Source organism: Rhineura floridana, chromosome 7 (genome assembly GCF_030035675.1).
Source record: "Rhineura floridana isolate rRhiFlo1 chromosome 7, rRhiFlo1.hap2, whole genome shotgun sequence".
Classification (NCBI taxonomy): Eukaryota; Metazoa; Chordata; class Lepidosauria; order Squamata; family Rhineuridae; genus Rhineura; species Rhineura floridana.
In genome coordinates, this window is record NC_084486.1 from 93,298,288 (window position 1) to 93,354,351 (window position 56,064).

At 42.1% G+C, this 56,064-nt stretch overlaps 1 protein-coding gene across 2 annotated transcripts; it reads right to left on the reverse strand.

Moving 5' to 3' along the window:
• Positions 1-13,770: 13,770 nt before the first annotated feature.
• Positions 13,771-46,210, reverse strand: EHHADH (enoyl-CoA hydratase and 3-hydroxyacyl CoA dehydrogenase). Of its 2 annotated transcripts, XM_061636521.1 has the most exons (8): positions 46,000-46,090; positions 41,092-41,167; positions 39,442-39,545; positions 36,803-36,978; positions 34,650-34,761; positions 32,322-32,426; positions 24,228-24,569; positions 13,771-16,523 (listed from the first exon to the last, which is right to left on the reverse strand). In XM_061636521.1, the coding sequence occupies exons 4-8, from the start codon at positions 36,935-36,937 to the stop codon at positions 15,253-15,255; spliced, it is 1,965 nt and encodes a 654-aa protein (XP_061492505.1). In that variant the 5' UTR covers positions 36,938-36,978; positions 39,442-39,545; positions 41,092-41,167; positions 46,000-46,090; the 3' UTR covers positions 13,771-15,252. The 2 variants fall into 2 exon arrangements, with proteins under 2 accessions (XP_061492505.1, XP_061492503.1); XM_061636519.1 differs by lacking the exon at positions 41,092-41,167 and having other exon boundaries at positions 46,000-46,210.
• Positions 46,211-56,064: the final 9,854 nt, after the last annotated feature.

Below are 56,064 nucleotides of genomic sequence, written 5' to 3' on the forward strand. Positions count from 1 at the left end.
CTAAAAGCCAGAGTCACAGCTGCTGGGCTTGCCTAATCAGGGGGCCACACACACACCAGACTTTGATTTCATGTGAGACAGTCATGGCTTCCCTCAGAGAATCCTGGGAAGTGTAGTTTGTGAAAGGTGTTGACAGGAAACTGCTATTCTCCTGACAGAGCTCCAGTGGCCAGAGTGGTTTAACAGTCAGCTGCTCTGATTGAAGTTCTGTGAGGGGAACAGCAGGGCTGGTTCCAAAGGGTGGCCAGGTGGGGCACTGGTCGAGGGCCCCTGGGGCTACAAAGGCCCCTGAGGGTCCCCTCTGCTCCCCTTCCACGATTCTCGGCAGGATCGCTGCTGCAGATTGCACGGCGAGAGGTTTGGGGCTCCGTCCGCCATTCCCTTGCTTAACCTACCTTGTTCTGCGGTTGTGCACGCAGCGCTACCTTTAACAAATATGGCAGCTGAGGTTTCCCTAAGGGGTTGAAGCCTCTGCCGCCATCTTGGCTGATGGCATGCATGCGTGCTGTGCCGTCTCTCTCTCCCCCCTGTCAGTTTTACCTATCCTATGCATGATTGCACGGGAGTAAATCCCACTGAACTCAATAAACATGCAAATGATCAAACCTGACTTTCTCCTCCCCTCCCCCTCCTTCCTGCTCCTATCCCCCTCCTCCCCTCTGTCTTTCATCCCCTCCCTCCTCCTCCTCCCCTCCCCATCCCTGTGGTCAGTTTCACCTATCATAAGCATGATTGCAGGCGAGTAAATCCCACTTAACTCAATAAGCATGCAAATTATCAATCCATTCTCGTCAACCTTGCGCAGGATCCCATTTCTTACCTCCTGGATTAAAAAGCAAAGAAATTAACTAGTAGGTAAAAAAACCTTGCGGTTTAAGAATGTACCTATAGCCCACAGATATTTCTATCAAACTTTAAAAAGCAGGGAAATTGGGCAGCTATAGTGAATGCACCAGGGGAGCAGGAAACCTGACCTCTTCTCTTGAGATATTGCACTGCCCTACAAATCTGTCAAAATGCAAACACCATTTGGGTTGGTCTTTCACAGTCCAATCCACTTCCTGTGTAGCTTGGAAGAATTTGGTAACATGTGCCTCTGAGCATATGCTGAGTGTTGGCAACACCTGCAATCAGCCCAAATAACAGAAGCAAGACGTGCTGTGCTGATCTTGTTTTAGCAGGGAGGAAGCAACATAATTAAGATGGTTGACATAGTTCAGATAGTCACTTTAAATATGTCTGATTTCCTTTGCAATTTTAGTGAAGTTTCCTATAGGAAATCATTATCTTTTGGTTCTATTTCTGTGAATATGTGAAGTACAGCAACACTCTGCAAAATTTACGCTAAAAAATCTCCAAAAATAATTGTGGAATAATGGCACTGACTATTCTGCAGAATAGTCTCCAGTTGACATGGGGAGTATCTCAGTTTGCACAAGATAAAACAGTGGGAGGTGAAATATATTCTAGCAAAATTCTAGGTGTGCTCTATGTTTTTAATTGACCATGCCCACCTTGCCTTAAATGAAGTGGTTTAAACATAGCAGGCTGAAAACATGCATCTTGGGCAGGCTAAGTTTGTTTTTTCCAACAACTAGAGTCATTGCTGAAGTAGCAACATATTGTAATCAGTCTGATTTTACATCAAACTGCAGTTTCAGATTCAACTGTTAATGCACCCAAAATAGAAATAGAACATAACCTCCAATCTGAAACACAAAAGGCTGTCTTCACCATCATATGACACTGACCAATAAAAAGGCTTTGAAATTAATAAAAATACATTTGATGCAGGTTTCTAGGATGAATAATGAAAGAAATAAAATTTTCTATATTAGATTCTCTGTAGAAACAACAGTAACACAGGAATGAAGCACAGTAAGAACACCAACAAATATACAAAAATGAAATTCTCCATCTTTGGAGATGGCAAGGTATTGCCACCACTCACCATATGTTTAGAGGCACACGTTACCAAATTCTTCCAAGCTACACAGGAAGTGGATTGGACTGTGAAAGACCAACCCAAATGGTGTTTGCATTCTGACAAATTTGTAGGGCAGTACAATATCTCAGAGAGGAGGTCAGGTCTCCTGCTCCCCTGGTGCATTCACTATAGCTGCCCAATTTCCCTGCTTTTTAAAGTTTGATAGAAATATCTGTGGGCTATAGGTACATTGTTAAACCGCAAGGTTTTTTGCCTATTAGTGAATATGATTTTAAAGAACAACTCTGCACAGCTGGTTGTCTTGAGTCTAGTAGTACACTGTAGAGAGCACACTGTTTTGAATGATCGTATGCAGACGTAGGTATGCCTATCTCAACATAGATTAACCTGTAAATTACATGATGAACATGTGTTCCTCCAGATGTTATTGGACTCCAGCTCCCATCAGCCAAAGCCACCATGGCCAATGCTCAGGGATAATTGGAACTGTAGTCCAGCAACATCTGAAGGGCCACTATTTCCCCACCCAGACTGGCTGCAGCATACACAATATTTGACCACAGGGCTTGGAGTTTCATATGTAGTTTCTTCCCTTAAGTGTACTTGAGATCTTGACCCATGTGGGAGAACTATCAATACCAATGAATAATTTAAGCAGAGTGAATTGCATTTATACAGTTGGTTTTTTGTATGTCTAATTATGTAACAGGCTTACATTCCTTGAGACATAATGTTTATTTAGCCATTTTTAAATTCTTGATAGATTTATTATTGCTGGCTGGTAAATTACTTTTGCAGTACAATTTTACATGTTTTCTGAGGAATTAAGTGAGGCTGGATTAAGCCTAGGAGTATACATTCCTACCTGGGAGTAAATACCATTGAACCCCCAATTGGGTTTACCTCTGAATAGATTTGCATAAGATTGCACTACATGTCTCACTGTGTTCATTGGAGCTTACTCCTAAATCAGTGTACATACAATGACATCAGAGTTGTATGTTCCACACTCCTGCTTAGAAAATATGACCATTAGTCCGACTGGAACTTAAAATGTGGTCCCAGTTTTGTCAGTTTAAGTAATTTCCAGGCAGAGCTTGGAAAAGTTACTTTTTTTGAACTACAACTCCCATCAGCCCATGGCCACTGGATTGGGCTGAGGGAGTTGTAGTTCAAAAAAGTAACTTTTCCAAGCTGTGTTTCCAGGATAGCTTTAGGAATTAATGTCTTACAATATATTTCAATGGCAGAAGACTTATGTGCCTTATTTCTATGTACCTTTAAAAATAAGCCACTGCTGTTAGAAATGTGTGTTCCACTTTGGTTTACAAGTTTTAAAATGTGTACTGAAAAAATTGAGGAGAGCTCATAGAAGAGCTACAGAACTTGTCTGAGGGCCAGAATACAATCTTATAGCGAGCCAGAGATACTTCTTGGGGTTACAGTGATGGTGACATAGTAAAGTGTATAAAGGATTTTAGCTTATTTTTTGTTTGTTTGCTTGTTTGGCTTATATCCCACACTTCCGCCCTAAGGGATACCCAGGGTGTTTTAGAACATAAAATCAAATAAAACAATTTCCAGTATACAATGCAATCATAAAAGTACAGTGCATAAAAATATCTACCAAAGATCTGAACAAATAAAAACATGTTCAAGTTCTTCCTGAACATGGCTTCATCTCCTCCCCCCAGCCCCCAAAGGAAGGAGTTCCAGAGGCAGGATGCTGCCACATAGAAAGCCATCATCCTTGCCATCTGTGACAGTGGTACTGCCAGAAGGGCCTTTTCCACTGATTGTAAAGTACATGTTGGGGGCATATGGGGAAAGGTGCTCCTTCAAGTACTTGGGTCCCAATTTAGGTCTTTGTACACTAGTATCTTGAATTTGGGCTGGTAGCTCTCTGGGAGCTAGTGCAGTGGTCTCAGAACTAAAGCAATGTACTCTCCTCTAGTAACTCCACCGAACAGTTGAGCTGCTGCATTCTGCAGCTTCCAGAACAACCCCATGTAACCTGGTACCACACTGTGGTGATTCAGGGGCTACTTGGATGCCTGTTCCCAGAAGGTGGTGCTTGGGAGGTGTTCTTTGGTGCTATCTCTAGTGTGGGGTGTTCCCAGGGGTCATTTTTATCCTCCATGCTATTTAACATCTGCATGAAACCACTGGGTAAGGTCATCTGGAGTTTTGGAGTATGTTGTCAGCAATATGCTGATGGATATACAGCTTTCTTTCTCCTTTATGTCTGCATGCGTGGTGGATGCGCTAGAGCAGTGCCTGGCCACGGTAACGGACTTAATGAGACCCAATACACTGAAGCTTAATCCAGTTAAGACTGAGATATACTTAGTGGGTGGTTCCCTAGACCAGATGGGTGAGGTTTAGACTTCTCAGAATGGAGTTATGTTTCCCCTAAAGGAGCAGGTATGCAATTAAGGAGTACTGTAGTTCTGGATCCATTACTGTCACTCGAGGTTCAAGTGGCCTCAGTGGCATGGAGTACCTTCCACTAGCTTTGGCTGGTAGCCCAGCTGCGACTCTATCTGAACAGGGATATCCTAACTTCTGTTGTCTACACACTGGTAACCTCTAGGTTACTGCAATATATTATACATTGGGCTGACTTTGAAAACACCTGGAAAACTTCAGTGCAGCTAGGGCAGAATTTAGTGATTTGCTGACTACAGTCAGGCGATATAAGCATTTGGCATCAATTCTGGCCTGACTGCACTGGCCACCAATTAGTTTTGACATACAAAGCCTTATGTAGCTCAATACTTTAAGGACCACCTCCCCCCTTAAGAACCTATCTGGAAACAGAATCGGAGCCCTTCTCTGTGTGTCCCCTCTGAGAGTGGTGTAGAGGATGGCAACACAAGAAAAGGCCATTTCAGTGGTGGCTCTCATTTATGGAATGCTGTCCCCAAGTTAGCAACACCTGGCACCATCATTGTCTGTTTTTAGGTTCCAGGCTAAAACATTTCTATTTACCCAGGCCTTTTATTGTTAATATGGAGGGTAGTAACTTAGGTTTGTTTGTGTTTTTTGGTGGGTGGGGGGCTCTTCTGGTGCTCATCTTTTAGTGGGGTGGGTAGGATTTGTCCTTTTATAAATATTATTGGATTAATATATTTAGGTATTGTATTTTATGATAGTTTTATATGGATTTTAATGTATTTTATGCTGTAAATCACTTTGGGTTGCTTCTGTGTGTGAAAAGTGACAAATATAATAAATAAATAAATAATCAAAATTTCTCAACCTTTGAAAAAGAAAATGGTCATCTTTAGCATGGTGCATCTTAGTCCATCGTAGATTCTTCTCTTGCACCATAATAATCTGGATTATTAACAGGAATGTTGGACACAGGATATTATCTATGTGTAGAAAGATGGACTAGATGTCCTATCCCCATCCCCGCCCCACCAACTGTTCTACTCCTGTGATATACTTTTGTCCTGTAAAGATGATGCCAATACATGATGGGTGCCAACATTTCTGATCTCTTCTCATTGCCGTGTCTTAAAATGTTTCATGTCTTAAAATGTTTCACTGGACTTATCTGTTGCTCGGCACACATTCAGCCCCCCCTTTTTTGTATCTGGCCTTTTCTTTAATTCCTTTGCTACATCTCATCTCAAACTGCCCTTTCTATTGATGCTATTTCTCTAGTTAGTGGTGGTGATGCATACACTGCAGTTTCAGTGTTATTTGTAATATCTTGAGTGATTTTACATTGCTTTGCATCTCAGAGACAAATTCATTCAAAATCCTGATATGCTACTCTTCAGTTAAAACAGCCTCCCAGGGCGGCTCCCAGCAACGCTAAGAACAATATAAAATACTGAAAATTAATTTTAAAACATGTAACACATTTTCTGTCTTCCTCAATTGCTATTGTGATGGGAAATATGTATGGCTTTGGTGGTATTGCATGCTATATCTCTATTGGAAGTATGGTTCACTATCTTTTAATGGGGTCAGCTCAGTGTGCATTGGGTTATACCCTTATATTAACTTGTCACTGTGGAGTTATTGCTCTGTTCTAATACCCTTCAAAGAACACAAACTAAAATAAAATAACTGGGGTGGGTGGTGGGTGGAAACTTGCACTGAATTTTGTTTTCAATTTTATTTTATTTTTAAATAAAATGAATCCAGCCTGCTGTTCATAGCCTGTAGGCACTGCATTCAGCCAAAACAGTATATTGCTTCTTAATATGGCCCTGAAGTTTATGGGGTTTCAGATCCTCACCCTCTCTTCCATCCTTCTGTCTTTTGAAAAAAAATCAAAAAGTTACAATATTAACATACCATTTTCTTAGAAATCTTACTGAGCCTGACCAAGATGTCATCCAGAGCTAATGAAAATTAGATATTGAGTACTCCCTTTCAGAAGACTCACTGGCAACATTTCTTCAGTTTATTAAATTATCTACTTTAGATTTACTTCTATGGTTATTCATTAAAAATCTTTATTATTGTTGTGATTCCCCGAGGATGCTAATTCAGATCAGGAGTGGCAGGCACTGGAAGAAGAGGACTCAGAATGGGAAGGGGGGATTAGACTATGCAGCAGAGCCCTAATGAAGAACCCTGCCCCAGATGTGCCTGGCCCTGATAAGATGGGAGACCCAGGGGCTGCCCCTTCCCAGCCTGTGGAGGATGAGGGGGTCTCAGGGACATAGCTGGCTGTGGCAGAGTGAGATAGTTCAAAGGAGGAGGTGTGTCTGGCCAGATCTTTCCTACAGAGAGGTGGCGCCTTAAGAGAAGAGAGGAAACTGGTTCCCCCTTGGAGGAGTGCCCACCTTCAGGCGATTCGCTTGAGTAGCTGGGCATCTCCACCTCTGCACCCCTGGAATATTTGTTACTGAACTTGGGACTCATGAACTCTGGCCCTTGTGCCTAGACCAGACTTTTTCCTGCTGACTCTTTGCCTTGTAAGAGTTCATAGGCTGCTTCTGGCTTTCCATGCCTCTGAGTCTACTATTAATCTGCTTTGATAAGGCATCACTTCCTTACCTATAAGTAAGTTCACCTGCTGTCATGTCTGGGCGGGAGCCAGTCAGTTATGAGCATGCTCTGCTAAATTATACATTACAGTTTGGTTCACATGGTTTGGGGATCATAGAATTATAGAACAGTAGAGTTGGAAGGGGCCTATAAGGCCATTAAGTCCAACCCCCTGCTCAATGTAGGAATCTAACTTAAAGCAAACCTGACAGGTGTCTATCCACCTGCCTTTCGAATGACTCCAGTATTGGAGAGCCCACTACATCCCTAGGCAGTTGGTTCCATTGTTGTACTGCTCTAACGGTTAGGAAGTTTTTCTTGATGTTCTATCAGAGCTTGAAAGGAGGAGACAGGGAGGCTCGGAAGGCCCACCCCATGGTGATCGCTTCAATCTCCAAAAAGGATCAGCACGGGGTGGGCTTTCCGAAGAAAGCAGATGCTGTTTTTTTCTTCATCGCTGCGCTAATGGAACAGTCACTGCCAGAGTCAATGCCTGCTTGCAGACATTGGCTCTGGCAGGGACTGCTCCATCACTCAGCAATGAAGAAACAGGTGCTAGTTTTGCAGGGCTCTGGAGGGATCTTTAAAGGGTGGAGAGACTGCTTCAAAGAGTACTTGCTTGGATCACTCTCACTTTGCATCAGTTAATGCAAAGAATTCAGGCGTTCAAGAGAGCTCTCTCCTGCACCCAAGCCAAGTGCTAAGCAAGATCGCTCTCTCTTCTCATTGGCTGATGTGAAGGGAGAGTGATTCTGCTTAGCATTGGGTTCCTGGTTTGTGCAATGCTTGAAAGGCTCCTGAGAACCAGCTGGTTGTCAGGTGCTTTGGGAGGGGCACAAAGTGGGCTTTGGGCAAGCCCCACCCTTAACAGTATGATGTCATGTGTTGGACGGGTGGGCATGGCTTGCCCAAAATTGCCTCACAGGCTAAATGCAGAAGCCTGGTAAGCTAAGGCTGGCCCACAGACCAGAGGTTCATCATCCCTGTTCTGGAACAAATACCCTTTCTCTGAGCATTCCCTAAATATTGTTTATTTTAGTTGCCAAAAGTATTGTCCTTCGGTATTGGAAGTCCCATATTCTTTGGACCACTTTGGATCACAGATAGGCTGAACATTTGTGCTATGGACACCCTTGACACCTAACACTGGAGTCACCTGTGTGATGCCCATAGGTGCAATGGCACCTTAGGGGCCTTTTCCTGGTGTCTGTGGTCTGAGCCCCTCACCTATACACTGTCCCCTTCATGATGAGGTGGTGAGGATGGCTCCCATTTCCTCTCCTGAAAAGCACCTATAGCTGAAGAAGGAAGTGGAAAGGGCGCTATACTCTCCCACTTCCTATTTCAGCCCTTTGTGCTTTTCAAAGCTCAGATAATCACACAAGCTGCTGACCTGAACCTTCTTTCAGACAGAAACAAGCATGCCAAAGGGTAGAAACACACTTATTGGTGTGCTGCTTCCAGTGCGTCTCTACCTCTCTTGTCTGAAAATGGGGGCACATGATGCTAGTCAAATTCTACCCTTTTTATTCTTAAAACCTTGTTGGATCAGTTCCAGTGCATTTTTTAAAAAAATTCAGCTTCAGAGAGGTTTTGTAATTGATTGGTAGATTGAACCTTTTGTCTTCCAGGTGCGACCAATGGAAATGCTTTGCTGCAAGCTCAACAGAGACAGTGATTGGCCCAACACTTTGCTGTGGGCAGTCCTGAAAGGTCTGAAGGCAGCAGTGGGGAAGGGAGGTGTGGCCAGCAGAGGGCAGGGCTGTTTCAAAATGTGAAACCATTCTGGCTGCTTTTGAAGCGACTAGTGTGCCCATAGCCGAACAGAGAGAATGTAGTGCCACAGAGTGTGTGAGATAAGGCACACATGAACACACAGTCAGATCCAGTAAAAGAATTCCTCTTGAAATTGCATGATTTTTCATTCCCCTCCCCCAACCACAATCTAATTACAGACCATATCTGTCTCCATTGATGGATCTGGTGCTCTCCAGTGCTGCCATGGTGCAAAAATATGGATCTGAGATATGGATCCTTACAAACTTTTACAAGAGATCCTCTCAAAGTCACAATCAAATTATAAGCCACCTCTCTGTCCAAAAATGTGTTTTGTGATTTGTTGACAGTTTTGTTGTCATCCTATATAAGATTGTTGAAGAACCATGAGGATCTGTGCCTTGCATCCTTGTATTCATGGTGTTGGCTAGAACTGGACCTGTGGTTTGTGCAGTATATAAATGTAAGCTTTAATTTGCTGATGGGGTCTTGAGGATGTTGTGTAAAACCATGCAAATTCAAGAGGATCCATTTTATTTTCCACTGGAACTGACTTTAAAAGCAAAGTGTGTGTGCATGCACACACATCCACTTTGTCTGGGCAGAGCGGAGAGAGAAGCAGCCAGGGTCTGTGTGCCCATGGCAACATCCCAAATCTTGAGGATGTTGTGTAAAACCATGCAAATTCAAGAGGATCCATTTTATTTTCCACTGGAACTGACTTTAAAAGCAAAGTGTGTGTGCATGCACACACATCCACTTTGTCTGGGCAGAGCGGAGAGAGAAACAGCCAGGGTCTGTGTGCCCATGGCAACATCCCAAATCTGCCCATGGGTCCAAGAAGGTTGATGTCCCCTACCTTAACTTGTCTATGGCAAAATTATCCTTATAATCTTGAGCAGTGGCTTCACATTGTTAGCCAAGCTCCTCTGAAGCCGCACTTCCCCTTACTTCTCTGCTTTGTCCTATTTTTCTTTTCGTTTCCTTTCTATTCTGTTTGTTGTTATGTGACTTCAAGTCAATTACGACTTATGGCAACCCTATGAATCAGCGACCTCCAAGAGCATCTGTCATGAACTACCCTGTTCAGATCTTGTAAGCTCAGGTCTGTGGCTTCCTTTATGGAATCAGTTCATCTCTTGTTTTGTCTTCCTCTTTTTCTACTTCCTTCTGTTTTCCCCAGCATTATTGCCTTTTCTAGTGAATCATGCCTTCTCATTATGTGTCCAAAGTATGATAACCTCAGTTTCATCATTTTAGCTTCTAGTGATAGTTCTGGTTTAATTTGTTCCAACACCCAATTATTTGTCTTTTGTACCCAAGCCTTTTCCCTTCTTTCTTAATTATATACAATAACACAATCTCAATTCTCAAAGTCTGTTTTATGTAGCTAAATTAGCACCATTCAGACACAACAGGAAGATATTTGCACTCTCAGGGGAACCGAAGGTTTGCAAAAGTACAAGAAAAGAAAAGAAAAACTAAGGGGAGGAACCCAAAATAGCCCAATGATGACTGAACATGCTCAGTGGCCGCAAAATGTTGTGGCAGGGTGGTGGTGGCAGACAACCAAGGTGGAAGGTTAAATGGAGTATCCTGCAAACAGGAGCAATCCACACTGCTACATTCTGTGATCGGTCTCACTTGTCTCCTGTGTATCTGTTTGCCTACTTTCAATCTTTTATCCCTCTTTTTTCTTTTTTCCTCTTTTTGGGTGCGTAGGTCATACGGGCTATTTTGGCTGTTATTTATTTATTTTTATTTGTACTCATAAAAATAGTAGTGATAATTTTAAAATATTACTGGAAAAGCATTACACACTACACGCAGATTTGTATGTCTATCACATTTCCCTCCTAGCATATAAAAATGCCTTAAATTTACAAACTAAATTAAATTATACACTGAATAAAGGCTTTTGGGGCAGTTCTTTCTTCCTCAGTAATCGTACTTTTGTGAAAAGCACTAAAGCAGATGCTTCTCTGAGGTGCTAAACGTAATCACGTTAATTTGTGTTTCTCTGTGTATGTATATATTTGCTTGTTCCATGGTAAAACTTGGCAACAGAGAATATGATCTTATGCCAATGTAAGACAACATCACAATGAAGCCTCATTGGTAGAAACTGACATCTGCTTGCTCCTAACTCCCACCACTCATGTAGGTAATAAGTATTGGAAAAGGAAACAGCAAGCATGTGCCAGAGGCATCTGTGAAGATTAAACTGCTCAGAAAATATATGCTACCTGCTTTTGGAAGGAAGATGAATAAGCTACATACTTGAAAAGAGATAGGAGGATTCAAGCTGTGATTGTATGCCCCAGATAGTTCAAGAGCAGAGTGTTAAGAAAGATTCCTAGTTTCAAAGTGAGCTCATCATCTACTGCCAGTCTCTGGATTATGATGCAGATAGTATGCTGGACATCCTTTCCTGGGAGCAGCTAGAAAAAGGCATATGTGTGCTATCAGATTCAATATGTGAGCCCAGATTTTCGCCAGATCAAGCTAATCGTAAATCACAGCATGAACAGAAACAACTTTCAATCGTTCCCAAGTATGTGGTATTCTAAGACAGTTGCTTTCAAGGACAGATTTCATGGGGGGAAATAGATACAATTAATTAGTTAGAGCCAGTCACAGTAGAGGCAAAGCTGTCAAAATACAAGCAATTCATTTTATGTCCCATCATTAAATATTTTGCAATGCAGGCATGATTTTAACCTTTTTAAAGGCCAATGAAATAGCATGCAATTTGCAATACGATCAGAGTTAGATGCGCAACACAATCCTGCTGTGTGCAGGAGAGAGATTCATTTAAATTGCCATCTCCAGTCACTCCTTCGCAAACACTGACAGACTCTGGAGTTGAAGAGAAATAGAGGCAGTGGATAAACATGCCATAGCAGAAATGATTAAAAACTGTTTTTGATAGAACGTGAATGGCCTTGTCTGGTTCTCTCAGGTACTGTGAGTATAAACTGGTCTGTGTGCAGTTATGAATATAGGTTCCCTCTGGAGGTTTGGTGCTGCTGGGGACAGCAATAAAAGTCAAGGATTTTTTCTCTCCTGGCATGCTGATGTGCCCCCCTTTTTTATTTTGCACCTTGGACAGATACCTTTAGGCTAGTCCATTAATGGAAGAAGAGCGCACTGGCTATTACTCTATCTAAAAAATCCACAACAGCTTGCATAAATAGTGGGCATTTGTGCAGCAAGAATCTAGGAGCTTCAATGCCAACAGCAAAAGCTCCAACCACTTGGAGTAATATTCCATTAAACAAATTACAGCATTAACAAATAAAGAAATGCCTGAGGTAACTTGTGGAACTCAAGTGGCCTGCTGAATAACACAGCTCAAAGTAAACTGTATAATAGAACTGCATCACTTTAAACACACTGGCGTCTGCCTAAATCTTTCAAAGTGGCTTTTGTATTAGTTATTAAATGCTTAGCTGCATGTCACAATATAATTTGCAATTATTGTTTTTAAGATGTAAGCACTGCTTTTAAATATTGTGACTTCTGGAGGAATTCCCTGGCTGGTGCAAAATATTGCAGATATTTTGCAAATATTGCATATAGCAGGCTCCCAATCATGAAGTAGGGTGAAGCCCTTGCCTCAGGCAGGAAATGCAGATTTATGTGCAACAAAATTTTATCCCTCTCCCCTAGCCACTGGCATGACCTATGCTGCCTCCTTGATCGTCTGATGCTGGCTGGGGAAAAGTCTATGGTATAAGTGGCTAATGCATTTTTCATAGGCACACCATTTTGCAGAAAGGTGCCCCATAGGCTCAGCAAAAACTGACTGCTAAACTTCTCCCTCACCTTTTCCTTCATCCCAAGTTCCCCTTCTGCTGCTTGAGTGACTGGAGAACTGTCTGGTTTGGCAACATCCACCACAGCCTGTACAGCTAAAAGCAGTAAAAACAGCTGAAATTATATCCAGCAAAAGCCATGTAGGAAGTTGGGGCTATAGGCAAGCTATGCAGGGCCCCAGACAATGAATGGTTGTGAACTATTGGCAAGGATGGAAAGAGCTCTGGAAAAAGCTCACACAGCACCTTCGGACAGGATAAATTGTACATTTTTGGCAAGAGAGGGACAGAGAAAGCAAGACAAAATGCATGCTGAGCAGTGAAGGATATTGACTAAGAGCCAGGGCAGCATTTAGTACACAGAATCAACTAGGCACTGGCAGGAAAAGCAGGAACTTGAAATAGTGGTGGCAGGGTTACTGATCTGAAGGGTTTGGAGGAATGGGGCTGCAGACAAGCTATCCAGGACTGAGAATGTTTGTGAACTGTTGGCGAGGATGCAAAGAGCTTTGGAAGTCAGAGAAGAGTAGATCAGGCAGGCAAGGAGGTAAAGGGTTGTCAAGCCTATCCTGGTGAGGGTGTCTATAATTTTGAGATACACAGAAGAGACCATTCCATTCCCACATTGCTAGAGTATGATGATGGGGAAAACCACGGCATATGAGATTATCCCTTCTACGAAAGTCTAATGAATACAGGGACCCTCTCATTGGCTGAATGTAGAAACCTAAGGAGGCAGCTAGGTATAAGAAGCAAGGAGATGAATTTTACTGAGAGAGAACTAGAATCCACTATGGGAGGGGGAAAGTGATGGTTTGATTCTATTTCTGAGTGACTAATATATTCATTTTAGTTTATTCTGAGTTTAACACATTAATGCAATAGGGCTTGGCCATTTCAAGGCTGTCTGGCATACAATAAGGATGCCCAGCCCGTGATTCTAATTTATCTATAACATTTTTATTCCATCTTTTTGCTAAGAAGCATGTCTAGTCCTTCTCCCCATTTTATTCTCCAAACACTGTGAGGTAAGTTGGCTGAGAAGGCTTCAAGGCTGTGAGGCCTTGAACCCAGGTCTCCCTGGTCTTAGTCCAACACTCTTAACCCCTGCACCTTCAGCTCTCCTGAATAATCAGACAGGGATTCATAAATATCAGTGTCAGGTTTGTGATACTGCTTTTGAGTGTGAGACAAGGAAAGGACACTACAGCAAAATATAATTAAAATTGTTTTATTTAGAGAGGGAAAAAGTTGCTGAATCTCAGATAATTTTGATTTACTGGATTCTAGAAATAATTACTCTCAGAAGGAAAGTCTGGGCAATCTTATGGCCTCACCATTGCAATTTAGATCAGAGGTTTATTTATTTATTCAATTTATTTATTATTTATTAATTCAATTTATATACCGCCCCATAGCCGAAGCTCTCTGGGCGGTTCACAACAAGTAAAACATCTGATATACAATTAAAACCACATATCAAGCAATTTAAGCATACATTAATGATATCAAAAATTAAAGCATATGTATACACATACAAATGCATATTAAATATTAAAAGCTGAAATAGTAAAATGCTAAAAAGCTAAAAAACTAAAACTAAGGTTGGTGCAGCACTCTCATTTTCTCCTTTTTGGATGCCTTCTTTGCCAGCACCATTGGTGCCTGTGGAATCCCTGAGATACATGGTTTCCAGCAGGCCCTAAAACCAGTATGCTGCTCAAGGCACTTCTTCTGTACTTGCTGGTATAGAAAGTGCATAACATGTAAGGCAAACAGGCTGATGAAATTGGATATTGCACAGCTTTGGAAAGGAGAAAAGACGGAGAGCAAGAATGAGGCATTTGCTTATCCTAGACTGAATATTATTTGAAACATTAGTTGCCATGATTCACCAGTCACCATCTGCAGGCAAGATGGTGGAACAGAATTCTCTAAAGCAGAGAGTTCTTTCCTGCAGCCACTGGAGATTTTATCCACTTCACAGCATTTTAATTTTGAAGTGGACTATTTTTACTTTAATTGTAGATTAATTGTGGAACAGAAAGGGTCATTATGATAGTTATCATAAGCAGGTGAAATTGAGATTCTCTGTTGGGCTTCCCACACCCATTTGCTTGGCCACTGTGAGAACAGTATGCTGGACTAGATGGGCCTTTGGCCTGATTCAGCAGGGCTCTTTTTTGTTCTTATGAGAAATTCAAGATGCCTTTTAACATACAGGCATCTTCTGATGGAAACAATTTCTCAGAAATATCTCCGATATCTGGCTGCTAAATCATAAGGCTGATCTAATGTGGGCAACATAGCAATGGAGGAATAAGAATGGATGTAGAAAGTCAGGCTGGTCTGTCCACTGTATTTTTCAAGCTCTGTGACTTCTCCCTCACCTGTCTTTTCCATTCTGAGCTGTTTGGCCAGGTTCCATGAAGATATCATGCAGAGGTTGGACAGCTTCATTAGATGAGGCAGTCTAAGTTCTCAAGTGAGATCCTCAGGTACCATTTCAATAAGTGGTATGTTTAAAAAAACACCTTGTGAACAGCAATCTTTAATTCACAGAGACAGGAAACATGTATGTGTACATTTTACTGGAATCAGAAGAAACAGTGACATTGTTCTATAATGTGCTATGCTTTCATTTGGACTGAAGCAGTCAAAATGTTTGACGGGGGGAAAAGACTGCTTGCAGTGCAATTACAAATTGCTGTTCTGAGATCCCACATGTGATGACCACTCCTTCAGAGGAGGACTGCCCAAGGCTACAAGCTTCTGCAGGAATGCACTGGGCTGTAGTTTGGGTATGTCAGGATTAGCCTCGGCATACTTACTCAATTTTGCTAGAATCCTAGGCAACCCAACCTCAGAAGCATGGAACATAGGACCACCTCTATGTCTGGGCCAGCCATAGCCATTGATATAGATGGTATCAATAGCTTCTGGACAAGAAGCTATTCCATCAGATAATATCCGGAAACCCTCATTGGCAAGGGAATACAGACAACGTTCCAAGATCTCATCTTGGCTGATGGTCCGTGTTATAATATTGTGAGCACTTCTATACTCAGGAAGAAAACTATGAAGCCATGGATCTGACTTTGCTACCCTTCCCCCAGGTTTATCATATTGGTACCAACCCTTTCCAGTTTTCTGGCCAAATCTTCCCTTCTCACACAAGATATCAGGAAGTGGGCTATATCGTTTGCCATCTCGTTGGTGAGGAGGTGTGCCAGGAGGTAGGTTGGCTCCAGTCAGGCCTTGCCCTTTCCTAGATCTCCAGCCCACATCAAGACCAGCAAGATCTGATACACGAAAGGGACCCATTTTGAAACCAAATCCCTGCAGAGCCTTGTCTACTTCCTCTGGAGTACTGCCCTCTTCCAAGAGGAAATACGTTTGCTCAATGTAAGGATTCAACATTCGGTTCCCCACAAAACCAAAACAATTCCCTACCACAACTCCAATTTTTCCCATAGCTTTGCCAAGTCTCATGGCTGTGGCAATGGCAGTAGGGGATGTTTGCTGACCATAGATTATCTCTAGTAGCTTCATTCTATGAGCCGGTGAGAAGAAATGAGTGCCAATAACTTGGTGAGGGTGGCTTGTGACAGAAGCAATCTCATCAATATCAAGGTAAGAGGTATTAGTGCACAGAAAGGCCTCAGGTTTGCAGACTATGGATAACTTGTGGAAGATTTCCTTCTTCAGAGCCATATCCTCAAACACAGCCTCAATAACCATGTCTACATTCTTCAGTGCACCAAAATCCAGTGTGAATTGAGGCAAATCAGGCTTACAGCCATCTGGTTTTTGGCCATTCTGTTGCATTCTTAAAGCTTCCTGTTCTAAAAGAGCCATTACAGCTTCTCTTGCCTGCTCCAATTGCTTTTTATCCTGTTCAAGAGCCACAACAGGAATTTTAGCTTTGACCAGAGATGCCACGATGCCTTGTCCCATCGTCCCCAACCCTTGTGATAAAGAAAGAGAGGCAAAAGGAATAATTAGAAATATTTCAATATAAATCTACAAAGAGGGGCTTATCAGGCAATCTTTGAGCTTATAATATAGGCAAATACAAGAGAACCTTAATGAGAAAACACTGTTGGGACTCAGAAGAAAATCTACATTTGAATTAATTTTACTATTCCTAAAGGTAAAGCAACGTCTGCAAAGCTTAAGCTGGAAAGCAATGTTAGTGTCTGTGCAAGTGGGTTGGGGCTGTGTATTTCCATAGGGGATTCTGTTCAGCAGCCACTACAGGACAGATTTGCCTGACGGATAGTCATGCTTTGGATCTCATGGACACAGGGCAGTATCCAACAGTTCTGCTAGAGTGAACACTTTTGGCTGCACAATGGAACTTTCCCTCCCTCTCCTTTCCCCCGCATAAACATCTAAATTTGCTCCAAAGTGGTGGGGGAAACTCCAAAATATATTTAGGGGGTGTGCAAGGAGACGAGGGAGAGGAAGTTCCACTACGCAACCAGAAATGCTTGCACTGTTTAGTTGGATACTATCCATAGATTTAACAGTACATAGCTTTTATATAGCACTTTAGAATGTTCAAAGCGCTTCACGTATATTATTTTGTTATAATTCTTACAACAGCCTGGTAAGATAGGTCAGTATTATCATCCCTATATCCAGAAGGGACACTAACAGAAAAGCCCACCTAGCAAGTTAATAACAGTGGTAAGATTCAGACCAGAACCTTCCTTACCTATATTATATCTCAAAGCAAAGCTTACTCACAAAGTAATCATTTTTGTGAATTTAAACCACTGAATCTTTCCTAAAACATTTGAGCAATAAACAAAATAAATACATAAAAGAGGAAGAAGCCTCACAAGTTAAATTATTTTTTGCCTAAACTGAGACTTCTAATCCATTATGTGGACTGCAGTAGTTAAACATAATTAACTTTTCAGAGTAATTAACTTTATTATCTTCAGAAACAAAACGGTGGGCTTACTATTACGTGTCCACAGCATAAGCCAGCCTTTCCCAACCTTTGGGTCCTCAGATGTTGCTGGACTACAATGCCCATCATTCCTGACCATTGGCCATGCTGGCTGGGGCTGATGGGAACTGTAGTCTAACAACAAAGAATCATAGAGTTGGAAGGGGCCTTGTAGGCCATCGAGTCCAACCCCCTGCTCACAGCAGGAAATCCACAGCTAGAGCATCTCCCGCAGATAGCTGTCCAGCCTCTGCTTGAAGACATCCAGCGAAGGGGATCCCACCACCTCCCTAGGCAGTCAGTTCCATTGCCAAACTGCCCTTACTGTCAAGAAGTTCCTTCTAATGTCCAATCTGAATCTACGCTCCTGCAACTTAAAACCATTAGACCTAGTCCTACCCTCTGGGGCAGCAGAGAACAAATCTGTACCCTCCTCTATGTGACAGCCCTTCAGAAACTTAAAGAGTGCAATCATGTCACCCCTCAGCCTTCTCTTCACCAGACTGAACATGCCAAGTTCCTTCAACCTTTCCTCATAAGACTTGTTCTCCATACCGGCCATCATCCTCATCGCCCTCTTCTGAACTCGCTCTAACTTGTCTATATCTTTCTTAAAATGAGGCGCCCAGAACTGAACGCAGTATTCCAGATGAGGCCTTACTAATGCAGAGTATAGTAGGACTATTACTTCCCTCGACCTGGAAACTATAGCTCTGTTTATGCAGCCCAAAACCGCGTTTGCCTTTTTTGCCGCAGCATCACACTGCTGGGTCATGTTCAACCTGCGATCCACTACAATTCCAAGGTCCTTCTCACACACACTACTGCTAAGCCAGGTATTTCCCATCCTGTACCCATGCATTTTGTTTTTGTGGCCTAAGTGCAGAATCTTGCATTTATCTTTATTGAATTTCATTTTATTAATTTCAGCCCAATTTTCTAGTCTATCCAGGTCCCTTTGGATTTTATTCCTGTCTTCCATCGTGTCATCCGCAAACTTAATAAGGATTCCCTCCACCCCATCATCTAAGTCATTGATAAAAATGTTGAAGAGTATCGGCCCCAGGACAGAACCCTGTGGCACTCCACTCGAGACCTCCTTCCAGTCCGAAGCAGAGCCACCGACGACCACTCTTTGAGTACGGTTTTCCAACCAGTTGTGAATCCACCTGACAGTATTTCCATGTAGACCGCATTTGATCAGTTTGCTAATCAAAAGGTCGTGGGGGACTTTATCAAACGCTTTGCTGAAATCTAGATAGATGACATCTACAGCATTTCCACCATCTACTAAGCTAGTGACCCAATCAAAAAAAGAGATGAGATTAGTTTGACAGGATTTTTTCTTGACAAACCCATGCTGGCTCCTACCAATCACAGCATTGTCATCTAGATAGTTGCCAATGGACTCTTTTATTATCTGTTCTAATATCTTTCCCGGTATTGAAGTCAGACTGACCGGCCTATAATTCCCCAGATCTTCTTTTTTACCCTTTTTAAAGAGCGGGATGACGTTTGCCCATCTCCAATCCTCCGGCACCTCTCCCGTTCTCCAGGATTTCTCAAAGATGATGGCAAGAGGTTCCGAGAGTACATCCGCAAGTTCCTTCAATACTCTGGGATGCAGTTCATCAGGCCCTGGAGATTTGAACTCATTTAGGTTAACTAGGTATTTCCTGACTATCTCCTTATCAATCTTGAACTGCAGTCCCGACCCCTTACTGAGATTGCTACTGATGCAAGGTTGCACACTGTTCCCTTTTTGGGAGAAAATGGAGGCAAAATAGGTGTTGAGCAGTTCTGCTTTTTCCTTGTTATCTGTCAACATTTTGCCATCCTCATTGAGCAGCAGTCCCACCATTTCCTTGGTCTTTCTCTTGCTTCGAACATATCTGAAAAACTCCTTTTTGTTGTTCCTTGCTTCCCTCGCCAGCCTCAGCTCGTTCTGGGTTTTAGCTTTCCTTACGCTATTCCTGCAAGCCCGAGCCGCTCGTCGGTACTCTTCCTTGGTGATGCGTCCTTCCTTCCATTCTTTATACATGCTCTTTTTTATTTTTACCTCCTCCACCAGTCTTCCGTGTAGCCACATTGGCTTTTTCTGCTGTCTTCCCTTTTTTTTCCTCTTTGGAATTGTTTGCAATTGCGCTTTTTGTAATACTTTCTTCATGAACTCCCACGCTTCTTGGGCTCCTTTTTTCTTTAGTCTATCTAGTCTATCTAGCCACGGGATCCTACCCATCATTTCCCTGAGCTTGCTAAAATCGGCTTTCCTGAAATCCAAGGTCCATATTTGACTATATTCTTCTTTGGCTTTCCCCAGAATCACGAATTCCAGCATTACGTGGTCACTTTCCCCCAAGGTACCGACTGCTTTAATTCCCGTGACCAATTCATCCCTGTTAGTTAAGATCAGGTCTAGGATTGCCGATCCCCTTGTTCCTTCTTCTACTTTTTGAAAGAGGAAATTATCAGCAAGGCCCATCAGGAATTTGTTGGAGGCTTTGTGCTTCACAGAGTTTGTCTCCCAGCAGATATCCGGGTAGCAACATCTGGGGACCCAAAGGTTGGGAAAGGCTGGCGTAGGCAATCAGATCTTATTTGGCACAATCATAGTTCTTCTTGTCACAGACTGATGTTAGCACAAAGACTGCATGCAGATGTAAGGGCAAACCATGGTTTGCCATTTAGAGCAGCCTTTCCCAACCTTTGGGTCCCCAGATGTTGCTGGACTACAATTCCCATCATTCCTGACCATTGACCATGCTGGCTGGGGCTGATGGGAGTTGCAGTCCAACAATAAATGGGACCCAAAGGTTGCGAAAGGCTGATTTAGAGCATGACCAGCTTTGAGATCTAACATTGCATTCTCCCTCCTTTTCTTTTAGGCATGAGGGGAGGAGATTAGAAACTTCTGTATCTGGTTTGTAGCAATTCATAAATGCTTTTTTGCCAAAACCAAACAAACTACAGTTTGCTCATCCTAGTTTGTGGTTTTGATTTGAGGGTTAATTATTTTTTACACAGTCCATAATTTACTAGGTTTGGACAAAATGGCCACAAACCACCATTGGATACTTCTAGTATCCTCCAGCTGGACAAGGGGGGGAATGTGAGGAGCAAATGTGCAAGCTTTAGTCTCATGGCTGCTGGAGTTAATAATGTAAATCACAGTTTACCATTATATCAGAAAGTAGTCTAAATAAGGTTGTGGCAGATTGTGTGTTCCCCACACACAAGAGGGCTTTTTGTCTGTTTAACTAGCCTATCTTGAAGTGCTGGGGGTTACCTCCCATGCTATGGTGCATGCGATCAGAAATCATTGGCCTTCATTACTTCTGGAGAGATTGCATCTAACTGCCATTAGCCAATGTTGCCAAAGAGCCCCCTGGCTCAAGCTTTATAAGGTCTAGCTGAAATCACATGATGTCTCCTCAGTGAGATAGCTATCCAGGATATCCTGCTACATGCTCAATACATTCTAGGTCCAGCCCACTGATTTTTGATTTGGACAGCTTCCCAGTCTGTGTCCTGGGCTAGCTACCTAATGAAGATAAGATTAAATCAAAACCCCTTTGTATTAGGGGGCAAAAGATCAGAATGAGGAAGACTTCTCTTACGAGAAACAATATTAAGGACCAGGTGTTAATGTCTGAGGTTTGCTAAAGGGATCAGAATTCAGTGATAAAATACTTTTGCTCTATAGTAATTTAATTTAAAACAAACCCATAGCACAGATGATCAGGTTCATGAACCTGACTTGTTCAGTCAGACAAAGAAATGCAAACCACAGGGATTAAAAAATTACTTTCCCCTTCTTATATGGTCTCACTTCCCATTGTGGTTGCTTTCTACTTGTGTGTAATAAGAGCAGAAAGATCCCTCTGTCTGTATGAGACCTGTATGTTTCCCCTCGCAGGGCAGATAGCAGCTTTTGATGATGGTGGTGGTGGTCATTGCAGAAAATTGTATTGGAGGGAAAGGGTTAAACTTTGCTCCCTCTGGTGCTGCAGACCCAAGATGAATCACAGTGCTATCCATGGCAACTATTACATTTTATATTTTAAAAAACCACAGTAGATTTATGACTCTCCCACGCTGCATCTAATTTGGCCCTCAGTGGGTAAGGATAAGAAGGCTAGAAACACACTCCCTGTTCTGCTAGTTCCAGTGAGTCTCCACCTCTCTCTTCTGAAAACAGGGGCACATGACAATAGTCAAACCCCGCTCCTTTTTACTGTAAAACTTGGTTGGAGTAGCTTGAATGCTTTAAAAAAAAAAAGCTTCAAAGAGATTTTGCAGCTGATCAGCAGATCAACCCATTACACCTCCAGGTGCGGCTAATGGAAACGCTTTGCTCTAGCGACCAGTGTGTTCACATCTGAAGTCTCTTCATGCTCAGAAGAATTTGTAGCTTCAGAAGAATCTGAGAAAACCAGTCCCAACCAATGAAGAAGACTAATGGAGGTTCAAGTGGAAGGGCCCAACAATGGCTCTTGAAAGAGATTCTCAGGTCCAGTATGGTTAAGCCCAGGTTCAAGTTAAGCATCACACATTGCAACAGGGACCAGGCTTGGATCACATTTAAGTCTGGGGGTAGGGGAGGGGGAAGGGAGATTATATATATTGCATCCAGCACAGATAAACATAATTTGCTTCACTTAGATATTGCTGTCCTTACAAATTAAAACCTTTTTTACATTTCTGTATACTTCAACAAAAGATGGACCAAATCAGTTTGTTAGGTAGCTGAGCACCAGCAATGCTCAAGCAGCAATCATGTAAAATTCATTTCAGCAATGCCTTAAAAGCATTTCTGATTCAGTTAGCTCGAAGCAACAGAGCAAGTTTGTAGCAATACCCAGTGACCCGTGTATAATTATAGAAAACTTGTTATAGAAAATTCAGTAGGCTTCAAATGTATTGAAACATGTTCAGATTGTAGATGTTCAATTAAAGTCCTGGTTTATTTCAAAGTTCTTTGTAGTCTCTGAAGAATATGCAAATAGGGTTACAACATGAGGAACAGATGTTGGTAGATGCTAGTGTTTCCACTACATACTCTCCAGATTAGAATTAGCTTGAAGTAAGACCTTCCTCTGGGTAAACTATTCCTGCTCCATTCCATTCCAATGATCATTCAGAATTAATATTTCTGGTTTGACCTGTATCTATATTTCTGTAACAGACAATGTTTTTGCATATCTGTTGTTTATCTAGCAGCAAAACCTGTCCTCACGATTTCCCATGAAGCTCAAAATGAAGACCCTTCCTACCAAAGCCTGTGCGGTAATGCAGATTAGGTCAACACACGTTTATGTCTGCATACTGAACAATAAACCACATCCCACATGTGCTGAGCCTCGGGCTCCATGCTGCTTAACATGACTGTTAATTCTTCAGTGGATGAGTTGATAGCAACTTAAGAGTACAGGCTTGTTGGGATTTAACTTACTAGGCAAAGATATTTGTGCTAAAGGGCTATGAATCATGCGGAAAACTATAATTAAGATTGCAGAGTGGAAAAGGGAAAGGGGCACATGAAGACACAGTCCTCAAGCCTACCTTGTGCTGAGGTAAGCTTGCAGAGAGCTCAGGTTGCACACACTGCAGCAAAACACATCCTGTATCTCACAAGTGGGAGGGGGAGAGGAGGGGAGGAAGAAATGGAGATATGAGATGGCTGGCACACTCTTAAAAATCAAAGGGGGCATTGCTGAGGGCTGGGCTACTTAGTTTCCCACTGAGTATACCAATCAATATGCAGAACAGCAAAGGACTGTTGAGAGATCTGTGCCAGGCATCAAAGAGTTTCATTTCAGCTGCCTGTATAAAAAATTAATGAAGGCATTATCTTTTGGGAGGGGGGGAGAGAATAGGAGACTGCAAAATGGGAAGAGTGGCTTACCACAATGAGATGAAAGCTTCTTAAAAGGCAGTTGTCAACAAAACATATTGGGATGAATACATTTTCAAATGATTAAGTATGTTACGGTAAATGGCCTCTGTGCAACGAGAAAGCAGCCTTAGAAACCCAAGCCTTTTACCTGCTGAACTTTTACCTATAACATCCAGAGGCAAATGAGTACAGGCCCTGCCCCTGCCCCTCTGTTGGTTGTGTATGAAAGGTGCAACTTCTCTCACCTCTGCATAGCGCTGACAACAATATATTCTGCACTGCATCTATTGCAGTAAATCTACTTTAAAAGATCACATTCCAAACACAGGAATTTCACGTAGTGGAGCTGAGACCTTTGTTTTGCTCCGCTAGTATAATTTCCCCTCTACTGAATTTATCATAGAAATGGAAGGGGCAATGGATCACTGACTGCTTTTTCTCCTTCTGTGTTGGGAGATTTAAAGGGACTTGATATATTGTCCAGAGTAAGAGGTGGGAACCTTAAGTAGAAGCAGAGTGTCAAGATTCAGAGAAAGGCTGAATCTTGTCTTGCAGCCACTGAGAAAGGAAGTCAAGACCGAATGGATGAGAGTACGCCAAGCAACAGGATCTTTCCCCTGGGAAGAGGAGAGTCATTGTCTTTTTTGTAAACTGTGCTACCTTTGAGGCTGTAGGTTCTGGGAAACAACTGAAGGTAAGCAAAGCTTATAAGTTAAGGGAGCAAAATAAGCATATTACAGCAGCTACTGAGAAGGAGAACGCTTTACTCTGATAGCGAAAACAGCTTAAGTGACCCACAGGCTTCCATAGTCTCACCTATCACAGCTGCTCTCCGGACCGGCTGTGGAACTGCAGTTTTCCAAGATGCTCCACTGAGCAATGCCCACTTCTCTGCCAATCTTTGTGCAAAGAAGGCATATTGCAATGCCGTAGCCTGGCCTGAAGTCAAGAGGAAATGAAAAAGTTCTCTCTCTTTGCGAATTCCTTCCGAAAAGGGAAAGTACACAGAAGCTTTTACAGCTTGGAAACACATTTCTGGTGAAAGGCATCCATTGGCCTGTTTCTTCACCTTCATAAAAGCCTCATCAAGTATGGCTTCCATGTTGGGTAGCCTGGGAGTCTGTTTCAGGCAGAGCCTGCGAGGTTCCAGTGGTTGTCCTATAGGGGCAGAGAAATCAGATTATAAATGATTCAGTCTTTTTCTTCTCCTGGCAAACTAAAGTCCATCTCTACAAGGAAAACACTAACACTATAAGCTGCTCAGTCCTATGCATGTTTGGTTAGAGGTAAGTCCTACTAGCTCCAATAGAACTTATTGCATAGAGCAGGGGTGGTAAACTGGATATAGTTGGTGGGTTGGATCCCGGGTTCCCCCCTCCTTGGTGGGCCATTTTGACAGGTGAGCAGGCAAGCTGCACTACAAAGGCAAATTCAAGCCCAACCAAGTGGGGCTTGAAGTTATTGCTGATCATAAGAACATAAGAAGAGCCTGCTGGATAAGGCCAGTGGCCCATCTAGTCCAGCAACCTGTTCTCACAGTGGCCAACCAGATGCCCATGGGAAGCCCACAAGCAGGACCCAAGAGCAAGGGACTCTCCCTTCCGGCAGCTTTCAGCAACTGGTTATCAGAAGCATACTGCATCTGACTATGGTGTCCGAGCACACCCATCTCGGCTAGTAGGCAATGACAGCCTTATCCTCCATGAATTTGTCTAATCTTCTTTTATAGCCATCCAAGTTGGTGGTCATCACTGCCTCTTCTGGGAGGAAATTCCATAGTTTAACTATGCACTGCATGAAGAACTTTCTTTTGTCTGTCCTGAATCTTCCAACATTAAGCTTCATTGAATGTCCACAAGTTCTAATGTTATGAGAGAGGGAGAAACACTTTTCTCTATCCGCTTTTTCTGTGCCATGCATAATTTTATACACTTGTATCATGTTGTCTCTGACTTGCCTTTTCTCTAAACTAAAAAGCCCAAACTGCTGTAACCTTTCTTCATACAGGAGTCACTCCATCCCCTTAATCATTCTGGTTGCCCTTTTCTGAATCTTTTCCAACTCTACAATATCCTTTAGATCAGCTAACTTCTAGCTCCACTTTCTGAAGGGGTTGGTTGCACAGACAATTCCAGGAAGCTTGAAGTTACTGACAATTAGCTGAATTAATACAGAAACTTGAACTTGGCCTGGTAGCATATGGGCAGGCAATGTAAGCTTTTAAGCACCAGAGATATGTACTGGGAGTAGTCTGTCCCCATCAACAGTCTAGCCACAGCATTTTGCACCAGTTGGTGCTTCCAGACCAGGCCCAAGAGTAAACCCACAATGAGCACATTGCAATAATTGAGTCTTGAGGTTACCCATACATAAATCACTGTAGCCAGGCTATCCCTGTGCAAAAATGGCAGTAGTAGGTGTACCAGCTGTAGATGATAAAAAGTACTCCTAGCCAGACATTGAACAGCATTAGGGACAAGATTGTGCCCTGGTGGCACACCACAGCTCAAGTACCAGGGCCCAAAACACAGTCCCCAGTGCTACTTTCTGGACATGGCTCTGTAGGTAGGGAACCACTGAAAAACAGTGCCCTCAAAACCCATTCCACAGAGCCAGTCTAAAAGGATACTATGGTCAACAGTATCAGAAGTCACAAAGAGACTGAGAAGCAGAAGCCGAGAAACACTCCCACTGTCCTGCTTTCAATACAGGGTACATCAGGGATTTTGGATTTCCCGACCTATAAAATGGAAGTCTCCTGAAGCATGTTTTGTTGTTGTGGAAGAGGTAGAAGTGGGAAAAAATATCGTAATGATTGTTGTTGTCCCATCATCTTCATTGTTGTTGTTAATGTCAATATAGGAAAGCCAAGACCATATACAACTTATAAAGAGAAAGATTAAAAAATATCCAGGAATTTCAGTGCTAGAGTGTCTTTCACCTTCATAGTACAGGGTCTAATTAGTCCTGCAGGCCAGAGATTTCCTACTTCTGTTCTCTATCATATCAATATTCAGGAGAAAATCCTCTCAAAACAACACAGGGGTTTACCACTTACTTCAAATTACATAGATACCTGTATGTAACTGGACTGTGGCAGTCAGATGTGCACTTCATGAGTGCATTCAGGGTTCGAATCCCCACACAGCCATGAAGCTCACTGGGTGACCTTGGGCCAGTCACTGCCTCTCAGCCTCATAAAAACCCTATTCATAGGGTCGCCATAAGTCGGAATAGACTTGAAGGCAGTCCCATTAATCCCCACCCCCACAGTTGCATGCAAACTTGTCCTTAGCCAACCATGTCCTTAGACCTGTGATTGACTCTTAGAGAAGTGTTTTTTTGTTTTTTGGCTACCCAAACAAGAGCTGTAGGCTTCCCTTCCCTGAACTTGAAATAGTCAACGGTAACTACTTTCAATTCAATTCAATCTTTATTTTCAGTCAACCGACCACAAATACAAACATAGTATTAAGTATTAAAAATAAGACTACTTGGTAACAGAAGCTATGGCAGACAGCAAAGCAGTTCAGTGGAATTAATTGCCATTCACAATCTTACAGGGTCTGGTCAAAATGGCCAAGTTCAAAAATTTGGCCACTTGCACAGTGGTTGCCTTATCAGAACCCTCAAGTAAAACAGTCAGAAGAAACTCAGAAGGGCGGCCTGGCAAAGACTGCATAATAGGATATATTAGAACTTTTCTGGCCCCTTCATAATACCTGCTATTGAACAAAACATGTAAAATAGACTCCACTTCACCGTTATCACAAGGACAGCATCTATTGTTACTTGGAGTTTTATCGTATCTACCCTCCAGAAGTTTAGAAGGTAAGACATTAAATCGAGCCAGAGAGAATGCCCTCCTATACTTGGGGAGGGATAACCAGCTTAGATAGGGCATCCCATCTTTGCAAGGAAGACCTGATAGACCCAGTGACTGAGGGGAACAGGGACCCAAAGCAGCTGCAAGGAGCTCTTGAGTATCAATATCCACTACTTAACTACTTATTTGTTACATTTGTAGTATCCCATCCTTCCTGCAAGGAGCCTAGAATAGCTATTGATACAAAGGATAAATGCCATTGTTCAGACCAACTGAAACAGTAGCTGCCTCCATGAACACAAAGAACTATGGAATTCTGATAAACTGACAGCATTTGCTACTCTCTGCTGAAAGCAGCATTATTTTTCAGGTTTTAGTGCCATCAGGTGGACAAAGTGAAAAGAGTGGTTAAAAACAGCTGATGTGAAAATATTACACCATCATTCTGGTTGAAGGAAGTAAAAATGTATGTCTATAATAAAGGACATAGGTTGCAATCCTAACCAGATCTACTCAGAAGTAAGTCCTATAGAATTCAATGAAGCTTACTCCCAAGTAAGTGGGGTTAGTATTGCAGCTAGTCTCCTTTTGCAGCTGTTTTAATTCTGCCTTCTGTATCTTCACGACAGCCATATGAGGTAGGTTAGGCTGAGAGTTAGTGGCTGGCCCAAGGCAAAAAGTGAGCAAAAAAATTATGGATATAGTAAGTTTTAAAATGTGAAATTGCACATGTTCAGTGTATTTTGGTTGCTGTTTATCAAGGCTTTGAGTCTTTTTATACAGCTGTGTATCTTCATTTTAAATATACTTTAAAATATGTTAAGTTGCCCAAATTTTGTTGCTTTTACTCTTAGCTTGAGTTCTTTGTATGGTTTAGGGTTGGCACTGGAGGAGAGAAGGGCGCTTGTGCCTTTAACAGCTGTGGGGCAGGCAGAAATTGCACTGGCTGCCCATTTGCTACCGGGCTAAGTTCAAGGTTCTAGTTTTGGTGTACAAAGCCCTATGCAGCTCGGGACCAGGATACCTGAAAGACCTTCTTACCCCTTATATACCCAGTCAATCACTGTGCTCTGCAGGTGAGGGCCTCCTGCAGATACCATCTTATCAGGAGGTTTGTTCTGCACAATATAGGAAATGGACCTTTAATGTGGCAGCACCTACCCTGCGGAATTCCCTCCCTTTGAATATTAGGCAAGCGCCATCTCTGCTATATTTTTGGTGCCTTTTGAAGACTTTTCTCTTTCAACAAGCCTTTTAGGTTTATTTATTTTATTTATTTATTTTATTTAATTACATTTCTAGACCGCCCTATAGCAAAAAGCTCTCAGGGCGGTGTACAACAAATAAAATCACAATTAAAATATGAGCAAGTGTGGAAAATATATATATATATATATAGTACAATTATAAAACATTAATAACATTGCCATTGAGATTTATAAATTAAGATCATATTAAGTTTAGAATATTAAATTTAAAATAATTTAAAAATTTACAAAATTTAAAAAATTTAAAAAGTTTAAAAAGCCTGGGCGAAAAGGTAAGTTTTTACCTGGCGCCGAAAAGATAGCAGAGAAGGCGCCAGGCGTATCTCGTCTGGGAGGGCATTCCATAGTTCGGGGGCCACCACCGAGAAGGCCCTAGATCTAGTTGTTGATCTCCGGGCCTCTTTATAGGTTGGGACCCGGAGAAGACCTATCCCAGTCTGCGTCTGTGTTAGAATTGCTTAATATGTTTTTTAATAATGTTTTTAACCCTTTTTTAAAGTTGTTTTTAAAATGTTTTTAACGCTGTTTTGTTTTAATGTATTTTAAGATTTGTTTTTATGATGTTTTAAAGTGTTTTTAGTGCTTTGTTTGCCACCCTGGACTCCTGCTAGGAGGAAGGGTGGGATACAAATTAAATAATAAATAAGTAAATAAATAAAATATTAATTAAGCCTTGCCTAGTATGGAAATATAGTAATGGGCAAAGCTTCACCAGTTGATATTCTGTCTGTTAGACATATTATTGTTTTGTTGTCATATGGAGCTTCCTGAGCCAAGTGCTGAAGGTGAGGCATCGTTGCATACAGATGGAACACTTCAAACCAGAGTCCATCTGCCCTAGCATCAACGAGGCTTTGCTCACCAATCTGGCTGGTTTACTTTTATCTTCTTCCTTTCATTTCCTTCAAAATGTTAAAATTTTGCTGTGACTTGTGGTGGGACTTTCTATTGAAGGGCAGGTAATAAATATCATCACTACTATATTTGTTGTTGCAATTAATAAAAAGTGACATTAATCAAAACTTCGTTTTGCAGTTTTTTCAATTAACAGACACTAAAATTACAGCAATTAGCATGTGGGGGAGTCGCAAAAAGTGTTGAGGGTACAAAGGGGGTCCCATATTCATAAAGGTTTGGAATCACTGCCCTAGTACTGTATATGCATTTTTGTATACATTACTTGATTGGTGAACTGCACAACTCCACGCAAAACTTGGAGAAGTGAGATCTTTAAGGATGGCTACATTTTGGTTCATGTATTGTTTCAGAAAGTGCGAATGTATAGGTTTGCCTATAAATGTAAACTGAATCAGATTTTTTTCCCATCCTTGCATGTATAGGACTGCAGCCTCAGTTAGCAGCAGCAGCAGCCTGAAACCATCCTGCTTAGAGTATGGGCCTTTGAGCATTGGAAATGAAGAAAAAGTACAGCTTTATGAGTAAGAGGCCAAATGTGGGAGGATGTTGTTTTTCAAACATTTTTTTCTGGTGCTTAAAAAGAAATCTTATTAACAGCAGTTCTATGCATATTTTACTCAGAAGTAAATCCCATTAGTTCATTGAGGCTTATTCTCAGGGAAGCATGCATCTGATTGCAGCCATTGGCTGTAATCTTGTATCCACTTACCAAAAGCGACCAGAGGGGGCAAGGAGCTGCTCTCCCAACAGAAGTGTTGCTGCCATGTATTACTGAGTGGGGAAGGGGCAGGGCAGCAATGAGATTGGGGCTGCACTAGCAGAGCCTCACCCTTGCCACCACCACCCCTGCTCTGCGGTGGAAAGTGGCAGTGACACCACTTGAGCTCACTGAGACTTACTTCTGAGTATAGGGTTATGCTGCTAGTTACATGTAATGTTAAGCTTACTTGTGTTTCATAGGCCACATTCATACTATACATTTAAAACACTATTATACCATTTTAAACTGTCATGACTTCCCTAAAACAATCCTGAGAACAGTAGTTTGCTAAGGGTGCTCAGAGATGTTAGGAGGCGCTTATCATCCTCACAGAGCTACAATTTCTGGAGTTCCCTGGGGATTGACTGTTAAACCACTCTTCTAGCTCTGTGAGGGAAATACAGGCTTCCTGACAATTCTCAGCACCCTTAGCAAACTACTGTTCCCAGGATTCTTTGGGGGAAGCTATGACAGCTTAAAGTGGAATAATAGTGCTTTAAATGTATGGTGTGAATGCAACCAAAAACAGCTATTTCTTGATTGTATGATTATTAGAACACTCAGTTATAAGTGTGTCTCTGTTTTAAAATGTATAACCAATTGTGTTTTTGTTACAACTGGCAATAGTGGTGCATGAGTGCTAAAATTATGGCCAGCCATTTGCTGGCAGAGACTTTGGACAAACACATTTTCATGAGGGAATGCACCAAGCAAGAAATATGCTGCTCAGTGATTCAGACAGGCCTCAGGTGCTCCTGTAGGGTCTTGCTAGTTTTTGTCCTTACAAGTCACTGCATGATGGATGTCTGGTCAAAGAAGTAAACAAACATAAATGCCTGGAAACTGTTTTCTGTGGCATATGGTAGAAGTGGAAAGCAGATTTAGCTTAAACCATAGGAAGAAGTCCATAACTGTTAAAACCAGATTAGCAGCATAATGGGGTTTTTTGGTGCAGGTTATGGGATGTCCTTCCTTGGAGAGTTTCAAGGGGAGGCTGGACAAGCTTTTGGGAAGTGCTTTATAGCAGGTTTACATAACTCTTTTTATTATTTTTATTATTATACTGCATTTTTATTTTGTATACTGTCTTATATTTTATATGAATGTGTGGTTTATAACTTTTTAAATAAAATAAAATAATGAAAATAACCCACCATCTATTATGACCTGCCAGGGGCTTGGCAACTCCCCTGTTTTAGTAGACCCAGGCAGACAGCAAAAAAAGAGGATTATTAAGCCCTTAGGGGATCACTGGAGGAGATCCAGTGCTGCGATGGCAATGTCATACCCTAGAACAGGGGTGGGAAAGCTGTGGCCTTCCAGATGTTGTTGGACTCCCAACTCTCATCAGTCTTGGCCAGCATGATGGAAGCTACAACCATCAGCATCCAGAAGGCCACAGGTTCTCCATGCCTGCCTGAGAATATTAACGAATGGGTCTTTTCTAACATTTATTTAAGACAATTACATACCACTTAACATAGAATAAGTTACAATAAAAACACAATAAACCATAAAACAATAAAGACTCATTAAAAATTCACCATGACCAGCAATAAATATAAATAGCTGGAGTCACACTTCAGGGAACGCCCTTCCACCTCTGTGACAACTCCAGCAGAGAGCTTGGTTATATTGGCTAACCACAAATAAGGCTTCACTCTACTCCACAGAAATCCTACTTTAGTAATGTGATTATTTTGAAAGTAGCAATACAACCCCATTTTAGGGATGTCTTCATCACTGATATTCAGAATCATATTGATTTAGTTAAAAAGTAAAAACATTCTAAAACAGCTCCATCTGTTAATTGGCAGATTTTTATATGGACATTTTGTAATACAGGAATAATAATAATGATAATAAATCATTATTATTATCAACTATCCCATGTATCAGGTATTTGTATATTATAAAAATGTACTGTTCCAATGTTGTATCTTAATAAGGTTACAATCCTGTGAGTCCCATTGAACACAATGGAGCTTACTTCCGAATAAACATGCACAGGATTATTCTGCTAAACAAGTATTTTCATTGTCGCTCTCGTGTTTTTTGCCTTTAGGCTTATATTAGGTTGGGCTTCAGGTCTTGCCTCTTGTGTTATACTGCTGTCCAATACAGTTAAAGATTCTTACCTGATACTCTTTCTGCTAAGTTTATGGCTGCTTCAACTGTGTTTCCTTCCACAAGCTCATCTAAGATCCCCAGTTTCAGGGCTTCAGTCGCTGGCACATGTCTTCCTGGCATAAACAAGTAGGATGGAAGGAGAGAGCAAGGGAGACAGCTAAAGAGAATATCAGGGTCTGCTCCAGTCGGATTGTCCCTTCCCCCCCCTCCGGGCCACCCGACATCAACTGCCCTGTGGAAAGGAAGAGTGAGGGAGGCAAGTAAAGACCACATTGGGGCCTATGTCAGTCAGACTCTTTGCTCTCCGCCCCACACAGAACCAACTTATAGCAACTGCCTTGTGGGAAGGAAGAGCAGATGCCAGCTGCAGCTCCAGCAGGGCTGGTTGTTTTTTTGTTTTTGAGTATGTGGTTGTTGGTGTATCTGCTGTGTTTTACAAATGCCGTTAGCTGCTTTGAGGACTCTAGCTGAAAAGTGGAAGATAAATATACTAAATAAATAAACAATACTTTGAGTTTCATATTCGCTCAAGTTCCGTCTGCTATTCAGCTGCCTCAAGAAAAGTTTCTGGTGGAATACTTTAATCACTCCAGACAAAACTGATGTCAAGTATTCCTCAGTTCTGTTCTGGAGTAACATGCTGAAGATGTCAGAGAAAAGGAAAGCCACTAGCAACATGTGCGTAGTCATAGCAGGGCAGTACATCAGTCTGTGAGGTAGCAGGGGTCTCACAACAGAGACTCTACCAGGTGACCTACTGTTTGCACCACCGTTGCAGTTTGCAGGATGATGGTGTCACTGGTCTGCTCACTGCTGTGCCATTACTGTTGACAGCCAAAAGATGCTGTGGCACCTGTCAATTCAGCAGGGATCAAGTGACACAAGGAGAAATTGGGCTCCATCTGAACTTATAAAGCAGCTGACTGGCTATTTATTTATTGTTTTATTTATATCCCGCCCTTCCTCCCAGCAGGAGCCCAGGGCGGCAAACAAAAGCACTAAAAACACTTTAAAACATCATTAAAATTTTTTAAAAAAACTTTAAAATTAAAACAAAACATTTTTTAAAACATTCCTTTAAAAAAGGAATTGGCTTGGCTTCTCAGTCTAACCTGTTACTCAGGGACTAACTGAGGTGGTCTTGGGACTACCCATGTCTACTTGACAACCTGCTGGTTTAATAATTTATCATATTATTTTATAATTTATTACATTATTTATATGACATTACATTATTTCCTTATAATGCTCACCAATTACAATACAAATGAAAACCATATAACCAATTAAAACAACATATTTTAACAACATTTTAACAGTCACAGTAGGTAAAAATAAATTCCTTAAGTCATGCCAAATCAGCCCAAAGGCTGTCTGGAAAAGCCAGTTTTTGGCTGCACACGAAAAGACCAGCAATAAGGTAGACATGTGGGCATATTTAGTATGGGTATCTCACAACCTAGGTGCTATAATCCAAAAGCCATCCACATCCACTGCACTTTAGATGATGGTGAGTTCAGCAGGACATGAGCTGATGAGCACAGTGTTTGGACAGGAAGGAAGCCTTAAGATATCCTGATCTCAGGCTGTTTAGGCCATTAAAGGTGAAGACCAGGCCTCAGAACTGGGACCAGGAGCAAACTGGCAACCAATGTAGCTGGAATAACACTGGTGTGCTATGTTCAGAACACAGCAACTACTAGACCCTTGTTTGGAGAAAGATGTTCTGAACAAACTGAAGCATCTGAACACTCTTCAAAGGCAGCTCTATGCAGGGTATGTTACAACTGATCTAACCTGGACATAATTAGGGTATAAATTACCAAGACCACATCCAATTTTGTTAGCAATGGATGCAGCTCGTGCAGTAGCTAAAACTGCTGAAAAGCACTCCTGGCCACTGTTACCACTTGTGCATCTGGGAGCCACACTAGATCTAAAAGCATTCCTGAACAGCACACATGATTCCTAAGGGGAGTGCAACCTCACCCCAAACAGGCTGAATATCCAATCTTAGATTAGCAGAACCTCCAACTGACAGTATGTGTTTTTTGGGTACAATGTAGGCTGTAAGCAAAAGTGGTGTATGCTGAAACCATTCAAACCCCCTTTATATATAAAAGGAACTACCTTATACATCTTGTTACCTAGAATTCCAGGGATTGAACCTAGGATCTCATACATACATAAGTGTGTTTATGTTATAGCCTTTTTCTAACATGTTACTGGCAGAGATGTTCAACATCTTGTAATGTCTGTATATTTATCCAGGTGTACCATATATTGTTAATATATATAACATCTGTGTGTGCATGGTCACATCTGAAGGAGTTTACCTGTGGTGATGATATCAAGTGCAGCTGGTACTCCAATAAGCCTGGGAAGCCGTTGAGTCCCACCAGCACCAGGAAGTAAGCCTATTGTGACCTCAGGCAAAGCTACCCGAGCCTGGAGCAAAGATGGGATATTTGGGATTACTGGATAAAGCATGCCTTGCCAACCTTTTTGGATCAGAGGGCACATTTCAAATTCTGAGACAGTGTTGGGGGCACCAGTCACAAAATAGTTGCAATGCGGGTGTGGCATAACACAAAAATAGAGAATAGTCTTGGTGAAGCTTTCCCATCATTGTATTTCCATACTAAAAAAGGCTTGACCTCTTGAATTTCTGCCTCCCATACAGCTGCTAAAGGTACAAGAACCATGTTTTCCCCAATCCCAACCCTAAACCAAAGCTTAGGCTGCCATCCTGTACCCACGTACCTGGAAATAAGCCCCATTAAACACTCAGACTTACTTCTGAGTAGGCATGTATCACATTGTACTGCGAGTTAACTATATAGTGAATTCTGGTCTTGAGCTCCTGTGAAACAGGAGACATGCCTAAGCTTCTTTGCAAAGTTTTCACATTTGCCTTTTGGAGAGGGGGGGTTCTTTAACATTCATCTACACTTACTGTGTAGTAGTATCTGCAGAAAATAATTTTCAGTGAACTCAAGCAAACCCAGCCCAGGAAAGATGCATCCTGGTTGTTAGGGGAAAAGGAAAGGAAAACTATGGAGATTCCAAGGACTAGGCAGGAAAAGTGCACTAAAAGGGAGGGCAAAACAGCAGCTCTCTAGGATCCCAGGAATTCCTAATGCCTGGTGTCCAAACAACTCACTTATCAATCACAGCTCTGATCACTAATTGGCTAATAACACTGGCAGGCAGGAGCAGCCAGGCTGGCTCATTTTGCAGAAATTGCTTAGAAGGGTATCTGTACATTTTGCTCCATAACTTTCTTTCTAGGAGAGCTAGAGACTTATTTTTTTTAAGCGAAATCTCAGAGTCTGAGCTACCTCCTGGGGGTGCCACTGAAGGTCTTCATGGGTGCCATGGAGCCTGATGGTGATGAGTTGGAGACTTCTGGGTTAGAGAGTTATCACCCAATTTCTTCTTGAAAACTGTATATGAGCCCCAAATATGTGCGTGTATAGCTTGGAACAAAACCTTAACTTACCTTGAAAAAAAACCCTGAGTTTCAGGAGCCTAGACTCCTTTTCGCTTTTGTTAAGTAAACATACATTTTACCTCTGTTAGGAAAAAGGGTGCTCTAAATACATTGTATACCAAGTGCAATATTCCTGCAAGCTTTTATCCTTGAATTCGTAATACAAACTCCCAGTTCTATGGTTTTGGAGGGAGTGTGCTTCTGAACGCCAGTTGCTGGGAATCACAGGTGAGGAGAGTGCTGTTGCACTCAGGTCCTACTTGTGGGCTTCCCACAGACTTTCGGTTAACCACTGTGAGAACAGGATGTTGGACTAATGGGCCTTTGGGCTGATGCAGCAGGATTCTTACATAATAGCTATTCGGGGTGGGGTATGTCTGCTGGTATTCAAATTTTATTTTTCAAATGGCACTGGATGAGTAATCCAGCATTGCATGCATGCAACTTGGGAGCACATAGGAAATAAGGAAATAAAAGACCCTGAGATTTTGATAGGAAAGGAGCTGCCTTTCTGCTCTTTCAACTTTTTTTTTAACTACTAGAAGCACACTCTGGCATTGGATTTACTTCAGACAAAAAACATCTCCCAATTAAAAAAGACAGTTCACAAAGTAAAACAGGGGTGTGTGTGTGATGATTAGATGCATCACTTCTTTGTCACGATGTCCCAGTCTTTAATGCATAGGTATCTCTGACTCCCAAGTAAACATACTGAACACAGAAATAGACTGATGCTCTATTTTCTCAGATAAAAATATTGTACATCCAACTTCAGGACAAATATGATATCCTTGCAACCAATATGCAGTCTCAAGAGTGGAGTCTAGACCATGCACAATGAATGAATGATGACTATGCATTTATTGAGAGAAAAACTGACTATGTGGAAAGCACATTATTCACACAGTGGTGTGTGCGTTGAAAGTAATATTCCAAATTCAAACTCGCAGGGAGAACAAGCTGTCTTATCTAAGATGTTTTTAAAAATAATTTTACCTGCACATTTGCAATCCTGTAATGACAGCCGAGTGCCACCTCTAGACCTCCTCCATAAGCCATGTCTTCAATAGCAGCCACCATTGGCTTTTCACTCTTTTCTATCAAAGAAATGACCGATTCCAAACTAGGCATGTCTCCTTGACCTATGCTGGGAAATCCTTTAATGTCAGCACCTAAGAAAATTTAACAAAACAATGTGAAAATCTATCATTGCTTTAAATAAACTATCCAGACAAACCGTTTTGTAGATTGGTAGATGATAACCAATAGCAATAAAGATTTACACACTTCAAGAAGGTTGAAAGTAATCAAGTATAAATATTAAAAGATTCAATTTGGTGTACAAAAATTGCTTCCTGGAAAAAAGAGTCTTTGGGCTTATCCAAACACAGTGGGATAATCCACGATTTCCATATTCGGTTTGTCATCTCTGATAGTCCTCACTTTGCCTTTTAGTTCACTCTTTCCCAATTAAAAAAAAACGCTTTTTTGCACCAGCACACGCAGTGGTAAGACCCTTACATTCTTTTCACTTTTTCCAAGCTCCGCCTCTAAAACCTCCCCCATCAACCAATTGGTCAGCAAAAAAATTACGTATGCTCCTCTCCCCCTTTGCAACGAAGCACAATATGGCTGTAAAGAAGTTCTCGCCTCGGAAGGAAAGGCTGCTGGTCGGTTTCACACCTGCCTTGTTTGTATTTGCGATATTATGCTTAAACGAATGTATGCTTTTCTGCCTTTATTGATATTTAAGGAGATACACACGCTGGCAATTGCACTTATTTCTCCAAAAAAGCAAGAAACTGTCACCACCCCTCTTTCTCCCTTTCCTTCCCATGGAGAATGAAATTGATTGACAAAGCTTTCCGGAGCAGGCTTGAAACTGACCAGCAGCCCTTTTCTTGTTTGTATTTGCGATATTAAACAAATGTATGCTTTTCTGCCTTTATTGATATTTAAGGAGATACACATGCTGGCAATTGCACTTATTTCTCCAAAAAAGCAAGAAACATGTCACCTCCTCTCCTTCTCCCTTTCCTTCCCACTGAGAATGAAATAGACAAAATTGACAAAGCTTTCTGGAGCAGGCATGAAACCGACCAGCAGCCCTTTTCTTGTTTGCATTTGCGATATTACACTTAAACAAATGTATGCTTTTCTGATTTGAAGCAAAACCCCCAGCAAGTAGAATGAAATTGACAAAGCTTTCCAGAGGCAGGCTGAAATCACCCTCCCCCTTTCTCGCTTGCTGTACATTGCAGATCTCACCCAGAGCGGTCACCCAGTTTGCAGGCTGGCAAAAAATAAAATGCATCTGTAGTTGCAGACACACACCCCAACACCCCACCATTGCGATGATTGGTTCAATTTTCCCGGGCCTATTCTCACACATGCCCAAAAGTGCAGATACGTGATTGGCTGGAATGAGGAGAAGGGGCAAGGGGAAACGCCCAAGAACCGCCCATCAGCTGTAAAGTCCGCGGTATTGCATTCTAACTCCTGAAGGCACAGTGGATGATTCCCGATTATAAACAGCGAATCGCATTTTTGCTGGTATTGCAAGGAGCAGATTTAACCCGCGAAAATGCGTAACAGCGCGAGACGTCATTTGGAAGACCAAAAAATAATGAACACACATAGTGGACGTGTCACACATTTTGGAGTCGTCTGGATGAGACCTTTGAGACTCTATAGAACTTTGAGGATGGAAAAGCGGCACATAAAACAATTGCTATAATTGTGAGATCACTGAAATTCCCAGATTTAAGTGTTTTATTATGAATAATTGATGTCTAAAAATGAAGAGAAAATCCTTGCTGAATCATACTTTGCAGAAATCTATGCTTTTTTCAAGTAACCAAACCTTCATTACAGGAAAACAAACTACAAAAATTGTGTTGGCATAATATATCTAGGGGTAATTTATTAAGCCCCACGGGTTGCCCTGTGGAAGGTTATCTGTGGGAGGACACATCTGTCCTGGAAGAATGATAGGTGTCAAGTCAATTTTTAATAGGAATTCCTCCTATGAGCCTCTAGTATAGGGTCTAGTATTGCTCTGCTGTGTTCAATTTTGTTCAGCATCCCTATTGATCAAGGAGAATTAAATTGCTAGTGAAGTTAACTCAAAACTAGATTCTGTAGTTGGTTATACGGTTAGCAAGTTATAGGGAAGAAGCCAATGATACAAACAGATACAATTAATCCCCCAAATGCCAACAAAACGTTGCAAACTTTAACATGGGCAAATGTGAAATTAAAGGTAGGTTAGGGAATTAGAGGAAAACAATCCTGTTTGATGTCACTGGAGACTGTCATGAATATGAGTCTTCAGTTCTTGAACTCTGAAAAAAATTCTGTTTTAGTTATGATGCTTGAAAAAATATTGGCCAAGGATTAAGAGACTTTCCATGATATAAAGAAAGGCATCCAAGACTCTACTTTATTTAGTACAGTAAGGCTAGTACAGAATATATATACTGATATTTAATTAGCCAGTTGTTTTCAGTAAATACCAAGAACGCAGCCAACACCAGAGGGAAATCCATAGCACCAGTGTGAAGTTGCAAAACATCCAAATCTTTAACAGGAGCATAAAACACATGATTAACATACATGAATACAAAGGTTCTTACCTGCACTGAATTTCCCATTTTCTCCACAAATCACAGCAGCTTTCACAGCGGGATCAGTATTTACATGATTCACATCTCGTTCTAAAGCCCTTAATGTTGCAGGGCTAAAATAAATGAAACAGTCACTGAAAACTCTGGGGAGAAGATCTGACATAAGTATCATAAAGCAAGTCCTCTAAAAGAGCCTCAGAAAAAGCATTCAAATAAGCTATAATATGGGATCTATATGGGAACTCTCAGTGGAAGCTCTATCCATGCTAGCACATGTTCTCCTGAGCGCACAGGTTAAACCAACACACATATAATGCATTTGTTGAGAAATAAAGCTATGCCTTGGACTTGTGTACTCCCTCCTTCCTTCATGTGCACTACCCCCCTCCTTTCCTAGTTTGATCTTCAAATACAGCAAAATGAGATGGGAACAAGGTGAAGCAATCTGAGATGGCAGGGTGGTTAGTATTACTTCAGAATGGAGGTGAGGGATACAATTTTTGAATGCTTCTCCTATGTAAAAACAACTCTCCTGCTAAGTAAAAAAACTAACACCACAAGAAGTAGGCTAGGCTAGAACATCTCTCCTGATTTGCCTTGTTGTTTTGACTTGTGGCCATATTTTACATGGTGATTTTTTTTTCTAAAAAGGCACCATCACCTGCACTCTGAAGTTATACAGTCCATTCTACCACCTCAGTATTCTACCATGTCATTCTGCTTCATGCACAGACCCAGGCTGATAATTTGTCAGTTTTGACAAAATGGCCAACTATGATTTGCCTCAGACCAGAAAAAGATGGAAGAAATCACTGGGCATAAGGAGAGAAGAGGAGTGGGAAGAGGGAGCAAGTGAGTATGAGAATCTTTGAATTTTTGTTCCCATAGTATCTTGCTTGATGATGAACAGCAGGCAATAAATTCCACAGAAATATGAATTAACTATACTGCTACTTTGTTGTTTCTAGAATATCTGGCGAACAGCTGATTTTACAAAGACCTACCTTTATGGAAAGAAGTAGCCATACAGACAACACAGGAAATGAAATGTGTATCCTAGAAGGTGTCACAACTCTTCCCATTTTCTCAGCAGGTCTTATTATTTCAGTATCCATTTGATTTCTCAAAATTTTTCTCTAACATCTAAAATTCATGTCTAAGCACCTTGTTCGGTCTACTTCAGCCACCAGAACCAAACAAAGTACAGTTGCTGCAATGTATTCCTTGCTCATTGTTTTGATAATCTCATCACTATCCTTCAAACCATTTCCCCCCATACCCTCACTTCTATTTCAGGCTACTTGTCCATTTTCTTCAAGTTCAAGTTCTTCCTGTAGGGTCAGCTTAAAAAGTTCTCCACGCTGCACTTTTAAAAAAGCAACTTTTCCTGTGTGGCTTATGATTTCCTTTATACTTTGTTTCTTCAATCTTATAAAACTATAAATTTGACATTGGCCTCATAAGAGTAAGCCAAATTGTGACTTACTGTTAATGAGCAAGTGTGCTGGTGCCCAGAAAGAAAATCACAGCTGATTTGCTCCTCCCACAAGTCCTGCTGCTACTGTGCTACCTGAAGATAAGCCACGGTTTGCCTTATAGTGCAATCCCAGTTTTATCACTGTTCTCCCTCATGCCACAATAGGTAAACAAAGAACAAACCTTGGTTACAGCTCATGGTTTGTCTGGAGTGAGACCCCGGTTTACACATACTGATACGCCAAACTACAGCTTAGCTCTGAGCAGAGATGGGGGAGAAATTGGATTCAGGTTGCATTTCAAGCCAAATCTATCAAATTTGCACATTCTGAAATGATATGAGAACTGAAACACAGCCAACCTTCAAAATTTGCACTTATCCGAATTTTGCAGTGCAGTTCTACATTCAATGTTTACAAATATTAGGGGAAAATGTGCATAAAAATGAATATATGAGTAAAAATAACAGACAAAAATGCATTATATGATGAGAAATTGCTTGTAAAAATGTGTATGTTAGTCAAAAATGCCTACAAAATTTGTTTTATTAGGAGAAATACTAAATTGCTAGAGAATTTTCATTAGGATTTTTTTAAAGAAACATTTGCAAATTGCTGCAGAAATGTGGAGAACCAAATTTAAGATTGGAAAAATGAGAAACTGAAAAAAACGGAAATTGACAGATCTTTCCATCACTAGCTCTGAGTTGCCTGGCAGAAGCAAGGCCAGGGGAGTAACAAAGAAGCCCCAACTTTCTCTTCAGGTATTAGTATTCTTGCTTGTTCTCAGTAATCCACATGTGCAAACCAGGCTAGTGATAAAGCATGAAGACAGAAAAGATACGAACTACCTCTAGAGGGAGCTAAAACAGCAGCAAATAAATTCAAAACAATGCTACACATTTCACATTACAATAAACACAAATAATCCTACACAGAGGAGATTATCTTCTTGTATCGCTGTGGCCGATATTAAAATGAGATGAGATATATTTTGCAAATAGATTATCACACAACTTTAATTTTAAGACGATTGCCTCATGTGAAGATTGCAGCATCTAGATATTAGGGAAATCAGTTTTTCCCAAGCTCAGAGCTGATTTGTTTAGTTATATGTTGTGCTTTAGACCTCTTCCCAATTAGAATCTCAGCTCTTTTGTGCAAGTCTGCTCCTGTGTGCTTCTTCCCTTCAGCCATTGGCTCCATGCTCCTTTGCGTGGGAGAATCGAAACAGTTGTGGCAAGTCAGCTTGAAACCATAAAGCAGATCCTATAAGGCACTGGCAATGATGAATTGCATATGCAAAAATAGTTAGGGAGACGAAGAAAACCAGGAGTGGATTTTTGTGTGAGAGCACTGAACTTAGTTCTAGTGAAAACACAAAGATATCCTATTCCTTAGTAAGTGTATGACCTCCTTTCACTGCCTATTTTGCAGGTGACTTCAGCTGGTGGATCTTGGGGTTCAAATAAAAAACAAAGTAGATCTGGCAATCTATCCTTCCCTGTAATATATTTCTGATATATTTTCTGTCCCTCCACATTTTGAAACATGGAATGAAGCAAAATAGCAATCTAACAGCCCAAGCCTATGTTCATTTGTTTGTAAGTAAGCCCTGTTGAGTTCAGTGAGGCTCACTGTTAAGTAAGCAGGCTTACGATCACAACCTTATGCCATATTTTTAACAGCCTAAGACAGGGTGGGGGAGCCTTACAGTTGTTCTTGTTGTTGAACTATTGGGCGTCAAAACGCATGCTGATCCTTGCCCAGTGATCTACCAGAGATAAAAGGGGGGTGCTGTAGATAAAGAGGAGCAGCAGTGCAGTATAGTTAGTGATAGAGAACATGCTTTACATGCAAAAGGTCCCAGGTTCGATCCATGGCATCTTCAGGTAGGGCTGGGAAAAGATCCATGTCTGAGAGCCTGGAGAAATGCTGCCAGTCAGTGTTGACAATACTGAGCTAGATCTACTTTCTGCCTATCCCTGTTGTATTAGATTCTTGCAGTCAGTACAAACTCAGTAAATTGAAATTGAATATTGTCTATGGAACATCTCTAGACTATCTTTACTTTGTCTCTGAAGCATCTAGTTTAAAGCGAAATGACAAACACTTGAATAAGTGGAAGTCAATGTGATATGAATTGTCTTTATTTTAACTAATTATTTGGGTATGTATAATTTGTTAGGGAACCATTTTACAATTGAAAAACAAAAAGCTAAGGCTGGGTTTCATATTCAAAATGTGTTAAATATTAAATGTTAAACTCCTTTAATAGCAAACAGTAATCCAGTGTACCACTATACCACTACTATTTGGATAATCGTATCCAAAGTCCTGAAAAACGCAAACCTTTGAGTTTATATATTAACCAGTTGCCCATCTCATGACTTTGACTTTTTCTCTAGATAATATTTACAATGCCAACATTACAATCTACTATTATAAGTGGATTTTTTAAATATAAATTCTGGTTTTTAGAATTGATTATTTCCTGCTTTCTACAAGTGACCCAATGCATATTCTCCTTTGCTCAAATTTAACTTCAGGCTAGGCTTTCACCTACCCTACTGAGCTCATGAGTTTTGTGACATGACAAAGTGTAATAGTACTAGTAGTAGCATCAGCAGATGCTGGCAATCAGCTTATTTTCAGTGTTAGGTAATATGCAAGATCATTCTTGCATATATGTTAATGAATTAATATGTGATGTAACAGAGCAATTCCCAAATTTTCCTCTTTGGAGAGGTAGTGACTCCATTATAAGGCCTCACAACCTTTAAAACTAAAACAGCCACTTTGACAGTAGACAATTGAAAGGCAGGATAGAAATGTCTCGAATAAATGAATATAGCTGTCTGAGCTCTGACAGCAGGCCTAAATTTTGGGACTCAGTCATATTTTCTGCCACCTCCTTTTCTAGCAATTCTAAACTTCAGAGGGACTAACAGGTTCCTTCTTCCAGGGATGTATTTTTGAAATTGTGTAAAAAATTAATTCAGATTTGGTCCGGAAACATTTTAAGTTTCTCAATACGAATGGGTGCTCATGTTCGATAAAGATGAATTAGCATGTCAATTCTGATTAGTCAAAGAGTGTATGTAGAGTTATGTTCCCGCTCCTGAGAGAGAATGAGTAGGCACTAGAGATGATAGCTGTCAAGTAGCTCCCCTGCAGATGATAGTGGTCGATCAAAATGAGGGGTATATAGAATCACACATTTGAGAACCAGTGGATGGCAACAGGATGCAAAGTTGGTGGCCCCCACCAGGAAGTTAGTATATAGGTTCAGTGGAGGGACGTCAGACATAGATAGCCAGCGATGTGTGTGCTGTATTTCTTTAGGTTCACTGGGAGATAGCACAAACCTGCTGTCCTTGCATAAATACATGTCCTAAATTATTTTAGAACTCCAATTTTGGAAGCAGAATTATGCTAAAGATGTAATATATTACTTATGCTTGGAGATAAATAGCCCAAGCATAATCTCTTTGACAGTGCCTTTTTTGTGACACATTTTCAAGATTGTTCAAGATATTGTTGCCCCTTCACATACTTCAACCATCTCTTTGGCCGCACAACTATGTGATTTTTCATGATTCTACATGATTTAACTGATTTTTCTCTACTCGATTAATGCATGTTTGTATGTGAAACTGTAATTCTCAGCTATTACTTATATTGTATTATGTTTGTGGCAATAAAGTTTCTATCACTGACAATCAGGGCTGATGGGGTGGTACAGAATCTCCAGTTGCTCAAGTAGTGCTAAACAGTTTGTAGTCCAATTTCTGTGAAGGCAGAAAAAGTTGTTTGGCTGTGATGGACCTTACATGGGAAGCAGTCTCAGAAAACAGGAAAGCTTTAGGGCAGGGAGGCAATGGGGCACAGAGTAAAGGAAAAGTGCAGAGTAAGAAATGGTCTGAGAAACAGAAACCTGAAGGAATAATAGTTGCACAACAAGGTTTGAAGAAAAGGAGAATTAAGGCAAAATCTAATCAGAGGAGTTATCTGGCATAAAGCCAGGAAAGTCTGTATTATGAAAGGAGAAGGAGTCAAGATACAGCTTAGATAAAAGAATTTGTAGTGGCTTGAAAAGCAAAAACACAAGGAAACACTACTGGATGGTGGAGAGACACTGTTGAAGAACAGAGCCAAAAAGACAGAAGCTGTAAACTACTGGCTGGCTGGCAGGCAGGCAAGCAAGCAAGCAAGGCTGTTTGGAGGGCTGTGGGCTGTGGGTCAGAGAGCCAAGAGGGCACAGGGCTGCTAAGTTGATTCTGGCAGGGAAAAATCTGCCAATTTGTGATTCCTGCTGTCATGGAGACTAGTGACCATAAGGGATCAAGGAAGGCAAAAAGAAAGAAAATAAAGTGTGTAAGTGTGTGTGTGTGTGATTTTCCCATACTGGTCTGAACTAACTAGCCAGGAGTTTTTTTTCCCCTCCCCTGTAGGCTTCCAATGGTACAAGAGACCAGAGCAAACTTCGTATGAGTTGGGTATTAAAGGTCAGAAAACTTTTGTAATTTTCATGCCTCAAGAACGGAAAGTAGATTTGTCAGAAAATTCAGGGGTTAAGTTATGTAATGCTGGTTTGCGTATCGCTGGAAAACTAGGGAGCTAAGGGGAAGTAGCTGCGGTTGCAATCCTGTGCACAATTACTTGAGAACAAATCCCATTCAGTCCGAGTAAGCGTGCAAAGCCTCGGGTTATAATCCTATGCAACACACCTAAACGCCACCGAAGACCATAGGACTGACTTCCGTAAACATAAACGACCAATCCAGCATCCTATTTTCCCAGTGGCCAGGCAGATGCCCGTGGGAAGCCCGCAAGTAGAACCTGAGTGCGATAGCACTCCCCGATTTCCAGCAGCTGGTATACAGAGGCAAATGGACAGGACAGGACTGGGCTGCTATGCAGATTGGGCTGTGCTGCTACACCGGTGTGGCTTTTCGGGGCTATGCTTTCGGAGGTCATAAATAAACCCTATGGTTGAATCTTGCAGAGCTGACGTTTTGCAACCGGTGGTGGGGGCAAAGACGGTCTGCGGAAACCTAGAATCCAATGTTTGGACCGAGCCTTCCCTTACCTGAGCGTGTTGAGGGGAGGATTGCACAGTCGAATTACCGCCACTGCAGCCGTCCCCCGCAAGTACTGAGCCATGATCTGGCGACGGACTCTGCCAGTCTAACAAGCGCTCGAGGTTGATCAGGCCACACGGAGGAGACAGTGTTGTCTGTTGGGAACGAGAAAACCTGGTCAAACCCGATTCCTTACCGAGTTGTAGTGGATTCTGCCCCCGCGCGCGCACGAGAGGGGAGGTTCCAACTTGGGCACGACGCAGTGAATTCTTCCCGACTTGGGCAGCAGCACTCACAGGCATAGAGTGAGTTTAATTTAAACGAGGGTTCGTTCTCTGCAGTGATAAACTTTTCAGGGCGAGGCTCCAATTATAAACAGGTCCGAATCTATACATGTTTACTCGGGATAAACCTCACTAAATTCAATATGCCATACTCGCAAACAGGATCGCAAGTTTAGTAGAGAAAAGTTCCCACTGAACTCAGTAGGACTTATTTTCGAGGAAACGTGCTTTGGATCGGGTGGGTTGCTAGGCTCAATTTTGCAAATTATAACCTAAACAAGTATAAGAGCATAAATAGTGCCTCTGGATCAGACCAACGGCCTATACATTCCAGCATTTCTGTTCCCAGAGTGACCCAGTCAGGTGCCTATGAGAACCCCCATAGCATGATATGACCGCTAAAGCTTTCTCTTGCTTGTGAACCCCAGCGACTACTATTCTGAGACATACTGCTATTGATATTGGCGGTAATATAGCCATCATGACTAGTAGCCACTTAGCCAGTCAGCCATATCCTCCATTAATTTGTCTGACTCACTTTTAAAGCTGCTGCCTGTCAGTGTTGACAATATAAAGAGAATACAGAATACAGAATACTTTATTGTTTATAGCCATAGGCCATCACAATTTGAGAACATATAACAAAGACGCAAAAATTATACATAAAATTCACAGTGCCTGTTACTCCAGTGCATGGGGTGAACCTAGCCCCAAAACAAATCCCTGCCAACTGTTTAATAATGAGGCATCTGGATGTGCCTCGTAATCTTGTCCTTTAAAACTAACTATTTATTTATTTATTTTATTTTATTTTATTTATATACCGCCCTAAGCCAAAAAGGCTCTCTGGGTGGTGTACATACTAACATTTTTAAAACTGTTGGACACTTCAAGGAAGTATTATTGACCACCGTTGCGAAAGGGTCATAATGGAAAGTATGAGGAGTGAACTGGGAGGTTGCATCTTTGTCCGGAAGACTTCAGGTAGGGACAAATTAAACAGAGTTATGCTGGTTTGTGCAGTTTACCACATTTGGCCCGTATCTTGTCCGCGGCCAATGCAAAGTTGGTGACCCTGGAAGTTATATAAATATCCGTGCCAGCCAAGAGGATGGCAATCTGTTCTGGAATGGCCCTATCCACCATGGGGGAAATTATAGATGATATAGTTTTCGATCTCAAGTCTGCATAAAGGAGACATCTCAAGAGATAGTGGGCCAGGTCTTCGACCTCCCCCATCTGACATATACAAACTCGTGCGTGATGGGGGATATTGGCGTAATGCCCTTCGAGGAAGGAAGTGGCCATTGTTTGTAATCAAAGGGCCGTGAATGATCTCCTCAAAGAGGGTATTGTTAAAAATGAGAGATATGGTTCCATGATAAAGGTGGTTTTATACCAGGGATACCATATTGAAAAGGTTGATTGAGAGGCTGAGTACAAGGACCATCTTTGCGCGTAGAAATAAATCCTACCTTTAAATAGTTTAGTGGCTTTTACAGAGACAGACTTGGGTAGAACGGAGAGACAGATCCCATATGCGAAGCTTGGGAGTCCTTCTGGACCCGTCCTTGTCACTTGAGGCACAGGTGGCCTCGGTGGCAAGGAGTGCTTTTTACCAACTTAGGCTGGTGGCCCAGCTACGCCCGTATCTGGACAGGGAACATCTTACCTCAGTTATCCATGCTTTGGTAACCTCAAGATTGGACTACTGCAACGTACTATACCTGGGGCTGCCCTTGAAGACGGTTTGGAAACTGCAGCTTGTGCAGAATGCAGTGGCCAGATTAATAACCGGGACCAAGCGGTTGGAACATGTGACACCAATTCTGGCCGGCTTGCATTGGCTGCCTATACGTTTCCAGGCCCAATTTAAGGTGCTGTTTTTGACCTATAAAGCCTTACACGGCACGGGCCCACAATACCTGGTGGATCGTCTCTCCCGATATGAATCCACCCGTGCACTACGCTCAACATCGAAGGCCCTCCTCCGGGTGCCTACTCAGAAAGACGCCGGAAGGTGACTACAAGAAAGAGGGCCTTCTCGGTAGTGGCCCCCGAACTATGGAACACCCTTCCTGATGAGGTACGCCTGGCGCCTACTTTACTATCCTTTCGGCGCCAGGTGAAAACCTTGCTCTTTGCCCAGGCATTTTAATATTTTAAATATTTTAAATATTTTAGTATTTTAGTATCTGTATTATTGTTGTATATGTCAGTTACATGTTTCATCTGTTTGTTTAATTGTTGATTTGATGATTATGTGGTTTTAAAATTGAAATGTAAATTTATATTTTTATTGTTGTACACCGCCCAGAGAGCTTTGCTATGGGTGGTATAAAAATTGAATTAAATAAAATTGAATTAAATAAATAAATAAATATGCAGCCAGTTTATGTTTAGTTTGGTGGAGCCAAGGAAAGTGATGTGGTGATTGCATCTGTTCCAAGAGACACTTCTTGGGAAGAGAGGAGTCATCCATTCCGGACAACCGCAGCCAATAAGAGCCCATGGCAGCATGTACCAGTGATTCTAGTGGCTGAGAGCCCGTCTCAAGTCTTAACAGAGCGGCTGGAGTACCGTGCGGGGTGGCCAGATAATAAACCTGCGAAAGGCAGTCTGAACTTTCTCAAGGGCTAAGGTGTTACAGTAGCCCCAAATTTCCACTTCGTAGAGAAGTTGAGGTGCTAGTTTCCTTTGGAAAATTTCCAGAACAGGGGGGACAAGGTGTCCGCCTTTGCAAGTGAAGGAACGGTTAAGCTGATAAACCGAATGTAGGGTTTTCAATTTAACCGATTCCAGGTGGGATTTCCATGATAAATTTGAGGCAAAGTTAAGGCCCAAGTATCGGTAATTTTGTTGCTGGAGAATGGTTCTACCATTCAGTCTCCAAATATGTTTGGTGCGTTTCTTCCCAAACACTACCGCTTTGGTCTTGTTGAAATTGATACGAAGGCCTTCCTTTGCACAGTACGAACCTAGGCTGCTGTGTAGGAGTCTCCTCATTCCTACCTGTGTTGTAGAAATAATGACCAGGTCATCTGCATAGAGTAGAACTGTGAGTTTATCTGATTGAATTGATGGAGGAAAGTATTTAAGGCCCGAAAGTTCCCTTACTATATTGTTTATGTAATAATTGAAGATGAAGGGCGCCTGCAGCATGTACGACTACCTGCCTGTTGGACAGAAGTCGTGGGTATGCTCTCGGTGCAATGAGCTCCTGGCTCTCTGGGAACGACTTCATTTCCTTGAGGCCAAGGTGGCGGACCTGGAAAAGCTGAGAGAGGCAGAGAGGTGTGTGGAGGAGGCCTTCAGGGACGTTATAGCTGTGTCCCACTCCAACGATGATAGCTCTCCTGCTATCATGGACAACGATGGTCTCGGGGAAGGAGAGCATCCAGCTGAGGAAGAGGGAAACGATCCCTTAGAAGGGACCCATTCCTTGGGGGATGAGCAGCTATCCTCTCATGCCGAGGATATATCTCCGGGGGGTGGAGGGATCCTTGTAGTGGGCGATTCGATCATTAGGAACATAGACAGTGGGGTGTGTGATGGGTGTGTAGACCGCAAGGTGTTTTGCCTGCCTGGTGTGAAGGTTGCGGATATCGCCCGTCATTTAGATAGTTTGGTAGACAGTGCTGGGAAGGAGTCAGTGGTCGTGGTGCACGTTGGCACCAACGACATGGGGAAATGCAGCCGTGAGGTCCTGGAAGCAAAATTTAGGTTGCTAGGTAGGATGCTGAAAGCCAAGACCTCCAAGGTGGCTTTCTCTGAAATGCTACCGGTTCCACGCGCAGGACCAGCCAGACAGGCCCAGCTTCGCAGTCTCAATGCGTGGATGAGACGATGGTGTCGGGTGGAAGGGTTTGGATTTGTTAGGCACTGGGGAACATTTTGGGACAAGCCGGGCCTGTACAAAAGGGATGGGCTCCACTTGAACCAGAATGGAACCAGACTGCTGGCACTTAAAATTAAAAAGGTGGCAGAGCAGCTTTTGAACTGACTGAGGGGGGAAACCCGACAGGAGCTGAGAAAGGTCCGGTTCGGAATAAACCTCCCCCCTGGGATAAAAACCAAAGAAATGATGAAATTTTAAAAGGGGTAGGCCTAGAAGTAGGCATTGTGAGAGCAGGGGCACAGGATATAAATTCAGAAGAGCAAAATTACCACAGGCCTAACCACAAGTGCCAAAGACACTTGAAGAGAGACACTGCTTACAAGTGCCTGTACGCTAATGCTAGGAGCCTGCGAACCAAGATGGGAGAACTGGAGTGCTTGGTCTTAGAGGAGAGCATTGATATAGTGAGCATAACGGAGACCTGGTGGAATGGAGAAAACCAGTGGGATACGGTTATCCCTGGATATAAACTATATCGGAAGGACAGGGAAGGACGTATTGGTGGCGGAGTCGCTCTATACGTGAAAGAGGGGATTGAATCCAGCAAGCTCGAAACCCCAAAAGAGGCAGACTCCTCCACAGAATCGTTGTGGGTGGTGATACCATGCCCCAGGAGGGACTTAATACTGGGAACGATCTATCGTCCCCCTGATCAAAATGCTCAGGGAGACCTTGAGATGAGATATGAAATTGAGGAAGCATCCAAACTAGGAAATGCGGTAGTAATGGGTGACTTCAACTACCCGGACATAGACTGGCTGCATATGTGTTCCAGTCATGACAAAGGAGCAAAGTTTCTAGATATTCTAAATGACTATTCCCTAGACCAGTTGGTCATGGAACTGACCAGAGGGACGGCAACCCTGGACTTAATCCTCAGTGGGGACTGGGACCTGGTGTGAGATGTAAGTGTTGTTGAACCGATTGGGAGCAGTGACCACAGTGCTATGAAATTAAACATACATGTAACTGGCCAATTGCCAAGAAAATCCAACACAGTCACATTTGACTTCAAAAGAGGAAACTTCACAAAAATGATGGGATTGGTAAAAAGAAAGCTGAAAAACAAAGTCCAGAGGGTCACATCACTCGAAAATGCTTGGAAGTTGTTTAAAAACACTATATTAGAAGCTCAACTGGAGTGCATACCGCAGATCAGAAAAAGTACCGCCAGGGCCAAGAAGATGCCAGCATGGTTAACGAGCAAAGTCAAGGAAGCTCTTAGAGGCAAAAAGTCTTCCTTCAAAAAATGGAAGTCTTGTCCAAATGAAGAAAATAAAAAAGAACACAAACTCTGGCAAAAGAAATGCAAGAAGACAATAAGGGATGCTAAAAAAGAATTTGAGGAGCACATTGCTAAGAACATAAAAACCAACAACAAAAAATTCTATAAATACATTCAAAGCAGGAGACCATCTAGGGAGACGATTGGACCCTTGGATGATAAGGGAGTCAAAGGTGTACTAAAGAACGATAAGGAGATTGCAGAGAAGCTAAATGAATTCTTTGCATCTGTCTTCACAGTGGAAGATATAGGGCAGATCCCTGAACCTGAACTAACATTTGCAGGAAGGGATTCTGAGGAACTGAGACAAATAGTGGTAACGAGAGAGGAAGTTCTAAGCTTAATGGACAATATAAAAACTGACAAATCACCGGGCCCGGATGGCATCCACCCGAGAGTTCTCAAAGAACTCAAATGTGAAATTGCTGATCTGCTAACTAAAATATGTAACGTGTCCCTTGGGTCTTCCTCCGTGCCTGAGGACTAGAAAGTGGCAAATGTAACGCCAATCTTCAAAAAGGGATCCAGAGGGGATCCCGGAAATTACAGGCCAGTTAGCTTAACTTCTGTCCCTGGAAAACTGGTAGAAAGTATTATTAAAGCTAGATTAACTAAGCACATAGAAGAACAAGCCTTGCTGAAGCAGAGCCAGCATGGCTTCTGCAAGGGAAAGTCCTGTCTCAGTAACCTATTAGAATTCTTTGAGAGTGTCAACAAGCATATAGATAGAGGTGATCCAGTGGACATAGTGTACTTAGACTTTCAAAAAGCGTTTGACAAGGTACCTCACCAAAGACTTCTGAGGAAGCTTAGCAGTCATGGAATAAGAGGAGAGGTCCTCTTGTGGATAAGAAATTGGTTAAGAAGCAGAAAGCAGAGAGTAGGAATAAATGGACAGTTCTCCCAATGGAGGGCTGTAGAAAGTGGAGTCCCTCAAGGATCGGTATTGGGACCTGTACTTTTCAACTTGTTCATTAATGACCTAGAATTAGGAGCGAGCAGTGAAGTGGCCAAGTTTGCTGATGACACTAAATTGTTCAGGGTTGTTAAAACAAAAAGGGATTGCGAAGAGCTCCAAAAAGACCTCTCCAAACTGAGTGAATGGGCAGAAAAATGGCAAATGCAATTCAATATAAACAAGTGTAGAATTATGCATATTGGAGCAAAAAATCTTAATTTCACATATACGCTCATGGGGTCTGAACTGGCGGTGACCGACCAGGAGAGAGACCTCGGGGTTGTAGTGGACAGCATGATGAAAATGTCGACCCAGTGTGCGGCAGCTGTGAAAAAGGCAAATTCCATGCTAGCGATAATTAGGAAAGGTATTGAAAATAAAACAGCCGATATCATAATGCCATTGTATAAATCTATGGTGCGGCCGCATTTGGAATACTGTGTACAGTTCTGGTCGCCTCATCTCAAAAAGGATATTATAGAGTTGGAAAAGGTTCAGAAGAGGGCAACCAGAATGATCAAGGGGATGGAGCGACTCCCTTACGAGGAAAGGTTGTTTGGCTGGTGACCAGTTGGCATTACTGTCTCTAGTAGTTTTCCATGAAGCCTGCAAGTGTGAAGACGTAACTGTGGTTAAGGGGGAGTTATGTCTATGATCTGTCTGGGAACGGACTGCCAGGGTCGTTGCTATGGTAGCCATCTGATAACGACTGGGAAAGTTCTAACAGAGACTATGTGTTGTGCTCTTCTGAATTATGCCTCTGAGCTGAGAGGCTGTCTTTTGTGGTTTATCTATGGAGAGAGATGTACCAGAAGGGGGGTGACTGAAGAATCTCTACATGTATTTACTCTTAAGCCTGTTGGCCCTAATGTCTTAATAAAGACTCTTAACATGCTCTGAGGATGTTTCTTGCTCAACTTAACTCCAACGTAATGTATGCTGTTTCACACAACAACGCACACAAGCCAACAGTGGTAGCAGAGGATGGTTACGCTCCACAGCGCATTACACGGGAGTAAGTTGCTGGTCTGAACTGCAGACGGAGTTCCAGAGAGGGCAGCTTGATTGATTGTACCAGACGGAGGTGAGCAACATGGCTGTAAACCTGTCTGGGGGAGGCTTGCCGATGGAACGACTTAATGAGAAGAATTTTGCCAGCTGGAAGCCGAGGATGAGGGCTTTGCTGATAACAGAGGATTTATGGGACGTGATTGAGGAAAAAACCCCGGCGGTACTGACCGCGGCCTGGAAGCATCGAGACCAGAGGGCGCAGGCGTTTATAATCTTGGCTCTATCGGATTCTCAACTGATGTGTGTGAGAGATGAGCCGTCGGCTAAAAAGATGTGGGACGCGTTGCAGGAATTGTCCCAGGAATGGCAGCAGAGGCAGGAGGTGCTGAGAGCCCAGCCGGTGGGAGCTGTCAAAAGCAAGGCGGAGAAATGTGCCGAACCGGAGCAGGCTGCCGAAAGCAGACAGGAAAACAAGCGGGAGCAGCAGCGGCTGAAGTCTTGTTTTGCCTGTTTGGCCCGTGGGCATCTCCGTAAAGATTGTCCAGTCAAGCGAAACTCCAGGGACGGAGGCTTGAAGCAGGGAAGTGTGAACTTTGTTTGTAAACAGAAGTCTAAAGACTTGGAACAAATTAACTTTATTGTCGACAGCGGAGCAAGCCATATACTAATTAAAGACAGGAGTCTGTTTTACACGTCTACAGATGAGCAGGATTTTGTTTTACTTGCTGATGGATCACGGAAATCCGTACAAGCACGTGGTCTGATTAAATTTGACAAGCTTGGCATTATGACAAACTGTTTGTTCGTTCCGGACTTGGCTCATAATATTTTATCAGTGGGCAAACTGGTGAGTTGTCAATTTTCAGTCTGGTTTGATAAAGGAAAATGTTGGGTGCAAAGAGGAGAAAATGTTGTCTGTCAGGGTTTTATGACACAAGGGCAGTTTAAAATGACCGTGGGTGTGAAGTGTGCTAATGCCTTGAGTTTAATGGGGCAGAAAGGGAATGACCGCCAGAGCTGTAAGAAGACAGCTGTTAAAAGCACACAGCCACAGTATTCATGTAATGCAGCCAGGCTGATGCCTGAAAGAGTGCATCGCAGCCGAGTTTACAAGCCACAGGGTAAGAGACGTGGCAAACGTGCACCTAGAGCACAAGATAATGCATATTGCAGAGTTTGGTGTCCAGAAACACAGCAGTTAATTCTGAGCAGAAGCATTAAAGTCTCAGAAAAGCCTTGGGATCAAAGGGAGACAGTCCTTCTGACAGGAACAAATGACACACAAACACGAACACAATTTAATGAGCAACTGGGCAGGCAGGTGGACACAAAGAATTTGGGGCCTGTCACACACTATTTAGGCACGGATATCGTGCGTGCAGAAGACGGAAGCATAACATTGAGTCAGGAAAGTAAAATAAATCAGATCATAGAAGAATGCAACATGACAGAATGCAATGTTGTGAAGACTCCAATGGTTGTGGCTTTCCAACAGAATGTGCAGGAGACGCCTTGTACAGATCCTGAGAAGTACAGGCGCATAATAGGGAAATTGCAATATTTGGTGAAGGTGTCTCGCCCAGACATATGTAATGCAGTCAGTATTTTAAGCCGGAAGGTAGAACATCCTTCAGAGGCTGACTGGCAAGGGATTAAAAGGATAGTGCGTTATCTGAAAGGCACGAAGACAAAGAGTCTGGTTTTGTCAGGAGCAAAGACAGGAGGTCTTGAATGTTTTGTGGATGCAGATCATGCAGGGGAGCTGAGCAGTCGTAAGTCAACCTCTGGCATAGTTGTGATGTGGCACGGGTCATGCATTGACTGGAGCAGCAAGAAACAAAATGTGGTTGCAACATAAAGTGCAGAAGCCGAGTATGTGGCCCTATCACAGGCCTGTAATGAGCTACAGTGGTTCGCAATGCTCATGCAGGAGATAGGCATTGATATGCAATTTCCGATTACTGTATTTGAAGACAATCAGACCTGCATTAAGATAGCCACATCAGAAGCTCATACCAAGAGAACAAAACATATTAGTGTCAGATACTTTCACGTAAGGGATTGTGTGCAGCAGGGGTTTGTTAACCTAAAATTTTGTGACACTAACAACATGGTGGCTGACATAATGACCAAGCCTTTGTGTGAGGAGAAATTTGGCAAACTGGTGACAAGGCTTGGAATGAACCAAAGTTTGATTGAATAAAGTTTTAGCTAAATGTACAGAGATGTTGGAATACTGTGTACAGTTCTGGTCGCCTCATCTCAAAAAGGATATTATAGAGTTGGAAAAGGTTCAGAAGAGGGCAACCAGAATGATCAAGGGGATGGAGCGACTCCCTTACGAGGAAAGGTTGCAGCATTTGGGGCTTTTTAGTTTAGAGAAAAGGCAGGTCAGAGGAGACATGATAGAAGTGTATAAAATTATGCATGGCATTGAGAAAGTGGATAGAGAAAAGTTCTTCTCCCTCTCTCATAATACTAGAACTCGTGGACATTCAAAGAAGCTGAATGTTGGAAGATTCAGGACAGACAAAAGGAAGTACTTCTTTACTCAGCGCATAGTTAAACTATGGAATTTGCTCCCACAAGATGCAGTAATGGCCACCAGCTTGGATGGCTTTAAAAGAAGATTAGACA

Bases quoted from the DNA above. Each gene is read 5' to 3' on its own strand.
- EHHADH (XM_061636519.1), bottom strand. From the start codon at position 46,073: ATGGCTCAGTACTTGCGGGGGACGGCTGCAGTGGCGGTAATTCGACTG. The intron at 36,979-39,441 runs GTAAGAACCTTT...AAATTTTCTTAG, and splicing joins AAATGGGAAATTCAGTGCAG to GTGCTGACATTAAAGGATTT. The intron at 32,427-34,649 runs GTAAACTCCTTC...TGTTTATGCCAG, and splicing joins ACTTGATATCATCACCACAG to GAAGACATGTGCCAGCGACT.